This window comes from Spinacia oleracea, chromosome 4, assembly GCF_020520425.1.
Source record: "Spinacia oleracea cultivar Varoflay chromosome 4, BTI_SOV_V1, whole genome shotgun sequence".
NCBI lineage: Eukaryota > Viridiplantae > Streptophyta > Magnoliopsida > Caryophyllales > Amaranthaceae > Spinacia > Spinacia oleracea.
In genome coordinates this window covers 157,995,851-158,067,939 of record NC_079490.1, presented here as the reverse complement: position 1 = coordinate 158,067,939, position 72,089 = coordinate 157,995,851, and the positions used below count along the sequence as shown (strand labels likewise).

Here is a 72,089-nt window from a genome sequence, read left to right as displayed (position 1 = left end):
GAATCATATTAGGAATAGGATTCTCGCAGTTTTCTATCTCATTTAGGATTTACGTTGGAGTGCAACACCTAATTCTGACAGGTTTCTATCTTTTATGACTTGCCACTTTTAGAAGCTACCCTTTACGGCAGTTACTATTTTTAGCAGCTTTCCATAAATAGCAGGTTTCGGGTGAAATGAAAAGGGGAATTGAGATTCGTTTATTTTATAGGAGATGCGTTGTCAAGTGGAGATTTATGTTTTCATCATCGAACCTTTCACTTTCGGGAATGGGGACAAAAGTAGGTGTCTACACCAAGTAGTGGCAAAATTGAGCCGTAAAGACTAGCTCAAGACCATGAAAGATGATGACCACAAGACAATGGTCCGTCTAAGTACGTTGTCAACCCACATTTAGGTTACAACTAAATCCGAGCATCCCTCGAAAGAATTCTCTCTTACAAGAATGAATAAAAGAAATTCTCAAAAGAAATCACGATGAACAAAAGAAATAGGGACTTGCCCACCTGAATCGGGCAAGATCGCGCCACGAACCACGCGAATCCCAAATCAAAAAGACGAATTCAGGTTCGCTCACCTCCAGCGAGCGGGGCGTCCACCCTTAGCGGACAGGGCTCGCCCACCTTCAGCGGGTGGGGTCTGCGTCACTAGCCGCGCAGGTCCTCAGTTTTCGAAAAATAAAGTCTTCAAATTCAAAATAGGCTCGCCATCTTCAGCCGGCGGGGTCTACGTCACAAACCACGTAGGTCCTTATTTTCAAAAAGCACAAACAAATTTCAAAATAGATTCGTCCACTTCTATCGGACGGGGTGTCCACCCTTAGCGGACAGGTTCGCCATCTTCAGCCGGCGGGGTCTACGTCACAAACCACGTAGGTCCTTATTTTCAAATTTCAAAACAGATTCGTCCACTTTTATCGGACGGGGTGTCCACCCTCGGCGGACAGGCTCGCCATCTTTAGCCGGCGGGGTCTGCGTTACTAACCGCGCAGGTCCTTAGTAGCTGCAGCGATAACTTTTTTCGGTTTTCCCTTTTTCCAAAAATTAAAGGATTGGTTTTCCGTTTTTTCAAAAAAGAACGATGTGCTGGATTTTCCTTCGTTTTACGTCCCATAAAAACAAGGGGGTTTTCTCGTTTAGCTAGCCCTGAAAATGAGAATCTTTAAAAACATTTTTACCTCGTGGTTGGGCTTGGCCAGGCCCAATTACACTTTATAGCTTTAATTTCGAAAACATCTGTAGCTACTCCCAATGACAAAGTGAGGGAGTTTCTACGTCTCTTTAGATACTTCCAATGACAAAGTGAAGGAGTTTCTATACTATCCGTTGACAAATCCCAATGACACGTGAGGGATATGTCGACACTTCAAGTGATGACCCTTAAGTCAAATGTTATCACTCGGGGCCTCGTGAGACCCTCGCAAAACAGGTCACCATGACTTGTGTGACGCACTCCGTCTAATACTTTAACCATCGTCTTACTCCAAGACTCAGTCAAAGTGGGGGCTAACTGTAGACACCTACTTTTGTCCCCATTCCCGAAAGGGAAGGTTCGATGATGAGAACGTAAATCTCCACTTGACAACGCATCTCCTATAAAATAACGAATCTCAATCACCCTCTTCATTTCACCCGAAACCTGCTATTTATAGAAACCTGCTATTTATGAAAACCTGCTAAAAAGAGTAACTGCCGTAATGGGTAGTTGTTAAAAGTGGCAAGTCATAAAAGATAGAAACCTGTCAGAATTAGGTGTTGCACTCAAACATAAATCCTAAATGAGATAGAAGTTGCGAGAGAATCCTATTCCTAATACGATTCGAAAATAAGAGTCACGTATTGATTGAAATCCTAACGAGCCTAGAGTTCATAACGGGCCCAGACGCATTCCGTCATAAAATTAATACGCACTAAAAGACTCGATTAAGTCTCATACATTCCGGATTCTAAGAGTCCGAATCTGACAAAGAAACGGCCCAAACAGCAATTTCAACGCCCAGCCCTGGGCGCTGAAATTGCCTGGATCCTATTTTCAACGCCCAGAGCTGGGCGCCGAAATCTTTGACGCCCAGCCCTGGGCGCTGAAAATACCTGGGACGTGTTCTTTCCTAATTCCTCGTGGATCAGAGTTCTACAATTCTATCTTTCCACGAACTCTTTTCTATAAATATAGCCCTAAGTTCGACGTGAAAAGAACACAACACACAATTATTATTCTGAGTATTGACTCTAAACCCTAAGCCTAAGCCTCACGCTGCAAAACTGATCACGCGTTCTGTCGTAATTGATCCAAAAATCGAACAGAACGTATCCCGTCCCGTAATTTGAGATTCGTTAAATAAAAGGAGAAATAGCAAAGTCAAAGTGGTTAGTTTTCTGAGAACCGTGACGCACCTCTCAAGGGTGCGTCGTAATGTGTCCCTTTTTCATGGTTTAATTGCTTTCCTCGCCCTTTTATGAACTGTTAAACTAATTAAATCTGATTGTTCTATCACGCCTAATAAAGATAATATGTTGGGAAATTGGACTATCATGCTAGGTCCCTTAAAACAATCTAAATCAGATAATCAACTCAGATTAGTTTAATAGTTAACGCATGTCCCTGCAATTATTTATGCTGAGCTAGTAAGGATATCCTGCCTCTGGAGTTATCGAAGAGCGAGTACTCCTCTCAGTAGTTACAGTCCCCTGAACCCTCAATCTCTACCTTGCGGGTGTATGTTGAGAGATCCCCACACCAGGCATCACAAGGGAACCTACGGCCGTCGTGGTCAAACATAATTGCACTCCCTTTATGTCACGATAACCGGGTTTTGTCAGTTTTTCTCATTGTCGTTAAAAACTGAATGGCGACTCCTATATTACTAGTCAGTTGGGTGTAAACTCACAGGAAATCCAATTACACTTGATTTGACAGAACGTCACACCCACGAGGGACAAGGTCACGCATTAGCCTCGTGCTTTTTCGACCCCCTAACAATGCTCAATTTTTGTGTCCCTTAACAAAAGTACAAGAGCTCAATTGTTTTGTCCCTTAACAAAAGTTCCTTATTTGTTATGCAAGTTGGTTTAATATATTTGTTATGCATGGGTGATAATCATTTCAATTCTTGTAGGGAAACTATGAAAAGAATGTTGCTGAATGCCGTGAAAAAGACATTGATAAAGATCCCAACCAAATCTACTTTGAGACAGTAGGTGGGAGAAAGGGAAAGGTTCCCGGCCTGGGGAGTGGAGCATCTCTATACTATGCACCATCTAGAAGGGGTGGTAGTTCTTCTATCTCATACACCCCATCTATTTATTCTCAACTCTCAACACGTTTGGAAGAGACTCAACAACAGTTGACTCAAAAATCCATTGAGCTTGAAACAACAAAAACTCAGATGCCAAAGGCTATGGAGGACGATCTACTTTTGAGGCAAAGGGAGAGAGAAGAAAGAGAAGCAGAGCGACTAGAGCATCAAAGTGAGATAGAAAGGGAGAGACAAGAGAGAGAAAGGGAGAGACAAGAGAGAGAAGAATATGCCGCCAAGATGAAAAAGGCAATGGAGTCTTACGAGAGGATGTTCAGTCAGTGTACGGGTTTTCCTTTCTCGCAGTCGCAGGACCCTTGAGATCCAACCGGCGGCGGGACACCTTTGTGTTAGGTAGTTAGTATTCTTGTATGAGTTTGAACTAGTCGCAACTTTTCTTTTTGAGTCCTATATATTATGAATGTATTAACATGTTTAAACAACTATCATGTGTATTATGAATCTTGTTGTATGACTTTGAACAGGTTTAATATTATAACATCGAGCAGGTTTCATACGATTTTACAGGATTTATATAAATTCGTATATATACAGCCATACAGGCATATATAAATTAACTTGACTGCAAAATGATATTTGCATAATTAATTACTTAAATAGCGACTGTCAAAAGGTCGCTAAATTACCGACCGCAAAGGCAGTCACTAATTTAGTGACCGCCCAGGCATTCACTAAATTAGTGACCGCCAAGGCAGTCACTAATTAGTGACCGCCAAGGCAGACACTAAATTAGTGACCGCCAAGGCAGTCGCTAATTTAGTGACCGCGTATGCAGTCGCTAATTTAGTGACCGCGTATGCAGTCGCTAATTTAGTGACCGTCTAGGCGGTCACTAAATTAGTGACTGCATAGGTGGTCGTTATTTCCGTCGGTAAATTTTAGCGACCGCCTTCTAGTCGGAGTTCCCTAAATTACCATCCAGGTGAACACTGACCGCCTTTTTGTGACCGTTGGCGGTCGCTAAATCTTTTACCAACCGTTTTTCGCGTTTTACCAACTACTTTTGGCGGTCGGAAATGAATCAATTTCTTGTAGTGACAGTATATGAAAGCACAAGGAAGTGTACCTTAAACACTCGATCAAAACTCATCAGCATCATGAATATCTTAAAATCTTCAAAAACTGATCTCAATCAGAAAAATTATCGAAAAATATCATGCAATCTTGCGATTCTCTTGATGTTGATCATATTTTTTTTCGAAAATTACATAAATCGAAGTAGAATTTTTATTAATTCAATCATTGTCAACTAAGGAGAAACAATTCATAAGGAATTTTAGAGAGAGAATAAGGAGAAAATATTTTTTTACTCTTTCACTCACTATCTCACTCTTTCTCTCTCAAAAAATATATCTTCTATTGAGAGAATATAAATCTTCTCCTCTTTCTCTTCCAAAATGTAATTTTAAAATTCTAAAATGACTAATGATTATGATTCATAAGTACAAATATTATATATATAGTTGCTGAAAAATGGAAAATGATTAGAATGAAAGCAGAACTGAGAAGGAGAAATGAAAAATTCATAAAGAGTGCATAATGAGAACTGTGCACATGTTTTTATTTTGTTCTTTTAACAGAATATTGTAAAAAGAAAAAATGAAAAGACTAAAAGAACAAATAGAGAGACTAAAAGAACAAGTCAAGTACCTTCGCCCATAACAACATGTGATTCTGAATCATCATTAGCATCATTACGTTCTGGATTATCAAGCACATTATTCATAATATCTGAAAAAATAATAAGTTAAGATGTATAATTACAAGAAAAAGAACACAATCAAAAGAACAAAGGAAAAATAGAAAATAGTACGAAAAATAGCACCATAAAATAAAAAGAACAAATTATGAAACGCAAATGGTCTATTTTTGTACTATATTGAAAATGATCTTTTAATACGATCATATGTTCTTTAATTACGTGAAACTGTTCTTTTCTGGAACAAAAAAAGTGTAATTACATAATCAAAATCTTCAAAATTAATGAAATCAATGTGTAAGGATAAATAGAAAATAATACGAAAAATAACACAATAAAAAAAAAGAACAAACTATGAAGCGCAAATGAAATAAAAAATAAGGCAAATTTGCCAAAAACAACCTTTTATAACCATTTTTTTTGCAAAAAACAACATTTATAATTTTTTTTGCAAAAACAGACCTATAACTAAAAATAATTTGCAAAAGACAACCTTTTCCCATTTTAAGGCGTTGATCTCAAAATTTCCGGCTTGACTCTCACGTGCAGGGCACGTGCCTTCGTTTTTCATTAAGTGCACCCTTTTCCCTCCCTTTTCCTGGCATATAAATGGGGAAGACTTAAAACCTTAAAAAAAAGGCAAATTTGCCAAAAACAACCTTTTATAACCATTCCCTCAAAAAAAAACCTTTTATAAACATTTTTTTGCAAAAAACAACCTTTTATAAATTTTTTTGCAAAAACAGACCTAAAACTAAAAATAATTTGCAAAAGACAGTCTTTTCCCATTTCCAGGCGTTGACCTCAAATTTTCCGGCTTGACTTTCACGTTTTTACTTCTTGCACCCACTTCCCTCCCTTTTTCTCACTTACACCCATTTGGAGCCAAAATAAAACCCAAAAATTACACTTTCCCTCCCTTCTCTCTGTTCTTCATCCTCGTTCTTCATCATCTAACACAACGTCCCTAACACTGGGGGTGAGGTGTCCACCGGGAGGTGGTAGTCTAGTGTCAAGATCTTCTTCACTTACCACTTCTATCTCAGGGACGCGGGGTGGAGTGTTCCCAGCATTAGCGATTTGATTGGCTTCTTCTGTGCGGAGATGATTTCGTGAGGGGATCCTTTCGCGTGGACGTCTTTCTCTTGAGTCATCTCTATGCCTGTCCGTGTCAAATTGCAATTCTTCCATGATACTGTACCTCCCCACAGACGGCGCCAAAAGATGTGGGAACTTTCGTTGGTGCTGACGTGTCACCCTTTCCACGGAGGTATCAGGTATGCGCTGGCACAATGTTCTTACAACCTGCAAAACAAGAATATTCTCATAGGAATGTTTTCCTCCGATGCCTAAATAAGTATTTAATAGAGAGAGAAAGTGTTTTAGAGAGAAGTTAGAGCAGAATAATTAAGGTAGGTGAGAATGAGATTGATTGCCCTTTCACCTTGGGATCTGGATAATTTATAAGGCTAGGGTTTTGGGATTCATACCAAAATCCTTGTTATCTTATTGATTAAATTCTAAGATGAGGACATGTGTCCTTGGCAGATATTGAGAAGGAGGACTTTAGTGGGCCTCTTATTATTTGGGTCTCTTATTGTTTGGGCCTTCGTTTACACATTCAGGCTTTGTAATTCGATTACAAGGTTTGTACTATATTCGGAATATATGACACTTGGCATTGAGGGTGTCATGTGTCGCGTTACGATTGATCCAGGGTGGACAAGTCTTTTTTAGCCACATCAGTGTTGAAGAGGGGATAAAATGTATTTTGTACCTCTCGAGACAGGAATTGGGAGGGATGAGTATCATCCCTATCGTGGATGGAGGGGATGGAAATGAGAACTGTAGGAGGGTACAAGTGTGCAGGTTCTCTCCCCCCCCCCCCTCACAAAGTCATCTCTAACTGAATCTCTATTATATAAGTGAAAAGCTGGGGTTATTTTAATAATTCCACTTTTGGTGTCCCCCTTAAATTACTAAAATACCCTCCACACTTATAGAATAGATAATATAATGACAACCTACCCAATAAGAAAGCCCAAAGAATCATTTTAATCAATCTAGCCCCTTAAATAAAATTCTTACCATTTTTATCAATATGTTTATATGCGTTATGCTCTATCTAACTTATCTGTTTCTTATATTCGCACGCATTGCATTTATATTATATTTTTTACATGTTATTTCATGTTTAAATATAATAACACAAATCTGTTACTTATATTCGCACGCATCGCGTGCATATAAGACTAGTAAAGTAAATGGTGTAGGACGTAGGTGTTAAGTGGTCGGGGTAATGAGGTTGTTGGAGCGATTGTGCGAGTTTTAAGTGAGTATTACTATCAAAGTTAATGGTGGATAAGATAACTTTATGCTTGACACAAGTGGTGAATGAGAATGAAAATAATTTTATCTATGTACTCTTATTTCTTTTAATTGTTTTAATTATTTTAATAAGACACCGAATAAGAAATACCAAATTTATCAATCATTACTTTTAATTTGGAGAATATCTATACAAAATGTATGATAATTGTCTTCCATATTTCATATAAATTAATATTTTTATTATAAACCGTGCAACGTACGGCTACTATACGAATTAGTATTTTGTAATTAAGAAATGCAGATTATATGCAGTGTATTGGTATTGTAGCTAACTAGTCATTCTTGTATTGGTATTGTAGCTAACTGGTCATTCTTGAGTTATGACTTAGTATTGTATATTTGTGGTCATTTGAGATTAGAGAAAGTTTCTTAAAAATAGAGAAAGTTAATCACGCTTATGCAATTTGTATAACTTCTACCAACAATTTTCTTTTAAAGAATTTCTGGATTACTCATTGTAATGGAGTTAAAATCCGGGTACCCATGACCCGACCCGTGAAACCAGGATACCCAATTTGCGGGCAATTGCTAACTGCTGTACCCGGGTACAGCCAGCTCTGGCTGTACCCCCAAAACGACGCGCTCATATTGTTTGTTCATTCTTGTCGACTGTTTGTTCTTTTTTATTGTACTGTTTGTTCATTTTTATTGTATTGTTTGTTCTTTCTTGTTGTACTGTTTGTTCTTTCTTGTTGTACTGTTTGTTCTTTCTTGTTGTATTGTTTGTTCTTTCATGTTGTTTTTTAAATTCATCATCAAATTTTCATAATTGTTGTATTTTTTGTTCTTTCTTCTGGAATTTTATGTTCTTTTTATATTGTTTGTTCTTTCTTGTTTATTTGTTTGTTTATAATAATCATATGGTTAATGTTCATAATTAAACTCTTCATTAATCTTTTATTCTTTCTTTTTGTATTGTTTGTTCTTTCTTGTTGTTTTTTAAATTCATTCATCAAACTTATTGTTGTATTGTTTGTTCTTTCATGTTGGCTTTAAAATTCATCATAAAATTGTTCATAATTGTTATATTGTTTGTTCTTTTTTCTGGTATTTTATGTTCTTTTTTATATTGTTTGTTCTTTTTTGTTGAATTATTTGTTCTTTTTTGTTGAATTATTTGTTCTTTCTTGTTTATTTGTTTGTTCATGATAATTATCTGCTTTATTGTTTGTTTTTTCTTGTTGTATTGTTTGTTCTTTCATGTTGGCTTTAAAATTCATCATAAAATTGTTCATAATTGTTGTATTGTTTGTTCTTTTTCTGGAATTTTATGTTCTTTTTTATATTGTTTGTTCTTTTTTGTTGAATTATTTGTTCTTTTTTGTTTATTTGTTTGTTCACAATAAATATATGGTTAATGTTCATAATGAAATTGTTCACTTCATTGGTCTTTTATGTTTTTACAAGCGCCTATATTGTTTATTTCCAAATAAATAAATAAATGTACATTTTCAAAATAGTAAAAGTTCATTCCAAATAAATAAATAAATGTTCATTTCCGAAATAGTAAATGTTCATTTTTGTAGTTTATTTCCAAATAAATAAATAAATGTTCATTTCCAAAATAGTAAATGTTCATTTCAAATAAATAAATAAATGTTCATTTCTGAAATAGTAAATGTTCATTTTTGTACCAGTATATTAATGTTCATTTTAAACAACACAAAACGACATCGTTTTGGATGGGAGTACAGCCAGCTTTGGCTGTACCCGGGTATAGCCAAAAATTTGCGATTTGCGGGTACCCGTTTTACGTGGGTCGGGTCATGGGCCGAGTTTTCTTCTACTCACAAATGCAGGTACTTGCTTTTGTAGGTACCTGAAAAGTCGGGTACCCAGTTATAACCACCTCTAATTGTATGTATATGAATGTCATGTTGAGACGTCTCGTATGTTAGGGACGGAAGATGTAGAGCATGGGTTTAAGGCATAATCTACAGAGTGATAAAGACATTATGGCCCATGAACTATCACATGTCCCATATTGAAAAAGCGCAAATTTTTGGTTGTACCAGAGCAGGTTGTACCCCCATCCAAAATGAACATTTACTATTTCGGAAATGAATAATTATTTATTTATTTGAAATTAACATTTACTATTTCGGAAATGAATATTTACTATTTTGGAAATGAACATTATTTATTTATTTGAAAATTAACATTTATCTACTCATTTGAATATGAATGTTTATCTAATTATTTGGCAATCCTCATTTATTCAACCAATTTAGAAATGAACATTAATCTACTGATTGTGAAATAAGTATTTACTAATTTTAAAGGAAAAATTACTTTAAATAATCCAACATTTCAACGATTTTCCATTAATAATCCAACCTTTAGATTATTATCTAATAATCCAATCTTTGTACCCCATTAACTTTTATTGCACCCAACCGGTCACCAACCTAATACAGCAGGTAACTAAGACACGTGTCATGCAACCATTCGTTATAAAAAAATTAAATACTTTTTTTTTCTTTTGTCTCTTTTATTAATTCCTCCTTCTTCCAGAGGAGGCATGCCCCCCTCCTCTATGTCCTCCTCCCTCTACTGTCATCCTTACTCAAATCCCACCACCATTATCATCATTTTCCTCATTCCTCCACCGCCCCAAAATCCCCTCTTTGTCCTCCTTCCTCCATTGCCTCCTTACCCACTCCCACCACCATTGGCATCATCATCAATTGATCATCAAAATCAACAAATTCATCAAAATCATCAACAAATCATCAAAATAACCCTAATTTTGAAAAATAACCCTAATTTTGAAAAATAACTCAAATTTTCACTCTTCTTTTCTCACCCACATCCACATAAGAATATATTCTAACTAATATTCTATCATTGTTGACAACCGAAACCCACAAGAAAACTAACAATAAAATCAGCCTGGTATCCATCTTTGCCATTACCGCAACAACAAAGAAGACCATCAAAACCACCACCGATGCCGACCAATACCTCCAACCCAAAATACATACACTACTTTTTTTTTCAATTTAAGTTTCTTGAATTTGAGTTTTGATTTCTTATCCAGGGTGTAAAACATGATTAATTTGATAGAAATTACACGTCAAATACTCGAATTCATGCCTAAATGAGAAGAAGAATTGTTTAAAATTTGCCCCAAATTGGTTGAACAATAACCCTAACTTTTCTCCCAAATTGGTTGAACAATAACCCTAACTTTTACCCCAAATTGATTTTATTGGTGCTTGTGCGAATCTGACTTCGAGTAGTTGTTGGCTTGTACGAATCCGGGTTTATTTGAAAGGGCGACGACGATAGTTCAAATTGTCGTCGGTTGTAGGCCGGTAGCTGGCAACGAGTGTTCTGGTGAAATTGATCATGTGGGGGAAGACTAATAAAAGAGACCAAGGAAAGAGAGGGGAGGAGTGTGATTTTTATTTTTTTTAAAGCAACAATTATACTGTATTTCAATAAAAAAAAAAATTATTTTTTATTTTTATATATGTAGGATGACCTTCATAACAGGTAAACGGTAATTTGGGTGCAATAAAAGTTAAATGGGTACAAAGGTTAGATTATTAGAAAATAATTAAAATGTTGGATTATTAATGGAAAATCGACAAAAGGTTGGATTATTTAAAGTAATTTTTCCAATTTTAAAATGAACTTAGTTATTGCATATGTTATTACTTTGAACATATATTTACATATATTGAGCAATTAAAACATGTCAAATAACATATTTTACCAAAAAATTGAACATTTTACTATTTTAGGCATTGCCTATGTAAAATTGTACTTGAATTACAAGATACCGATAGAAATCATCCGCTTATTTTTCTATATCTTCAATATTGAATCTTGTTTTTGATGTAGTCTCGAGTTCTTATACTTTTAAATGTGTGTATGAAGTGTGATTTGAACACAATGTTTGACTTTCACGGTTTCAATTTCCTCATTGTTGTAAGCTGAAAATGAAAATAGTAAGTAATTTCATATGATGATCACAACTAATTTAAAATGAACATTTATTGATTTGAAAATGATGAGCATGCAAAGAAAAAAAGTAGGTTAAAAAGAAAGAACGAAAAGTTTAAAAGATGCTCACTAATAGAACAAGAATGATCAAAAATACGAAAGGTATGAACAAATAAAATAAAAAGTATGAACAGTTTCATTATGAATATTAACCGGATGATTATCATGAACAAACAAATAAAAAAGAAAGAACAAACAATTCAACAAAAAGAACAGACAAGATAAAAAGATATGAAATTCCAGAATAAAAACAAACAATACAACAATTATGAACAATTTTATGATGAATTTAAAAAAAACATGAAAGAACAAACAGTACAAAAAGAAAGAACAAACAATACAAGCGCTTGTAAAAACATAAAAGATTAGTGAAGAGCTTAATTTTAATATGAACATTAACTAGATGATTATTATGAACAAACAAACAAACAAGAAAGAACAAATAATTCAACAAAAAAAACAAACAATCCCAAACCTTTAAAATGCATGAACTCAAAATACTATGCTTAACAATAGTGTATTGAGTCTCATTTAGGTGAAATTCACTATTAATAAGGAAAGTTTTTATTTTCCTTCCCTTTGAAAGCTCTATCAGCCTTGCTCAATCAACCAAGGTTCGATTCTTGGTCCTTGCATATTTCCAATTTTTTTTGCTATCCCTTTTCTCCTTTCCTTTCTTTCTTCTGATCCAACTCCTGGATCGTTTTCAATTTCTAACCTAAGCTCCTCTCTCCTCTCACCTCCGCCCCCTCTCCTCAAATCAAACTCCACAACGAGCCACCAAATTCCGATCTTCCCACCACCATTCATGTGCCGTTCATCACAGACTCAACCAGGTGGTGGCGGTGTTGCGTTCGAGCTGAATCGTTTCTTCGACGGCGGATTTATTTTTCCTGTCGGAACACCAAGACGCAACTCTTCCTTCTCTCTCCAACTCCGTCACACACAGCAAGACTTGTTCATCGAAAAACCCTAATTCCTCCGAGTTCATCTTCATCAACACAATGCGATCCTCAATTTAGGGTTTGTTCTTTAGATAAGAATCGTGTTAAAAGTGTTTGATTATTTTCTTCTTAGGTATTTAATTTGGTGGTAGTGGTTTTAATCTGCACGTTTTTATTGTTTATTTATGCAATTTGGGTGTTAGATTGAATATACCATTATTTAAACCAATGTAGGTGATTTAATTGAAAGATGGTTTAACTAGCAATATTTGCTGGTATAAATGGATCAAAAGCTTGTTTAATTGTTGCTTGTCTAGACAATAGTATGATTTATACAGTTATTGATGTGTTTGTGATCTTGTACAGATGCAAATCTTCGTCAAGACTCTTACCGGAAAAATTTCTAACACTATCGACAATGTTCATTGCAGGGCTACTGGCCACTTTAATCAGGCTAATTAAATTTGTTGTAAGTTGGGTTCATAATTTTATCAGTTGAATAAGTTTATCAGTTGGGTTTATTCTGCATAAGTTTATCAGTTGGGTTTATTCTGCTTCCACCACCACCACCCCCCCTGCCTTTATCATCTTCATATTAACAAGTTTCTCCTTTTCACTCTTATGCATCAGCTTCTAAAGAATTTTAAGGTGCAGAATATTCAGAATAGCATTATTGCAGCCTTTGCGTTTCCTATTATTTCCTGCTGATTTTGGGAGATGTTTAGCCAATGGAAAACCTTCAACAACTCTTTCCTTCCTTTCAAATGGGAGGTAAACCAACTGTCTATAAACCAATTTAATCTTATTATATCATATTCTAAAATATTATTTTTATTTCTTTCTTTGGTTTTAGAGCATGAACTTTTATGGTACATTTCTTGAGAATGTTCATAGTAGCTTATCAAGTCAATTAATTACCTAATTATTTGCATATTATCTGATAAACGTCTAAGATTTCCCCGTACCTCTTTCATAACATTCTGCCTATTGTTTTTAGAATATAATCCACACATGTTTTCTATATGCCGTCATTCTAGGAGTTATTGGTGTCTTTAGTCGGCATTGCAGCAAGGGTTGCAACAGGTTGTCAAGAGCTACATTCAAGTCCAAGTGAACTTAGAAGGTCATCCTAATAGTGACACTGTTCTTGTAACTTCGTCAGTATTTCAACAACAGTTTCTTTCGAGTTGCATGTGGTATACCTAATCAGAAACTTATTGTTTCTTATTTGGCAATCAAAAACCATTTAAAATGAAACTTAACTTAAACATGGATTGTATGTATATTGCATAGTGTGCAGTTAACCCTTTCGATCAATAAGTGAGATAACAGCTTTTGAATAGATGTTATGAAGATACAGTTTTTGTCAAAAGCTGCAACTACATACCACCTTTTTTGTTCTTCCTGCAGGTCTGCTCCTTTTAGTTGGTGTTTGAACTTGGTTGTCGGAACTGCATAAACATGGGTATATTGTTGGCTTTAGGGTATTCATAATTATGTCCACAACCGAGTGTTTCATGCTTACGCCTGACATATTTTCTGTTTACAATCATGTGCCTACATTATATGTTTACAAGACAGGCTCTTGTGCTCACCGTCCCCTGGACCACGGCGCAGAAAACGACTAAGGACTATTGAAAACACGATTCTGATGAGCTCGTACAGGTAATGTCTTTGTCTATGGTCTTCTCACTTTCACAGTTGAAGTTTGTGAATATCCTAGCTGGATATGTACTCATTAACTTGTGTCTTCGCCCAGTTTTTTTTGTCAACGGTTAAGTTTTTACACTGCATATTATCTAATGTTTTGTAAACTTGTTATATGCAGGGTCCTGAAAATGATGAGCTTTCTACTGCTTCATGGCTTGAAAATGATGTGATCTTTTATCAAACCGTGGAGCTTAATGTGTCAAAGCTTTTTGGGATTGACGCTGAAGGTAAACAACCTGCTTTATTTTTGGATGTTGAGAAATTAAATCATTTTGGTGAGCTGTTCATTTTCTTTTCTTAATGTTTTACTTAATTGTTTATTCTGTTATTGGTTCTATATTTTATCTCCTCCCAGTTGATTTTTGAAGTATCATATAAGAGTAAATTTCTCAATGGTTTAATCTTGACTTTTACAGATGACAAATTTAAAAAATCCTGCATTTCTGTAATTTGCTCTGCCACAAACCGGCAAACCGCAACTAGTTTAACTTCAATTCAAACTTAAAACCAAGGAAAAAAAAGTAATATATAGGCTAAAATTAGAAACTTTAATAATTAGTTAAACATTAAAGCCCAATTGTGCAGCGTATATCAAAACCTAAAATCAAAATGTTAATGCCTAGACCTAGACAATTCAGTAATTGAGAGAAGATAAGAATTTGGACACTGCAAAACCCTTAAAAATATAAATATAAATTGAGAAAAGATAGGAATTGAAAGATGCCTTACAGAGTTACAGGGGACTCCGTATCAAAACAATATTTTATTATGCATTTCTTTTCTTATCCGTATCTTGAATTCATTGATGCTTACAGTTTTTTTCAATTTATGCATTTCGTTCCTCTCTTTCTGATCCGTATCTCAGTCATGTTAAAGGATCTTCTGGTTTTTAAAATTACTTTCCTATGGTATGTATTTACTCTAAGTTTTTGGACGATGAAACATTGAATCGCCTTACGCCTTACGAATGGAATGAAACATGAACTAATGTATTTAATCCAGTTACTTTTTAAAATAAAACAGTGAAAATTCTCTTACGCCTTACAAGGGGAATGAATTATGAACTAATGTGTTTACTTCAGTTACTATTACAGTGCTAGCTAGATCACTTTCAGGATGTTTTTTTTAGTTTATGGAGCTCTCAATTTTAGGGGTTGCTGCATAATTTGACAAAAGCCAAATTCAATGTGGTTGGTACTGAGATGTGATTGATTGTTAGTAGTGGAGGAAAAGATGAAAACTGGGTAGCTTTTTCGCCTTTCGAGGTTGAGAATAAGGTGTAGTTGGTGCATGAAGTAGTATTTCTTGCACACATCTATGGGGATGCGTCGATATATAGAGCATAATTTCAAAATTTGAGAGTTGGGTGCATGGGTATCCTGTTATTATTCCTGTTTTGTTGTTGATTTAAGTATATTCCAATTATTTTGGAGAAATGTATTGGATGTTTATAGTTGAGTCACCTGATTTTAATGAATTGATTTCACTGTTACTGATTAGAAAATGGTTTTTATTTGGATAAAGTTTATTTTACTAATGATGATTTGTACGTTGAAAAGATACTTATGCAAGGATCCTAAAGTTGGTTGAACTTGCATGACAAAGGACATCAGATGGTGTCATGGGTGATGGCAGCTTCAGGTAAGAATGGATTTGAATTTGTAGGCTAAATTTTGAAGCTTGGGTAACTTTTTTTTATTCATTTCCTTTATATGTTTATTATATATTGAAAAATCGGTGGCCTAAACATCTCCTAGGAACTCTCTTATCGTGAGTCGATCATTCTTTCATGACGACCGAAGGGACTTCAAAGTTTGTTCCTCATAATTTCAGATAAGTAGTGAATATAAGCCACAATACTAACGCTATCATATCCAAGTCAGAGGTTCCTAATGCCTATTGTTTTTTACCAGGTCTTTTTTCTTTAATCACCCTACTAGCTCAAATGGTAGAGCATTGTGCAAATACACAAAAGATGTGGGTTCAATTAATAATTAATTATATGTTGGTTATGAGAATTATGTACTGGGAATGAGCTTAGCTAAAAAGGTTAAGGCTCAACTTATTTTGGTAAAGGTTAAAGGTTAAGTCTGCATGAATTTTAATCGCTCTGGAAACGAAAAGAAGGGAGTAACGTTCAAGTGCAAATCTACTGATGAAGTTAATCCAAATCAAATGAAGTAAGACCTACAAGAAAAACCTCTTTTATTGAAACTTTCCAAGGGGATCAAGTAAATGCAGTTTGCTTACTTTGATTAAAGGTGCCCCTGAACATGTATTTTATTTGTTTACATACTAATTAAAACTAGCCATGTAAATGGAAGAGCCAACTCGTCATTGTGCTAATCATTGTAGGCATGAGACTGCATAGTTTGTATCATTGTACTATATATTTACATATCATCGATCTTTGTCAAAAAGAAGGTTCGTGCTGTTATTGACAGTTATGATGACCGTGGGCTCAGATCTCTAGCTGTTGCGACACAGGTTTGTGCATCAGGCGGACCGACCCTATGTCAATGCTTCAGGTGAATGAAGCTCGCTCACATATTTCTTCTGCGAGTTAGAGATGACTAAGTACATCTTTTGTTATTGTCTTTCTGTAAGAAGTGCCGGACAGGACAAAAGAGAGTCCAGGAGGTCCATGGAAGTTTGTTGGTTTATTGCCGTTGACCTCAAAATTTCCGGCTTGACTCTCACGTGCAGGGCACGTGCCTTCGTTTTTCATTTAGTGTACCATTTTCCCTCCCTTTTCCTGACATATAAATGGGGAAGACTTAAAACCTTAAAAAAAAATTATGAGAAAACCTTTCAATATCTCTGTCGCCATTAATGTAGCTCCACCATCAATGAAGCTTCATTGAATGCGGTAAGTCATCCTCATTCAAATGTCACCTCATTCAACTACTTAAATTGAAGTGTATTTTTTTCCATTTTTGGGTTAAATTTTCGTATTGTAGAATTTGCAAGCCACGAACTTCCTTCCCGTGTTTTCATGAGTCCACACGGTCCTCTTTGCTACAGGAAAACCACATCGACTCCTAACTTGATTCAAAGGAGCCATGGTCCTGCAATTCCTTCAACAAAACCGAATCAATTCAGAAATTCGGGGCAAAAAACCCTAACTTTCCTACATTGAAATTAGGCAAAATTAATGAACAAAACTTACCAAAAATTAGTGGTAGAGTCTCGAAAATCACTTAGTATAGCAGTAAACTATCAATTTCAATCAAATGATAAATTAAGAAGAGAGGAAATTTTTTTAGGGGGAGGATGATGAACGAGGATGAAGAACAGAGAGAAGGGAGGGAAAGTGTAATTTTTGGGTTTTATTTTTGGGTTTTATTTTGGCTCCCAGTACATAATTCTCATAACCAACATATAATTAATTATTAATTGAACCCACATCTTTTGTGTATTTGCACAATGCTCTACCATTTGAGCTAGTAGGGTGATTAAAGAAAAAAGACCTGGTAAAAAACAATAGGCATTAGGAACCTCTGACTTGGATATGATAGCGTTAGTATTGTGGCTTATATTCACTACTTATCTGAAATTATGAGGAACAAACTTTGAAGTCCCTTCGGTCGTCATGAAAGAATGATCGACTCACGATAAGAGAGTTCCTAGGAGATGTTTAGGCCACCGATTTTTCAATATATAATAAACATATAAAGGAAATGAATAAAAAAAAGTTACCCAAGCTTCAAAATTTAGCCTACAAATTCAAATCCATTCTTACCTGAAGCTGCCATCACCCATGACACCATCTGATGTCCTTTGTCATGCAAGTTCAACCAACTTTAGGATCCTTGCATAAGTATCTTTTCAACGTACAAATCATCATTAGTAAAATAAACTTTATCCAAATAAAAACCATTTTCTAATCAGTAACAGTGAAATCAATTCATTAAAATCAGGTGACTCAACTATAAACATCCAATACATTTCTCCAAAATAATTGGAATATACTTAAATCAACAACAAAACAGGAATAATAACAGGATACCCATGCACCCAACTCTCAAATTTTGAAATTATGCTCTATATATCGACGCATCCCCATAGATGTGTGCAAGAAATACTACTTCATGCACCAACTACACCTTATTCTCAACCTCGAAAGGCGAAAAAGCTACCCAGTTTTCATCTTTTCCTCCACTACTAACAATCAATCACATCTCAGTACCAACCACATTGAATTTGGCTTTTGTCAAATTATGCAGCAACCCCTAAAATTGAGAGCTCCATAAACTAAAAAAAACATCCTGAAAGTGATCTAGCTAGCACTGTAATAGTAACTGAAGTAAACACATTAGTTCATAATTCATTCCCCTTGTAAGGCGTAAGAGAATTCACTGTTTTATTTTAAAAAGTAACTGGATTAAATACATTAGTTCATGTTTCATTCCTTTCGTAAGGCGTAAGGCGATTCAATGTTTCATCGTCCAAAAACTTAGAGTAAATACATACCATAGGAAAGTAATTTTAAAAACCAGAAGATCCTTTAACATGACTGAGATACGGATCAGAAAGAGAGGAACGAAATGCATAAATTGAAAAAAACTGTAAGCATCAATGAATTCAAGATACGGATAAGAAAAGAAATGCATAATAAAATATTGTTTTGATACGGAGTCCCCTGTAACTCTGTAAGGCATCTTTCAATTCCTATCTTTTCTCAATTTATATTTATATTTTTAAGGGTTTTGCAGTGTCCAAATTCTTATCTTCTCTCAATTACTGAATTGTCTAGGTCTAGGCATTAACATTTTGATTTTAGGTTTTGATATACGCTGCACAATTGGGCTTTAATGTTTAACTAATTATTAAAGTTTCTAATTTTAGCCTATATATTACTTTTTTTTCCTTGGTTTTAAGTTTGAATTGAAGTTAAACTAGTTGCGGTTTGCCGGTTTGTGGCAGAGCAAATTACAGAAATGCAGGATTTTTTAAATTTGTCATCTGTAAAAGTCAAGATTAAACCATTGAGAAATTTACTCTTATATGATACTTCAAAAATCAACTGGGAGGAGATAAAATATAGAACCAATAACAGAATAAACAATTAAGTAAAACATTAAGAAAAGAAAATGAACAGCTCACCAAAATGATTTAATTTCTCAACATCCAAAAATAAAGCAGGTTGTTTACCTTCAGCGTCAATCCCAAAAAGCTTTGACACATTAAGCTCCACGGTTTGATAAAAGATCACATCATTTTCAAGCCATGAAGCAGTAGAAAGCTCATCATTTTCAGGACCCTGCATATAACAAGTTTACAAAACATTAGATAATATGCAGTGTAAAAACTTAACCGTTGACAAAAAAAACTGGGCGAAGACACAAGTTAATGAGTACATATCCAGCTAGGATATTCACAAACTTCAACTGTGAAAGTGAGAAGACCATAGACAAAGACATTACCTGTACGAGCTCATAAGAATCGTGTTTTCAATAGTCCTTAGTCGTTTTCTGCGCCGTGGTCCAGGGGACGGTGAGCACAAGAGCCTGTCTTGTAAACATATAATGTAGGCACATGATTGTAAACAGAAAATATGCTAGGCGTAAGCATGAAACACTCGGTTGTGGACATAATTATGAATACCCTAAAGCCAACAATATACCCATGTTTATGCAGTTCCGACAACCAAGTTCAAACACCAACTAAAAGGAGCAGACCTGCAGGAAGAACAAAAAAGGTGGTATGTAGTTGCAGCTTTTGACAAAAACTGTATCTTCATAACATCTATTCAAAAGCTGTTATCTCACTTATTGATCGAAAGGGTTAACTGCACACTATGCAATATACATACAATCCATGTTTAAGTTAAGTTTCATTTTAAATGGTTTTTGATTGCCAAATAAGAAACAATAAGTTTCTGATTAGGTATACCACATGCAACTCGAAAGAAACTGTTGTTGAAATACTGACGAAGTTACAAGAACAGTGTCACTATTAGGATGACCTTCTAAGTTCACTTGGACTTGAATGTAGCTCTTGACAACCTGTTGCAACCCTTGCTGCAATGCCGACTAAAGACACCAATAACTCCTAGAATGACGACATATAGAAAACATGTGTGGATTATATTCTAAAAACAATAGGCAGAATGTTATGAAAGAGGTACGGGGATATCTTATACATTTATCAGGTAGTATGCAAATAATTAGGTAATTAATTGACTTGATAAGTGTGAGGGGGTCGAAAAAGCACGAGGCTAATGCGTGACCTCGTCCCTCGTGGGTGTGACGTTTCTTTTGTCAAATCAAGTGTAATTGGATTTCCTGTGAGTTTACACCCAATTGACTAGTAATATAGGGGTCGCAATTCAGTTTTTAACGACAATGAGAAAAACTGACAAAACCCGGTTATCGTGACATAAAGGGAGTGCAATTATGTTTGACCACGAAGGTCGTAGGTTCCTTTGTGATCCCTGGTGTGGGGATCTCTCAATATACACCCGCAAGGTAGGGATTGAGGGTTCGGGGGACTGTAACTACCGAGAGGAGTACTCGCTCTTCGATAACTCCAGAGGCAGGATATCCTTACTAGCTCAGCATAAATAATTGAAGGGACATGCGTTAACTATTAAACTATTCTGACTTGATTTTAACAATATGCAGCACATCATACTAGATCGATCCCGATTATCTGATTTAGATTGTTTCAAGGGACTTAGCATGATAGTTTAATTTCCCAAAATATTATCTTTATTAGGCGTGATAGAACAATCAGATTTAATAGTTTGACAATTTATAAAAGGGCGATGAAAGCAATTAAATCATGCGGAGGGACACATTACGACGCACCCTTGAGAGGTGCGTCACGGTTGTCAGAAAACTAACCACTTCGGCTTTGCTATTTCTCCTTTTATTTAACGAATCTCAAGTTACGAGCTTAATTCTTCAGCTACAAGGGACAGGATACGTTCTGTTCGATTTTTGGATCGATTGCAACAGAACGAGTGATCAATTTCGCAGCGTGAGGCTTAGGCTTAGGGGTTGGAGTCAATACTCAAAATATGAATTGTGTGTTGTGTTCACGTCGAATTTGGGGCTATATTTATAGGGAAGAGTTCGTGGAAAGATAGAATTGTAGAGCTCTAATCCAAGAAGAATTAGGAGAGAACACGTCCCAGGTATTTTCAGCGCCCAGGGCTGGGCGTTAAAGATTTCGGCGCCCAGCTGTGGGCGTTGAAAATGGGATCCAGGCAATTTCAGCGCCCAGGGCTGGGCGTTGAAAATGATGTTTGGTCGAGTTCTTTGTCAGATTTGGACTCTTAGAATCCGGAGTGTTTGAGACTTATCCGAGTCTTTTAGTGCGTATTAACTTTGTGACGGAATGCGTCTGGGCCCGTTACGAACTCTAGGTTCGTTAGGATTTTAATTAATACATAACTCTTATTTTCGAATTATACTAGGAACATGATTCCTCTTGCAAATTCTATCTCTTTTAGGATTTATGTTGGAGTGCAACACCTAATTCTGACAGGCTTCTATCTTTTATGACTTGCCACTTTTAACAACTACCTATTATGGCAGTTACTATTTTTAGCATGTTTCTATAAATAGCAGGTTCGGGTGAAATGAAAAGGGTGATCGAGATTCGTCATTTTATAGGAGATGCGTTGCCAAGTGGAGATTTATGTTCTCATCATCGAACCTTCCCTTTCGCGTATGGGGACAAAAGTAGGTGTCTACAGTTAGCCCCCACTTTGAATGAGTCTCGGGATGAGACGATGGTCAAAGTACTGGACGGAGTGCGTCACACAAGCCATAGTGTAGGTGACTTGTTTTGCGAGGGTCTCACGAGCCCCCGAGTGATAACATTTGACTTAAGGGTCATCACTTGAAGTGTTGACATATCCCTCACGTGCCATTGGGATTTTTCAACGGATAGTATAGAAACTCCCTCACTTTGTCATTGGAAGTATCTAAAGATGTGTAGAAACTCCCTCACTTTGTCATTGGAAGTAGCTACATATATTTTCGAAATCAAAGCTATAAACTGTAATTGGGCCTGGCCAAGCCCAATCACGAGGTAAAAGGTTTTTAAAGATTCTCATTTTCAGGGTTAGCTAAACGAGAAAACCCCCTTGTTTTTATGGGACGTAAAACGAAGGAAAATCCAGCACATCGTTCTTTTTTGGAAAAACGCAAAACTAATCCTTTAATTTTTTGAAAAAAAGGGAAAACCACTCACATCGCTTTTTTTGGAAAAACGGAAAACCAATCCTTTAATTTTTGGAAAAAAGGAAAACTACTCACATCGTTCTTTTTTGAAAAAACGGAAAACCAATCCTTTAATTTTTGGAAAAAAGGAAAACTACTCACATCGTTCTTTTTTGGAAAAACAGAAAACCAATCCTTTAATTTTTGGAAAAGGGAAAACCAGAAATAGTTATCGCTGCAGCGACTAAGGACCTGCGCGGTTAGTGGCGCAGACCCCGCCGGCTAAAGATGGCGAGCCTGTCCGCTAAGGGTGGACGCCCCGTCCGAAAGAAGTGGACGAATCTGTTTTGAAGTTTGTTTACTTTTTTTTTGAAAATAAGGACCTACGCGGTTTGTGACGTAGACCCTGCCGGCATAAAGATGGCGAGCCTATTTTGAATATGAAGATTTTATTTTTCGAAAACTGAGGACCTGCGCGGTTAGTGACGCAGACCCCGCCCCTGAAGGTGGGCGAGCCTGTTTTTGTTTTTTGAAGAATTTATTTTCTTTCGAGGGATGCTCGGATTTAGTTGCAACCTGAATGTGGGTTGACAACGTGCTTAGACGGACCATTGTCTCGTGGTCATCATCTTTCATGGTTTTGAGCTAGTCTTTACGGCTCAATTTTGCCACTACTTGGGTCCTTGATTAGGGGACTATGTATAAGTATCAATGGCGACCTTTGTCTTGAGTTCGTAAACCGGTTTTATTTTTTGAGACATCCAAACACGGGACTTCGTACAACGTAGTCTGGGAATATTGTTTTAACTTTGCATAATATATATTTTCCTTCGAGCCCCCAAGCACTCCTGCTTGACGGTCATTTCTTGTCAAAGAGGTTCCTTGGGGATACGCATTCTGTAATATCCTTGATCGTGTTTGGGATTGCGCTCGTAAGTGCGAGCGACCCTTGTAGTGGTGTGCTACTCTTAACAAAGCCGTGAGGTGCGACTTTCAGTAAAGAAATCGGCAATTTTCAAGTCGAATGGATATGGCAGGGCACTATAGAAGTCAGAGCTGTTTTTTTGGGTCTGGGTTCATTTTCGGCGCCCATGCCTGGGCGTTAAAGATTTCGGCGCCCAGCGCTGGGCGCTGAAAATGATTTCTGGCGAGGTTTCTTGATGACACAGTTGGCCTCTTGTTCGTTCGTTCTCTTTTTTTTCTTTTCGTCTAGAGATTCTATTTTTGGAACGAACCGTTCATTTGAGATCACCGTCGATTGGTGAATAACAATTATTTCTCGAGAAACCGTAGCCTAATAGTGGAGCAAACGGTGTTTATTTTTTCCTTATTCGTTCGTCATTTCTTGGCTTAGAACCATTGTGGGATTCATCTTCAACGCCCAAAGTCAGGCGTGGGATTTGGCGTCGGTGTTGATTTATTGGGCAGGATCTGCCTCTTTTCCGTTTGCTTATTTCACTTGGAAATTCTTCGTATTCTCTTCTCTTTTGTTTTTTTCTTTATTTTTGGAAAGTAGAATTTTATTAGAGATCACAATGAGCTGAGTGATCGTGATGATTTCTCGAGAAGCCGTAGCCGATTGGTGGACTACGGTTTTTGTCGGTTTGGGGCGATTATTTTAAGGAATGGTTGCTCCTAAGGCGTGCAGTTATTGCAATAGTTGGGCGAGTCTATATGGCCCGAGGAACATACCTTGAGGCATAAGACTTTGACCGCTCTTGTTGTTGTATATTTTTTCTTTTGAACGCGTTCGTGAATGTTCGATACTTAGAATGATGATATGTATGTGCGAACGAGCGTTCATAGAATGGCAGTTTGAAGGAAATAATGCCCTTGGTCCAAGTATGCATTCTATGTTAAGTCTAATAAATGCGGTTCAGTATTAATTAACAAGTTAATAATTCAGTGAGATCAAGTGAGCTGAATGCCTAGCTAGAGGCCGCTTCAGTTCAAGTGGAATTAATGATATTAATCCACAGCTTACTCTTGACTGAACCCGTAGGGTCACACAAATAGTACGTAAACGGATCAAGTATCTAATGGCATTAGATACTCTATCTATGAATATTCGGAATCGACGGATCTTGGTTTCAGTGGGAGCTGAGATCATCACAAGCAAGAAATGAATACTCCGGAAACGATGATATTGCCGGAAACGGAAATGTGGATCGTATCGGAAATATAAATATTATCCAAGTCGTAGATGTTGCCGGAAACGGAAACATGGTACGTATCGGAAAATATTATCGGAAATGGAAATATTGCCAGAATCGGAAATATTGCCGGAAACGGAAATATTGTCAGAATCGGAAATATTATCGGAATCGGAAAATAATTCCGGATACGGAAATATTAAATATTTGTTCGAAACGGAAATTAATTCCGGAATCGGAAATATTAAATATTGTTCGTATCGGAAATGAATTCCGGAATCGGAAATTTAATCGGAAGCGTATCGTACGAATAAGCATCGGACGAGGCCTGCCGGACGAGGGCCCAGCACGAAGCCAGGCCATCGCCCAGCAAGCCAAGCGCGCCACACGAACAGCCAAGGCCACGCCAGGCCCAGCGCAAGGCCAGGCCCAGCAGGCCGAGGCAGCGCGCACAGCGCGCGCAGCGCGCGCAGGAGCTACGTGGGCTTGTAGCTCGCGTAGGCCTCGCTGCGTGGGCTGCTGCTCGCACGCACGCGCATGGGCGGCCCATCGTGGCTGCCGTGTGTGTGTGCGTGAGTGTTTGTGTTCATGCACGATTCCTAAAACATGCAGAGATCGGTTAATGATTAAATTCCTAATTCTATTAGATAAATTAATTAATTAGAGTTCTTGTACGATTCTAGGTTTAATTAATTTGTATCTGAATAGGATTCCAATTCCCTTTCCATACCCCTATAAATATGTGGCCTGGGTTCACAATTTATAACGAGTTTTCAAAGTATTCAAAGTGAGTTTTTGAGAGAAAAATTCAATCACACATCTTGCTCAAAAGTGCCGAAAATTCTAGTACCTTAAGGGCGATTCTAGTTGGTCAATCTTAAGGCGGATCCGGACGTGCTATGGACTATCTACGGAGGGACGACACTTGGAGTCCTAAAGACTTGTTCTTGTTCGGTTCGGGCGCAGCTAGGGAGGGCACGCAACAAAGAGTATGCATCTAAATTATGCTATATGATTATGTGTAAATAATATGTATTCCTGGGTTAATGGTTGTTTCCGCATGATTTATGTAATATCATATGTATCATAACCTAACAGTGGTATCAGAAGCCCCTTATTATTTTCATAATCTAATTTGCATAAACATGGTTAAATATTACAAATTTGCAAGAATTAAAAGGGGTGATTAATTTTCGTAATTGTTAATTAATTGCAAATTGCGTTTATTTAATTATACGTACGCAGTTTTTCGGCAGTTTCTTCGTTACTCATCCGAATCAAGTGATTTTTGTGTCAATTCCGCATGTAAAAGGCATTCTAAAATTTTGACAAAAATAGTATTGTTCTGCCGAACCCAGAATTCTCAAATTCGAAGCCTAACTATGACTTTTCGAAGGTTTTAGTTTTTCGAATGCAAAATTTCGTAAATTTAAGATGTTAAATTAAATATTTGCGATTCTTGTTGATAAATCTTGAATTTTTGATTGACCTACTGTATATGTTTAACAAGTTTGAATGCCTAGCCTTGTTAATTATGCAATCTAATTTGTAATTATGATTAATTTGTTGAAAATTAGAATAATTTAGAATTAATTGGATTTTCATAATTAATTATAATTTAATTAGAAACCTATGATTAAAAACCACCATAAAAATTGTAAATTTATGATAAATTTTAAATTTTTATGACCTAGACTTGAATCCATGTAAATCGGAAATCAATTGAATAATAAGTTTTCGATTTTTCGCCCTAAAATTATGAAATTAATATTATTTATAAATTTGTCATTAATTTTAAATATAAATTTTAATTTTTTATGCGATTCGTTCATAAAACTTGCACGCACAAAGCAATGGACGCTTCGTGTTACCATTAAGGGGTGTTGTATAGTGCGGGCATGCGACGACGAGCAAGGGAGCTCGTCGCCCGTGCGGCACGAATGCAATGAGCAAGGGCGTAGTGCACGAGCACAAGGCAGCAGCCCTGCCTTGTGTCGTGGGCCACGAGCTATGAACAAATGGGCATGGGCGAAAGGCAAGCCAAGGCAGTCGCGTGTGGGCAGCAAGCGAGTTGCGCCACGACGCGCACTGCCTCGCGCAAGAGCGCGCAGCCTCGCGCGCAGCGAGCGCAAGCTCGCGTGCCACGAGCGCTGCGCCCAGCGTTGCTCGCGCGCACAGCGAGCGCTGGCGAGCGCGCACTGCGAGCGATGGCTCGCGTGCGACGAGTGCTGGCGCGCGCGCAGCGAGCACCACAGCGTGCGATGGCTTGCGATGGGAGATGCAGCAGCTATGCGACGAGCGCATGGGCTGCGCGCACATGGCCAGCAATGGTTGTGTGCGTGCGGCCCATGGGCGTGCAATGCGTAGGGTGTTTGCGTTGCGATTAGATCGTTTTGAATGTTTAATTTGAAATTTTTCAGTTTACGTAATTTTAATTAATTTTGAAATTAATAATTTAAATTATTTTCTTGGATTTTAATTTTGAATATTGTAATTATTATAAATTTTATTTATTCTAATTATTTTACTAAAATTAAAATCATGAATTAATTTAAATACGACTGAAATTAAATTAAACTTTTTGGATTCAATTATAAATTTATATAAGCTTTAAATTTTAATTAAATTTGTATGTTTCCGGTTAGACTTGAAATACATTTTTATGTTTAAAATTAGTAAAGCATATGAATTTATTGGTTTAAGTGGGAGCTCTTTTAGTCATAAAACTCTTGATTAGGTCTACAAATCCTTAAGGTTAAAACAACTTGATTAGAATTAATAAGGACTGAATAATTGGTAGATTATTGATGCCCTTGATTAATTGCTGCAAATGTTTACGTGATGCATAATGTGTTTTACTAACCAGCTATGTGGGCCATTCATGATAATGAATGGGTGAATGGTATATATATTGTATATGTACTGTTTTGCAGGTTATGAAGTGACTAGTATGGCCCAAATAGGATAGAAAATATGGTCTGCGTACCATTAATTTGAATGTAATTGGTCTAAAGTACCAAAGTTATTTTTCAATTCAAATATGGTCTGCGAACCATCAAATAGTTGTAATTAGTTATAGCTTATCCTATTTGAAGAAAATGGTGCCTCCCACGGAGATTTTCAAGACGGACTTTGAAGTCAAAGCTTCAAGATGAAGTCGGGCCATACTAGATCACATTTATCTTATGCATGTTTTAAGTTATTTATTGCTTTTAAATATGTCTTAAAATGCATGAGATCAAAAGCTTGATTATGTTGCATGATTAAGGATTTTAGTTCACTTAAAATCTAACCAACATAGTAAGAGCCTTAAGTTCCAAACTTAAAAATTGAGTTAAAAGGTGCCATGCCAAAATATACACTTGCTTGGATATCCTTTACATCAATCTAGTAATAGTTTTCGCTCAGCGAGGTGTTACTTATTGGTCCTAAAGGGGCAAGGTACACAAATAATTGTGAGTACATGTTAGTTTTGGTGAAACTCAACGATATAAGTAAGGAGTCCTTTTATGTCGTGGCAAAATCGATAGGTTTCCCCTATAAGTTCTTAGACGTACCTATCAACCAAGAATAGTTTCTAGACTATTAGCAAAAGGCTTTTGCTTACCTAAGATGTTTTAGAATTAAGTCGACAAACTTTGCTTAATTCTTCAATGATTTTAGGATCTTGGAATCATTTTATTCACACCTGCCGGAACAATAAATTCGAATAAAATGCTAATAACTTGTTGAAATTGCATGATTGCTTTAATTTTCAAGTTATTACTCATGATAAATGTTTAGACTTTGCATGCTTCAATGTATGTTTTAATTATTGTTTATAATTAAATATCTTGCACTGCAATAAAATCCTTTTAGAAAGGTAACAGAAAATTTCCTCGATTGGTAGTGAATCCAAGAACGATTCACGGAAATGAGAGAAAATGAGCAATTTAAAATGTACGTTTCTTTTAGCGACTTTTATGGTTGTTTTCGAGTATCAAAATCGAATGGCAAACCAATTGGTGCTTGTGAAATCAAGATACAATGTAGTTTTGAGATCATAAAGCATTGAGTTTAAACGCTCAGCTTTACCAATGGTTAACAACCTAATATCTTTGTCCATTTAATTCTCGAATGAGTCTAGTCCCTAGACATTCGAATAGATCGATACTTAGAGAACTTTAGAAGCTTCTGGTAAGATCATCTAGTTGAAACAAAATATTCAACGTAAATTAAAATGGTAAAGAACCTTGTTGGTGACATTGGACATGTCTAACAAAGTATAAAAGTCAACACTAAAGAATTCAATTCTTAAGACTATAAGAAAGGGTACAAGAAATAGGAAAACAAAGGAACAAATGAAAGGAATTTATAATTCCGTTTCTACCTATAAGTTTATGTTTAAAGAGAAGTGACCTAGGAATCAAACTTCCTTGGTATCATATACCGCTTGAGGTTCTTACTTCGGTAATAACTCAAATAATGGAAGCTAGGCTACACTAATGGCCTACAAGTGGGAAATGAAGCATGGCAATGCTACATTAGTTGTAGGGTCATCTAGTTTGTTTTAAAGGCTGGAACTTAATGGCTATTTTGTTCCATAATCAGCATACCTAAATTTCTGTTTTTCAAACACAGAAAGACTCACATTCAAGAAAAACAAAAACAATGTTTGTTTGTTTATTTGAGTGAAATGGTCAATTGCGGGTTGAGTCAATATGCTTGATTAAAACAAACAACTCTTTAACAATAAAAACTTTACTAGGTTCAAATCAACCCCTTGATTTGAGTTCCACTAATCTTTGGCATTGTTGCTTAGACCATATCAACAAGTTAACATTCAAAAGCTCTATTTTGATGGACTTTTGAAAGTTGATTGATTTCTAGATCATTTTAAGACAACTAGTCTTACTTGTTGAAAGTAACAAAAGATATGAACTATTGTTAGAACACCTAGACAATAGAGATCAAAGCTAAAGAAAGATTTTATGACTTTATTATTTCACACAGATTTGAGTGAATATAGGTTTATTTACTCAAAGTGATATAAGTTTGAATCTGTTTGGCTAGTTCAAAGATTCAGAAGTATAAAATCCACTTGGCAAGAAATCATAAAGATCTAGGTTAGATCATGTTAATGATTACTTGAGACCAAATATGATCATCAATGATTGTGTGGTGTAATTTCACAATCTAGGTCCATAAGATATGGCATATCTTAGTTGGAATAATCGAAGTCAATTAGTACTTGATTCGATTAATGATAAATCATAAAGACTTTTCCTATAATTTCTAAAACAAAATGCTCAACTACCACCAAACTAAACCAAATTCGTCAAAGCTATTGAAAAGTAATTTCAGAATAACTTTTCATAAAATATATCTAGAGAGTTGCAAAACTCAGTGGGAGCTTAGTGTTTGTCATTCGACAAACTAAGGCCCAAGTATAGATATATGTTTCATTGTGATTTATTCAAATGAGACACAAGGGTATTGTTTCTACACCGAATTTTTGAGAACATAATGTTTGTTTGCTCGAAATTATGTCCTTTTGGAGATTCGTTTCCAAAATGACAAGTGGGAGAAAATAGACCTCGAAAGTTTTCGAGGCGAACAACAAACATAAACGGACATTCCGGAGGCTTTTCGAAGTGCTTCAGAAAATCCGAACTTATTCTTTAAGGACTTTAGAAGTGGCTTTAAAGAATAGACATCTCTTAGAAGACTTTACAAGTGCTTCAAGGAGAACAGAATATTCAAAGGACTTTTAAGTGGCTATTGACATTCTGTTGTTTGATGTTCTATACCCTTGTAGGCATAGAGTTCAAGTCACTGAAACTATGAGATTCTTCTATTAGATAGTGAAGAAACATGGAGTTCAGGTCACTGAAACTATGCAATTCTTCTATTAGATAGTGAAGAAACCTACAACTTGCAGTCAAATTATTATCATGTAGATTAATAAGTTTGTGACTTGTAAGAAAGCTATGACGAAACCCAGATTCCCTGAAATGGTTAGAGGCCATATATAGACTCAAATGTTTTAAAAGGTTAGAGGCCATAAAACATACTCAATGTTTTGATGACAAAATTGAAATTTTGTTGATTTGCAAGAATAGTTTCACACCTATTGGTTGCAAGTTTGTTTTAAGGATAAAAACCATCAAACAATGAAATTGTGTTCACACACAAAGCTAGATTAGTTGCTAAAGGTTACAAGCAAATTCATGGCATGGATTGTGTTGAAACCTCATGCAAAATCGTAATGCTTAAGTCTATAATTCAAGCAATGATTGCATATTGGTACATATGGCAATTGGATGACAAAACGTATTCCTCAATCAAATGTTGGAATAAACTATGTACATGGTATGTCATAGGATTTGTGGATCCAAATAAATGCTTGAAAAGGAAAGCTAGCTTATGAAATCTAAGTCCAGATTTAAGCAAGCAATTGGGAATTAGAACTGTATTTTAGTGAAGCTAATAAGTATTTTAGTTTCATAAAATGTACATGATTCTTATAGATATATAAGAAGTTTAGTGGGAGTACATAAAAACTTAATTGGTCCTATGTGTATCACACATATATCTCTCTATTGTAAAATAACATTCAAATGCTAATGACTTAGATTTGAAATTATTCGTCAATGATGGACCAAGGCGAAACTTAGTACATACTGGGAATTAAGATCTATTTACAAAGATCTTATAATATTGTTTTGGATTAAGTAATGGCATTTACTAAATCAAACACGAAATACTCCATTGGAGATATTCGACCCATGTGAATAAATCTAAGTAAAAGAATGTTTGAACTATGTATAAGCATTTACTAAGTTAAAACATCAAAGGATCTAAGTGAGATTCTTAGCCTATATTATATGTCAAAGAATTTAGCTAGATTCAGTATCTACTGAAATTGAATGAGCTAAAGTTACATGAATAGAATTCAATTGGGAATTATTCTGCAAAAGAATTTATCATGTATGATATAATATGAGGATCGCCAAAAATGTATCGTATGACTTTAGGCATGACGAACATATACCAATCTCTATTGATCTAAGTGAAGATCAACTAGATTGAGATCAAGAACACTTATGGTACTTGAAAAGGTACATAGAAATAGTTCTTGATTCAAGGAAATAAAGATATGCTAAATATTGATGCTACACGCATAAACACTGGCAAAGGATCAAGCAAGACCCTTTGGAGTTAACCATTGATAAGGACGAGCTATAGAGCATCGTGTTTTGAAATGGCAACATGGATTGGAGACCATGAGTTGTTGCGTGGGAAATTAAATATTAATTTCTATGTTCTAAGATACAACTGGAAAGTAATCCACATATCTGTGAACTGCTTGGATAAGTAAATCCAAACAAAGCATCACTAGCAACCTATATAGTTGAAGTAAAAGTAATTATTGCCTAGGGAAGCAATAAAACAGGGTTGTTTAAAGTTCTTCACTGAACTTGGGTAGATCACCTATCTGCTGGCTTGATGGTTCTTCATTGAAAAATGCATAGAACCACTCTTGAAGCAAGAAAAACGTCTGCTAACTTGATGGTCCTTCATTGCAAAATGAGTAAAACCACCATCGAAGTAAGAAAGACTAGATCACATAATAAACAAACTCGAAAAGATCTTATCATCATATCTCGAAGAACATTCGATGAAAAGGATATTAAGATTGGCAAAGCATGATAACTAAACCTATGCAACAAGTGAGAAGCAACACTCACGTTGTAGCACTGGAAATCAAGCATAGCTTTGAATTCCATGAAATGTTTTAAAGATGGGTTAGAGGCCCATGGTTATAAAACATTGGGGTTGAACATTTATCATATATGAAATGTATTTTCATATTCCATTTAATCTTGGTTTAGTATTAAATGATGAGTCCCTTCAATTTGACGATATATTCAAGATAGACTGTCAGGACCAGTCCTGTGACTAAGAAATGTCTATCAAGTGAACTTGAATGTCAAAGATTGAAAATGGTCCCTAGTCGGAGTTTTCTATAAAATTGGACGCAAAACGTTAGACGATTAGAATGCAAGATGACTAGTAGTTCTGTTTCTTGAACTATGTGGACATGGCAATGTCATAATCATTTGCATAGATACTTACTTTGGGAAGACTAGTATCGGACAAGACCTATGAAACTTTACTGTAAGAGATGAAAATCTGTCATAAGTAAATTTCATTAAATTATTAGACACTAAATCCTCAATACCTGAGTGATTTGAGATTACTTGTTTGAGAACTAGTTGCTTTGACGTTGACCAACCGTCGCACCGTAAAAGGAGGCTATAAAGGCAACGCTCAGGTAATCACCTATCAAACGAAGTCTAATCTCAAGATCGCAAGATTGGGATTGTCCTCCCATAAATCGGGATGAGATGCTTAAAAGTTGTACAAGGCCACTCGGAGAGCTAGAAACTGTGAAATGCATGGCCGTGCTCGGATGAATCATAGGCTATGATTATCTGTTTATTTGATCAGTTGAACTCTGAAACCGAGGAACACCTCTGGACATAATAAGGATGACAACTCTTACCTTATGTTCAAGAGCAAGCATCGAGCGACAAAGGAATTAGGAAAATGCACACTTGTCCCTAAGGACAAGTGGGAGACTGAAGGAAATAATGCCCTTGGTCCAAGTATGCATTCTATGTTAAGTCTAATAAATGCGGTTCAGTATTAATTAACAAGTTAATAATTCAGTGAGATCAAGTGAGCTGAATGCCTAGCTAGAGGCCGCTTCAGTTCAAGTGGAATTAATGATATTAATCCACAGCTTACTCTTGACTGAACCCGTAGGGTCACACAAATAGTACGTAAACGGATCAAGTATCTAATGGCATTAGATACTCTATCTATGAATATTCGGAATCGACGGATCTTGGTTTCAGTGGGAGCTGAGATCGTCACAAGCAAGAAATGAATACTCCGGAAACGATGATATTGCCGGAAACGGAAATGTGGATCGTATCGGAAATATAAATATTATCCAAGTCGTAGATGTTGCCGGAAACGGAAACATGGTACGTATCGGAAAATATTATCGGAAATGGAAATATTGCCAGAATCGGAAATATTGCCGGAAACGGAAATATTGTCAGAATCGGAAATATTATCGCAATCGGAAAATAATTCCGGAAACGGAAATATTAAATATTTGTTCGAAACGGAAATTAATTCCGGAATCGGAAATATTAAATATTGTTCGTGTCGGAAATGAATTCCGGAATCGGAAATTTAATCGTAAGCGTATCGTACGAATAAGCATCGGACGAGGCTGCCGGACGAGGGCCCAGCACGAAGCCAGGCCATCGCCCAGCAAGCCAAGCGCGCCACACGAACAGCCAAGGCCACGCCAGGCCCAGCGCAAGGCCAGGCCCAGCAGGCCGAGGCAGCGCGCGCAGGAGCTACGTGGGCTTGTAGCTCGCGTAGGCCTCGCTGCGTGGGCTGCTGCTCGCACGCACGCGCATGGGCGGCCCATCGTGGCTGCCGTGTGTGTGTGCGTGAGTGTTTGTGTTCATGCACGATTCCTAAAACATGCAGAGTTCGGTTAATGATTAAATTCCTAATTCTATTAGATAAATTAATTAATTAGAGTTCTTGTAGGATTCTAGGTTTAATTAATTTGTATCTGAATAGGATTCCAATTCCCTTTCCATACCCCTATAAATATGTGGCCTGGGTTCACAATTTATAACGAGTTTTCAAAGTATTCAAAGTGAGTTTTTGAGAGAAAAATTCAATCACACATCTTGCTCAAAAGTGCCAAAAATTCTAGTACCTTAAGGGCGATTCTAGTTGGTCAATCTTAAGGCGGATCTGGACGTGCTGTGGACTATCTACGGAGGGACGACACTTGGAGTCCTAAAGGCTTGTTCTTGTTCGGTTCGGGCGCAGCTAGGGAGGTCACGCAACAAAGAGTATGCATCTAAATTATGCTATATGATTATGTGTAAATAATATGTATTCCTGGGTTAATGGTTGTTTCCGCATGATTTATGTAATATCATATGTATCATAACCTAACACAGTTGCGTGCGGTCCATTAATCAGTTTGCTTGAATCATTTTTTTTTTTGAGCAATGACTGATTTTGAATAGTTTGCTTAGAAGCTTTGGTAGGGTTCAGGCCCATTCATGAAGTGGGCTCAAACATCGTGCCCTTTCGATTGTTCAAACATTTGCTTCGATATTTTTTTTTATTTTGCTATGGTCGTTTCGTAGCTTGGAGCCCCCAAGTATGCATGTCGGGATGCTTCCTTTTGGCGTACGATTTTTGTAGGTTCTTTCGAGAAGGATGCCTTGGGGTTCCGCTCGTGTAGGGAAACTTATAAGCTGCACATAAGTTGCTCTTGTTTGAAACAAGGGCAACTTATAAGCTGCACATAAGTTGCTCTTGTTGCAAACAAGGGCAACTTTTGAGTTTTTTTTTTTTTTTTTTAAAAAAAAAAATCTGCAATATAATTCCTGATATTTTGCAATATAAAAAAAAATTGAATTTAATTTCTGCAATATAATACAATTTTTGCAATACATATTCATTTATAACAACCGTATTCACCAAACATCAGCTTGACGTTTCAAGTTTACAACTCTAATACCACGTACACATTAAACGAGAATAATTGAAATCTAATGATCAATATATAACAAATTCAAAACTACTAGCTAACTTGTCTAACAAATTCAATATATAACAAATTCACAAGAATATTACGGCACTTCAAAATCGGTGAATGTGTCTAGCAAACTTGTCTCGAACTTCATGGATCTCCTCCTTGGTAAAGGGCCTCTCCTCCGTAGGACCTTTGAAAACCTTCAAAATAAAGAACAAATTCAAAACATGATTAGTTACATGTTAATGAAACTCATTTCAAGTTCGTTATGCACGCCTATGGTTCATTTGGGTCGATTTAGGTCATTTATGGCCAAAAACGGCATTTTCGATCCCAAGTATCAACAAATGAACCTAAGGACACTTTCTACACCTTTTGCATGATTCATATGATTAGTGATGTGTTAATGAAACTCATTTCAAGTTCGTTATGCACGCCTATGGTTCATTTGGGTCGATTTAGGTCATTTATGGTCATAAATGGCATTTTCAATCCCAAATATCAACAAACGAACCTAAGAACACTTTCTACACCTTTTTCATGATTCATATGATTAGTTATGTGTTAATGAAACATACAAAGGGTTAAGAATTCCTATTTTGGTTAATTAGTTGAGTGTTGGGAGCGAAAACGGCTATTTTTGTCAAAATATGACATGTAAGGATCGAACGAGTCTTAAATGCTCATAAATTGACCAAAGTAGATGATAATGGAGATTAGAAACCTAATACTAAGTATTTTAAACATATAAAGGGTTAAGAATTGCTATTTTGGTTTATTAGTTGAGTGTTGGGAGCGAAAACGGCTATTTTTGTCAAAATATGACATGTAAGGATCGAACGAGCCTTAAATGCTCAAAATTGACCAAAGTATATGAGAATGATGATTGAAAACCTAATAATAAGTATTTCAAACATGTAAAGGGTTTAGAGTTCCTATTTGGGTTCATGAGTTGAGAGTTGGGAGCGAAAACGACTATTTTTGTCAAAATATGACATGTAAGGATCAAACAAGCTAACTTCTTTGCATTAAAATTGGCTTTCTTGAGGTGATTTAAGAAAAGTATAGGCAACAATTTATTATTTAAAAACTATATTCTACCTAATTGAAGGTTTATTTGGCTTAATTATGTTCATTTTGAGTTCTTTGCATTAAATTTGACTTACTTTACGTGGTTTATACAGATTATAGGAGAACACAAGTAGAAGAAGCAGATATCAGATTCATGACCAAGTCAATGTAAGTCAACTGTGGTCATGGATCTGAATCTGCATAGCAAAGTAAAGCAGAAGCAATAGGCTCTAGCTAGCTGCAGCAGCAGAAGTAGGTGCTTGCTAGCTGCAGCACCAGTAGTAGGTGCTAGCTAGCTGCAGTAGGAGCAACTAGCTTGCAGCAGCAGGAGCAGCTAGAAGCTGGCAGCAGCTGCATCTAGATGCTGGCAGCAGCAGTAGCAGCTAGACGTTGGCAGCAGCTCGAGAAAAAAAAAGCCACATCAGAATAGACCATAGAAGCAAGAAAAAAGGTGGTTACTAATCTAATCATCAATTTCTTCCCTATTTTTCTGCCGTTAAAGGTGCTTAAGCTAGGTTAATTAACAGTAAACTTATTCTGAATTTTGAACATAAATACTCAGTAAGTCAGCATATCTCCTACTGCACAGAGGAATATCCATGCATGAAAAACTAATAAGAAAAACTAGGGGCAAAAAGGTGGTGACATACTTTCTGAAATCAGATCGTTCAATAGATAGCTTCCTCGACTTAGCAAACTGGAGCAATGCGGGGGGAGCAAGACTGCTTCTAGATACAGACTGGATGCAATCGGGATCTGTAAAATTGTTAACACGTGTAGATTAGAGGAAGAAAACATTAAGTAATTAAACATTCTCTAGGTCCAGATGTGGTGTAAAACCTGGGACAGCATTTAAGGAATCATTGACACTTGAACTCCGAGCCCTTTCGATTCTAGTGGAATAATCATCTAAAAAATAGAATGTGAAATTTTCAGTTTCAAAATACAAAGAAATGTGCATATCTAGGGCAGTGATATCCGCACACCAAGTACATATGAACTTCAATTAACCATCTCTGTGCGGAAATCATTCCTAGCATATCTTCTACTAGAAAACAGAATTAATTATAGAGGCAAACACAAATCAACAGGTACACAGACCTCCAGCCAGTTACGTATCAACCCCAGTCTGACACTTTTAACACGGCTTCCTCAATGAATGATTTCATACGTCCTTGTCTGACCATTGGGGCAACAAATGTTGCACCTGCCAGTTTAAATAAAAGAAGCACAATAAGCAGTTTAGTAACTGAAAGTAAATAACTTACAGGATAAAACACTGCTAAAGTTTGGATGCTGATCTTTTGGATGACCTCCAGTCAATGGAAATTTGACTGACAGCAGCAACTTGAAGCAGCAACTTGAAGCAGTTGCTAGCTAGCTGCAACAGGAGCAACTAGCTTACAGTAGCAGCAAAAACAACAGCTAGAAGCTGGCAGCAGCTGCAGCTAGAACCTTGCAGCAGCAGTAGCTAGAAGCTGGCAGCAGCTCAAGCAAGGGTCTAATCCTTTTCTCTAGTCGTCCCACTCGGAATTTACAAGTTCTGCAGTATAGAACATTAGTTATTCCACCAGATAATTGGTTCACTACACATTGTGCATATACAAGTGAAAGAAAGCTCCAACTTGTGCAAAAATACGCTAGTTTCATAGTCTGTAAATGGAAAGTTATTCTCTTTACATTGTTAGAAATACCTTCTTAGGCAATGTTGGATGAGCTGGTTTAGCTATCGATTGGGATTTCTTTACACCTGTTGCCTTTTTATGTATGAGGTCCTGCAAACAATTTATCCATAATAAGCAGCAGAGATAGAATCAACAAGAAGATCCTAGTCATTACAAGATTTAGTGATTTAGTTATAGCACATCATTACAACTAAATGGAAGAAATCCTTACACTTTAATCAGGAGTTGCTGATAACACATATCCAGAACACCAAAGGATTATTTCCAGACTATTGGAATACTGTACGACTCACAACCTCCACAACAAAAGTTTCCCTGAACGAATTGGTCTGAGCTTATCACTATCAGATTGATGATTTAACTATATTCCTACTATAGAAGATGCAAAGTGCATTATCACCATATTCACAGTACGATACGACCTTCCTACCTTAATCAAACCAATGGTACCGAAGAATTCCGCTACCATGTTATCGCCAGTTCCTTCAGGTAAGTTACAAACATAAATAGACCCATTTGCGGGAGCACCTCTGCCCATATAGTTTTCCATTATGCTCCAATTTTCATTCAAAAGGCCGCAAAAGCAACCAGCAGCAACAAATTCACAACAAATTCAAACATCATAGTTACATAATTTTACAACAAATTCACCTAAACCTTAATTCCTGAATACAATTTCAATGAGCAATCAAAAGAACAAACTGCATAAACCCTAAAAATCAATTCATGCTGCATATCGAAGAATATCGGGCCGGTAATTTGAACAAACCAAACATAAATTGAATTCTGCCGCATTTTATCTTCTAAAATGAGAATATATCAATTAAATCAACTAATTCCTAGAAAATGCCAACAAAATCCAAACAATAAAGCTAAAAAGCTAAAACAAACTTGAAAAATCAACAACAAGGAAGCAATTACCTTGTCGGATTAGTGGCTTCTGCCGGATATTTACCGGAAAGATCTAGCTTCGCCGCCGTCGGAGGGTGGATGTAGCGAAGAAGAGTAGACGACGGTGAAGAGAAGAAGTTGTCAGCGGTTAAGGGAGTAGCAGTGTGCAGTACGTAGGTAGGGGAAGAACAAACGGAAGAGGAGTATGTGAGTTGAACCAAGAACGAGAGCAGAGCAGAGGACGCCGGTGAAGAGAACGCTGGTGAAGAGGAGCGCCGGGGACTTTTTCGAGCCGTGTGCAGGAGTAGGAGGGAGGGAGAGGACGAGCCGTGTGCAAGAGTAGGAGAGAGGGAGAGGGGCAGCAGTGTGCAAAAGTTGCGCTTATTTAAATGGGAGGGAAATGAAATTTCATTTTTCAATTTTTTTTAATTTTTTTTGTCAAAGGTTGCCCTTGTTCAATAAGGGCAACCTTTAAGTGGCCACCTATAGAGTTTTTTCTACTAGTGATACCTTGAGGCATAAGACTTTGACCGCTCTTGTTGTTGTATATTTTTTCTTTTGAACGCGTTCGTGAATGTTCGATACTTAGAATGATGATATGTATGTGCGAACGAGCGTTCATAGAATGGCAGTTGCGTGCGGTCCATTAATCAGTTTGCTTGAATCATTTTTTTTTTTTTGAGCAATGACTGATTTTGAATAGTTTGCTTAATTAGAAGCTTTGGTAGGGTTCAGGCCCATTCATGAAGTGGGCTCAAACATCGTGCCCTTTCGATTGTTCAAACATTTGCTTCGAGATTTTTTTTTATTTTGCTATGGTCGTTTCGTAGCTTGGAGCCCCCAAGTATGCATGTCGGGATGCTTCCTTTTGGCGTACGATTTTTGTAGGTTCTTTCGAGAAGGATGCCTTGGGGTTCCGCTCGCGTAGGTGCGAGCTATCCCTTCCGTGGTAGGTAATGTTTTGATACCTTTAATCCTTAATGTAGAAGTCGTGTGGCTTGCATTTTGAATTTGGGCGATAAGTAGTCTTTGCCTCTTTTACACGTGCTCTTGGTCGTGCCTACATTAGTGCAATATGCCTTACTCTTTTTTTTTTAGACTTGCACCGTGGGATGGTTGAACTTATGGTGCGACGTAGGCTTGTGTGGCCTAACGGCGTGTCTTAGAACATTCCTCCAGGTTTTGGGATATTTTTTTTTTTTTGCATTGGAGTATTTCATCACGCCTAGTTCAGCACAAGTCATAAATAATCGAACAAGTGTAGCACCTTCTGCGTGGGTGTGCACGGCTTATTACTTCGTTCAATGTGAGGATTCATAGATGTTCTCCTTTTTTTTGTTTACTTGATTTTTCTTTTGCTTTTGCTTTGGAACGGCGTGGACTGTGTAACGGGCGCTTGTAGGGCGAGCGTTATGTGCAGTAGTTTGATCGGAGTTTTGGTGACTCGCAATTTTCAGTTACCCATGTTAGTGGGGTGACTTTATATATTCTAAATAGTGTTTAGAATTTGGGAGGGGTTGTGGCCATTCTAAGGTTCGTTTTACACGATCAAACCTTAGGATTGTGCCCCTATGATGTATGTATAGCATTAGCGTCGAGAATTTGCGATAAAATCGTCATTTCGAGCATTTTTAGAGTGTTTTTCTCAAGCCCCCAATTGCAGCTACGGAATTGGCTTGGTGCTATAATGCTTGGCATACGTTTTTATGCATTCATGGTTACATGGATCATTAATAGTTTGAACCAGACTCGTTTAGTGCGAGGTACGTTCGAGTAGTGATTTGCTACTTTTCTTGTCGTATTGTGCGACATTTCCATGGTCAAGGTAGTCACATGTTGAAGTGTGCCTTGACCAAAAGCTAGGTGCCTTTCTTTACCCATAATCATATTTAGAAATCTTTTTGACTCACTTGCAGCATTGAGATAAACGCATACTTAGCTTAAACCAACGACATTTTATTATGTTCGAAGAAGTCTTTGAAAATTATTTGAAATCCGAGTCCTACTGTGTACAATCCGAGGTGTCCTAAGTAAGTTGACTTATAGAAGGGTTCGTACAGGATTACATGAGTGAATCAAAATACTGTTACGATTTTTGGAATGCTGTCTAAGGTTTTGCTGGAAGCCAGGGTGCAGGCGTCAAGGTATTACTTGTGCCCGTGTGGCACATGCTTTGGGCTTTTAGGGCAATCTTTTCCAGAATTGCGGGAATATAAACCGTTTTCAAATTGACTTAGATTTACTTGGTGTATGTCTGTACCAAAGGTCATGGTATACTTAGTTCTTTCCCTAGCTCTTTCATTTCAATGTTTACCCCCAGTTGCTGTTATGTCTTCCCATTAATGATGCTTTCAGATTTCGATTTTAGATGCCCGCGTCATATGTCTGAGTAGGGTGAGCCTTGGTTAAGTGCCAAGTCTTATTGACAATGTTTTTTTTTTCAAAGGGGATTCGCAAGCATTTGAATTACCATGAACGGGTGCCTTGAGTTCGAAGGAACGATGGGGCGATGCCGTAGAATAATCCTCTTTATTGCAAGCTTACTGCCTTTACTATTTGTTGGCGATTATGACTGTGTCTAGTGGTGAAAGAAGGTCTTTATGTGAGTTACTTTGCTTTTAGGAGGGTCAAGTTGAGTACTTTTAGAAGTCATGGATACTCGCGCTAGCCCCCATTCAATTGAGGCAAAGCGATCTTTTGAGTATTGGCTAAGTGCCTAGGAGTGTGAGTGCTCCTTCTGGCAAGGGTACGTGCCCTTATTATTTTTCGATGTGTGCTCATTTTGGCATCTTGATGACTTGGATTCTTCCTTTGATTTTTCCTTTCGACTTGGATTGCAAGTAATTAAATTTCAATAAGGGACTCTATTTTTTATACTTGTTATTCTATAGGCTTTAACATTTTTTGCAAATTGGTTGGACCGAATCATGGATTGCCTACGTATCCGCCTTAAATAGATTTAATTTGGAAACAGGTTTTGCGTAGTTCTTAGCCAGAAAATGGATTCTTAGAATGCCGATTTTAAACAAGTACGTTCTGAGGTGGAATCGTAATGTTTGAAATAGGATGAGATAAGTGAAGTTCATTATTATTTTAATCTGCCGCTTTGCCGTAAGCCAAAATTTTGTTTTATTTTTTAAGTACACGTATTTGCACAAAAATCTTTTTATGTGTTTTTTGGTACGTATATCTTTTCATGTGTTTTTTTTTGGTACGTATATCTGAATACGTGTTGTACCCCTCCAAGTGTTCGTTATTTTTCCGTGCATGTGCGGATAAAATGACGAGCACTTCTGTACAAAATTTGGCAAGCAGAGAGATTCAGCGCCCAGGCTGGGGCGTTAAAGATTTCGGCGCCCAGCTGGGGGCGCTGAAAATGATTTCTGGGCGGATCTTTTTTGTTGCGCTAAATGCTTCTTTTCTTTTTAGATGAACTTTTAAGGGCGCTTTGCAAAGTTTGCTTTTTTATTATTTATTATTTTTTTGTACTTTTCATTTGTCTTTTTTTTTATTTGTGACTCAAGACGGCTTTGAAAGATGGGTTGAATGAGATAGGATAATTTGTATAGGTATTGGTCAAGCATGAGGATTACATCTGCTAGGACTCACAATTTGCAACCTTAAGCTAGTGTCATGAGTGTACATCAACCAAGGCCAACGAGTAGCATGGGGACGGCTCGAGGGCATATCAACAGGATGTATCCAAACAAGTTATATGGTCATTATACTAATGGTGGTGTAAGAGCAGGTTTGGGCTTTGGAAATAATGGGTATGACGCACGTGTCAATGGCCGTATATGGTTTGCAGTTGACAACAAGTTCAAGAAAAAGAGTCGAGGTAATGGTTTCTTGGGTTATGGCAATGGGAACATGGATGGGTTAAATGAGCTGAACAGGGGCCCCAGAGCGAAGGCGTCTAAGAACACAAGAATTGGAAAGGGTAGACATCGTAGAACTTTATGTAGTTTTTGTGGCATGATTTGGATTGGTTGACTCAATTCTTTTCCTTCGTTTACTTGGGTAAATTCCGCACTTTGGGAGGTACGGGCTAAATATTTCATGGCTCGCTCTTTTCGCTTTCCCTTTTCTCTTTCTCTTTAAGTATTTCATGGCTCGCTCTTTTCGCTCTCCCTTTTCTCTTTCTATTTTTTTCTTTTTGCTTGGGATTTCTCCCCAACATAAATCCTTCAAACCTTTTATTCGGGCTAAAAGGTAGATGGTTGTGGTCTTTGAGTCACGAGGCGAGACTGAGTGAGCCTCGTTTGGTAGGCCTATAGTGGACCTTTAATTTTAGTAGGCCTAGGGTGGACCTTTAATTTTAATAGGCCTAGGGTGGACCTTTAAATTGTCTTACTTTGCAAGCGTATTTAGTCGTTTCTTAAAATGTGCAAATAGCGTAGATTCAAAACGTTGTTTTTACTTTATTGAAATTTAACGAAAGAATTACATCGAAAATAATTTTTCTGTTTCTTTTCAGACTCCAGTTTCTGGGATTTAATTGGAAGTTGTGATTTAGACTCGAACTTTCATTAATCTTTCTGATTATAACCCGTGTATGAATACAATGAGGTGGCCTAGACTCAAAATAATGACGTGGCGTAAGCCTATAATACTTGACCAAGCAACTTTCAGACTTAGGCTAATTGGACCATAACTTTCGTTGGTTGACACTTTAGATTTTAACCCTTGGGTGTCCATTTGTCATGCGCCATTTTTCTTAATGTTGGCTAGGTAGTTAGTTGGGGAGATCCAATTTTTATTTTTGCAAGACTGGAATCATTAGTGCGGCTTCCCTCTTAGTGTGTATTGCTTTACCCCAATGGTAGCCTTATGGTATGCCGATTTGGGTATTTTCATGGTTGGTCATGTTGCATTCATGGAAAATCTTTTAGTCCGTACTTAGGAGTATTTAAAGGAGCGAGTGTCTCGAGAGGACTATGATAGTCGTGACCCAATATGATCATAAGCCTTGAGGCCATTAATTTTTGCTAATGGTATTGACACCTTAGGCTCACTTTGGGGGTTGTGCGACTATGGGGGAATGATTTTCAGAATGTGACTGTTTCCATTTTGCAAATACTATAATATATTATATTTATTGGTGAGAGAGAGTATTGAGGCCGTAGATTCTTAGCAAGGGATGACAATTACATATGGGTGCTTATTGATTTAAATGTTAGGAAGGGAGACTCAATATGGTTTAACCTTTTAGCTTGCAGAACGACACCTAGCATTAGGACCGATTCTATGGATAAGACAACTAAGACTTAGGATTTAGATTGTACTTTGGCATAGCCTAGTCTAGACTCGGATTTTTTTTATTCGAACATTATTTTTCCTTGAAAACTTCATTTGAACATTATTTTTTGAATACTTTGCCCATGTGACATTCAAGGTTATTTCAATTAGCTTGCTCGGTTTCGGAGCCGAACATTGTCGTCATAGGAGGCCTAACAACGACACAAAGATTTATTTTATTTTTTACAAGTCGCTTTTAGAATCGAGTGCCTTTTCATACGCCCTCGCAGCAATTTTCACGAATTTTCTTTTACTGCTACGTATACTTTATGCGCGGGCACCGAGGCTGTTGTGCCTGACCAAAAGGCCAGGCAGCAACTTCAGCGCCCATCGGTGGGCGTGAGAAATATTGGCGCCCAGCCAGGGGCGCTGAAAATGCGTCCCTGACTGGTGCTCGTATTCTGTTCGCGTATATTTTTTGTATATGCGACTTAAATTTGCGTGCTTGCCTAATAACGTCCTTTACGCGTTGTGCAGCGTTGTGGGATTCGTTACGGGCCCTCCTGAGCGTCGCTTATTTTTGTGGCGATCGTTCGGGGTTGCGGAACACGTATCTTGGTATAACTCTTCGGCCAATTGGTTTATGAATGTTTGGGAAATTTTTAAGGTCGTTGGTTTTCTAGCATTATTTGTCACACACAATCATAACACAATCACGTAATTCGCTACACATAACTAACATTACACCATGAGGCAAAATAATAATATGTCATGTAGTTTATGATAGGCTTCTATGGGTAGTGTATGCGCCGGCTTGGTACCGCTTCTATCGCAGATCCAACACATGCCCTGGTCGAGGTAGTGCCTTCAACAGACGAATTTCGCCAAAGAGGCCAATCACGATATAAGCCAAGGGGGCATGCACCAATGAGAGGGACCTAGTGGGCGAGCGATCGGGTTTGGGACGGGTGTACTACTAGCGAAAGTGCCGAGTGGACAACATTCGAAGCGTATGCACCCCCCGGTTGGCGATGGGTATCCTTAGTCCCAACTCCCGAGATGAAACATCCCAGGGAGCCAAGATTCGTTATGCGGTTCTGCCCGTTCACATTAATATGCTGATTTTCAGGTCGTCCCAACTTGATGGGGAAATAAACGCGGGGTAGGATCGTTTCACCCTTCGGCTATTTTGATTACCTACGAGCACGAGTATTTCCTTCACTTTCCCCAGTGGAGTCGCTACTGTAAGGGGGTCGAAAAAGCACGAGGCTAATGCGTGACCTCGTCCCTCGTGGGTGTGACGTTTCTTTTGTCAAATCAAGTGTAATTGGATTTCCTGTGAGTTTACACCCAATTGACTAGTAATATATGAAGGAAATAATGCCCTTGGTCCAAGTATGCATTCAAAGATAAGTCTAATAAATGCGGTTCAGTATTAATTAACAAGTTAATAATTCAGTGAGATCAAGTGAGCTGAATGCCTAGCTAGAGGCCGCTTCAGTTCAAGTGGAATTAATGATATTAATCCACAGCTTACTCTTGACTGAACCCGTAGGGTCACACAAATAGTACGTAAACGGATCAAGTATTTAATGGCATTAAATACTCCAACTATGGATATTCGGAATCGACGGATCTTGGTTTCAGTGGGAGCTGAGATCGTCACAGGCAAGAAATGAATACTCCGGAAACGATGATATTGCCGGAAACGGAAATATGGATTGTATCGGAAATATTAATATTATCCAAGTCGTAGATGTTGCCGGAAACGGAAACATGGTACGTATCGGAAAATATTATCGGAAATGGAAATATTGCCGGAATCGGAAATATTGCCGGAAACGGAAATATTGTCTGAATCGGAAATATTATCGGAATCGGAAAATAATTCCGGAAACGGAAATATTAAATATTTGTTCGAAACGGAAATTAATTCCGGAATCGGAAATGTTAAATATTGTTCGTATCGGAAATGAATTCCGGAATCGGAAAATTAATCGGAAGCGCGTCGTACGAATTAGCATCGGACGAGCTTGCTAGACGAAGGCCCAGCACGAAGCCAGGCCCACGTCCAGCAAGGGAAACGCGTGCCACAACACGCCAGCCCAAGGCTGCGGCAGTCGTGGGCTGCGATGCTCGGGCTGTGCGCGCGCGCGCATGGCGCCCCTCGTGGGTTGCTGTGCGTGCGTGGGTGTTTGTGTTCACATACGAAAGCTAAAACGTACAGGATTCGTTTAATGATTAAATTCCTAATTCTATTTGATAAATTAATTAAATAAGAGTTTTATTGTGATTCTAATTTAATTAATTCGTATCCTAATTCGATTCCAATTCTCTTTCCATACCCCTATAAATATGTGGCCTGGGTTCACAATTTATAACAAGTTTTTCAAGTATTCAAAGTGAGTTTTTGAGAGAAAAATTCAGACACATTCCTTGCTCAAAAGTGCCGAAATTTTTAGTACCTTAAGGGCGATTCTAGTTGGTCAATCTTAAGGCGGATCCGGACGTACTGTGGACTATCTACGGAGGGACGACACTTGGAGTCCTAAAGACTTGTTCTTGTTCGGTTCGGGCGCAGCTAGGGAAGGCACGCAACAAAGAGTATGCATCTAAACTATGCTATATGATTATGTGTAAATAATATGTTTCCTGGCTAAATGGTTTTTCCGCATGATTTATGAATTGTCATATGTATCATAACCTTACAGTGGTATCACGAGCCTCTTATTATTTTCATAATCTAAATTGCATGAACATGGTTAAATATTACAAATTTGCAAGAATTAAAAGGGGTGATTAATTTTCGTAATTGTTAATTAATTGCAAATTGCGTTTATTTAATTATACGTACGCAGTTTTTCGGCAGTTTTTTCGTTACTCATCCAAATCGAGTGATTTTTGTGTCAATTCCGCATGTAAAAGGCATTCTAAAATTTTGACAAAAATAGTATTGTTCTGCCGAACCCAGAATTCTCAAATTCGAAGCCTAACTATGACTTTTCGAAGGTTTTAGTTTTTCGAATGCAAAATTTCGTAAATTTAAGATGTTAAATTAAATATTTGCGATTCTTGTTGATAAATCTTGAATTTTTGATTGACCTACTGTATATGTTTAACAAGTTTGAATGCCTAGCCTTGTTAATTATGCAATCTAATTTGTAATTATGATTAATTTGTTGAAAATTAGAATAATTTAGAATTAATTTGATTTTCATAATTAATTATAATTTAATTAGATACCTATGATTAAAAACCACCATAAAAATTGTAAATTTATGATAAATTTTAAATTTTTATGACCTAAACTTGAATCCATGTTAATCGGAAATCAATTGAATAATAAATTTTTGATTTTTCGCCCTAACATTATGAAATTAATATTAATTTATTAATTTTTCATTAATTTTAAATATAAATCTTTAAATTTTATGCGATTCGTTCATATAACTTGCACGCACAAAGCAATGGACGCTACGTGTTACCCTTAAGGGGTGTTGTATAGTGCAGGCATGCGATGACGAGCAAGGGAGCTCGTCGCCCGTGCGGCACGAATGCAATGAGCAAGGGCATGGTACACGAGCACAAGGCAGCAGCCCTGCCTTGTGTCGTGGGGTACGAGCACTGGACGAATGGGCATGGGCGAAGGCAAGGAACGGAAGTCGCGTGTGGGCAGCAAGCGAGCTGCGCCACAACGCGCACTGCCTCGCGCAAGCGCGCGCAGCCTCGCGCGCAGCGAGCGCAAGCTCGCGTGCCACGAGTGCTGCGCCCAGCGTCGATGCCTCGCGCAGCGAGCGCTGGCTCGCACAAGCGAGCGCTGGCGAGCGCGCGCAGCGAGCGCTGGGGAGCGCGCACAGCGAGCGATGGCTCGCGTGCATCGAGCGCTGGCGCGCGTGCAGCGAGCACCAACTCGCGCGATTGCTTGCGAAGGGTAGAAGCAGCAGATATGCGACACAGCGCATGGGCTGCGCGCACATGGCCAGCGATGGCTGTGTGCGTGTGGCCCATGGGCGTGCGATGCGTAGGGTGTTTGCGTTGCGATTAGATCGTTTTGAATGTTTAATTTGAAATTTTCAGTTTACGTAATTTTAATTAATTTTAAAATTAATAATTTAAATTATTTCTTGGATTTTAATTTTGAATATTGTAATTATAATAAATGTTATTTATTCTAATTATTTTACTAAAATTAAAATCATGAATTAATTTAAATACGACTGAAATTAAATTAAACTTTTTGGATTCAATTATAAATTTATATGAGCTTTAAATTTTAATTAAATTTGTATGTTTCCGGTTAGACTAGAAATACATTTTTATGTTTAAAATTAGTAAAGCGTATGAATTTATTGGTTTGAGTGGGAGCCCTTTTTAGTCATAAACTCTTGATTAGGTCTACAAATCCTTAAGGTTAAAACAACTTGATTAGAATTAATAAGGACTGAATAATTGGTAGATTATTGGTGCCCTTGATTAATTGCTGCAAATGTTTACATGATGCATAGTGTGTTTTACTAACCAGCTATGTGGGCCATTCATGATAATGAATGGGTGAATGGTATATATTGTATATGTACTGTTTTTCAGGTTATGAAGTGACTAGTATGGCCCAAATAGGATAGAAAATATGGTCTGCGTACCATTAATTTAAATGTAATTGGTCTAAAGTACCAAAGTTGTTTTTCAATTCAAAAATGGTCTGCGTACCATCAAATAGTTGTAATTAGTTTTAATTATAGCTTATCCTATTTGAAGAAAATGGTGCCTCCCACGGAGATTTTCAAGACGGACTTTGAAGTTAAAGCTTCAAGATGAAGTCGGGCCATACTAGATCACATTTATCTTATGCATGTTTTAAGTTATTTATTGCTTTTAAATATGTCTTAAAATGCATGAGATCATAAGCTTGATTATGTTGCATGATTAAGGATTTTAGTTCACTTAAAATCTAACCAACATAGTAAGAGCCTTAAGTTCCAAACTTAAAAATTGAGTTATAAGGTGCCATGCCAAAATATACACTTGCTTGGATATCCTTTACATCATTCTAGTAATAGTTTTCGCTCAGCGAGGTGTTACTTATTGGTCCTAAAGGGGCAAGGTACACAAATAATTGTGAGTACATGTTAGTTTTGGTGAAACTCAACGATATAAGTAAGGAGTCCTTTTATGTCGTGGCAAAATCGATAGGTTTACCTAATAAGTTCTTAGACGTACCTATCAACCAAGAATAGTTTCTAGACTATTAGCGAAAGGCTTTTGCTTACCTAAGATGTTTTAGGATTAAGTCGACAAACTGTGCTTAGTTCTTCAATGATTTTAGGATCTTGGAATCATTTTATTCACACCTGCCGGAACACATAACTTGAATAAAATGCTTAATAAACATTGAATTATGCATGTATGCTAGAATTTAAGTTTATTAAGAGAAACTGTGAATGGTTATTTATTTGTTTATTCTTTTCAATTGTAGTTTTTAATATGGAAAACAACAATCAAAACATCATCGAAGGTTCTGAGCTTATGGTCAAGATGAACCTGGCAAATTTTCTTGAATGGGAAGCTAAGCTAGTTGAAATAGTCAAACTCAATGGACTTGAGTATGTACTGTCACATCCCATGCCAAGCTACTATGCCAGAGACATGACCCCTGAGAGATTTTACGCCTGGGATGCGGATCTCAAAAAGGTTATGAGTCTCATGCTGAACAATATCCCTGATGATTGGGCTAGAAGGTTTGTAGCCTATGAACCTTTTACGCTCATCAAGAATCTGAGGGATATCTGTCGTGGAAGCACGGAGGACAGGGACCTGAACGTCCATGAGTTGATTGAATCAATGTCTGGTCTAAAGGTTAGTTCTCCCAACAGGTGTTATAGGATGGAGGTCCAAGAAACACATGTTCAGCTCCTTCGCACTAAACAGAGGGTAGGCGTCCCACTGAGGTTCCATGTGGATCTTATGCGTTCATACTTTGATCGCCTAAATCTACTAGGAACACCAACAAGCGAAAGGATGGCAGTCTCTATCTTGCTCAATTCACTACACAGTGGGTTTGGTCGCTTCAAGCAACTATACCTAAGTGAACCAAGAGAAGAAACAGTTGCAGAATTTGTTCACCTTGTCAGAAAGGCTGAAATAATACTGGACTGTGAAGCCAAAGATTTACTCAAGGCTAGAAGGAGACCGTTCAAGAAAGGTGGAAATTCCAAGGGCAATGCTAAATCAAAGTAGGACAAGTCCACATCAAGCTGTCTTTATTGTGATGGAATAGGCCATTACAAAAGAGAATGTCCAAAGCTAAAGGAAGATCAGAAGAACGGAACAGTCGTTCCATCTTCAGGTATTTTCGTTATAGACTGTATACTTGCTAATTCAACTTCTTGGGTATTAGATATAGGTTGTGGCTCACACTTATGTTCCAATCCACAGGGACTAAGAAGAAGTAGAAAGTTAAGCAAGGGTGAAGTCGACCTACGAGTGGGAAATGGAGCACGGATTGCTGCATTAGCTGTAGGAACTTACTATTTGTCGTTGCCCTCCGGGCTAGTTTTGGAACTGGAAGAATGTTTCCATGTTCCAAGTCTTACTAAAAACATCATTTCAGTTTCTTGCTTAGATGCTAAGGGATTTTCCTTTTTAATAAAAGACAATAGTTGTTCGTTTTATTTTAAAGAGATGTTTTATAGATCTGCTAGATTAGTCAATGGACTTTATTTATTAGATCACGACAAACAAGTATATAACATAAATACCAAAAAGGCCAAAAAGGATGATTCAGATCTCACCTATCTGTGGCATTGTCGATTAGGCCATATAAACTTGAAACGCCTAGAAAGACTTCAAAAGGAAGGAATTCTAGAACCATTTGACTTAGAGGATTATGGTAAATGCGAATCATGTTTACTTGGCAAAATGACAAAGCAACCTTTCTCTAAAGTTGGAGAAAGAGCAAATGAAATATTGGGTTTAATCCATACAGATGTATGTGGACCAATGAGTACAAATGCTAGAGGTGGTTTCAGCTACTTTATCACTTTCACTGATGACTTCAGTAGATATGGTTATGTCTACCTAATGAAGCATAAGTCTGAATCCTTTGACAAATTCAAGGAATTTCAGAGTGAAGTAGAGAATCAATTAGGCAAAAAGATTAAGGCACTGCGGTCTGATAGAGGCGGTGAATATCTGAGCTATGAATTTGATGACCATCTGAAAGAATGTGGAATTCTATCAGAATTGACTCCTCCAGGAACACCACAATGGAACGGTGTGTCAGAACGGAGGAACAGAACCTTGCTAGACATGGTCAGGTTAATGATGGGTCAGGCCAAACTTCCATTAGAATTTTGGGGACATGCACTAAATACAGCTGCACTCACTATAAATAGAGCTCCGTCTAAAGCTGTCGAAAAGACTCCATATGAATTATGGTTTGGAAAGCCTCCAAATGTGTCTTTTCTTAAGATTTGGGGATGTGAAGTATACGTCAAACGATTAATTTCAGACAAACTTCATCCAAAATCTGACAAATGTATCCTTGTGGGCTATCCAAAGGAAACAAAGGGGTATTACTTCTACAATACATCAGAGAACAAGGTGTTTGTTGCTCGAGATGGTGTCTTTTTGGAGAAAGATCACATTTCCAAAATGACAAGTGGGAGAAAAGTAGACCTCGAAGAAATTCGAGTCGAACAACAAACTCTAGATAATGCTCAAGATGACATTCAGGATGAAACTCAGAGATCTTTAGAAGAATCTGGTGAGAATCATGGTCAATCTAGAAATGTTACCCCGCGTAGATCGCAAAGATATAGATCTCAACCGGAAAGGTACTTAGGTATTTTGACGAACGAGAGCTATGACGTTCTATTACTTGAAAGTGATGAACCTGCGACTTACAAACAAGCTATGATGAGCCCTAGCTCCAAGCAATGGCAAGAAGCCATGCAATCTGAATTAGACTCCATGTCTGAAAACCAAGTATGGGATTTGGTCGATTTGCCAGATGGCTACCAAGCCATTGGAAGCAAATGGGTTTTCAAACTGAAAAAGGACAAGGATGGGAAACTTGAAGTTTTCAAAGCTAGATTGGTTGCAAAAGGTTACAGGCAAGTCCACGGTGTGGATTACGATGAAACCTTTTCACCAGTTGCAATGCTAAAGTCTATTCGGATAATGTTAGCAATCGCTGCATATTACGATTACGAAATATGGCAGATGGATGTCAAAACTGCTTTCTTAAACGGCGTTTTAACAGAAACTGTGTTTATGACACAGCCTGAAGGTTTTGAGGATCCAAAGAATGCTAAAAAGGTATGCAAGCTAAAGAAGTCAATCTACGGATTGAAGCAGGCATCCAGGAGCTGGAATATACGTTTTGATGAAGCAGTCAGTGACTTTGGTTTCATCAAGAACGCAGACGAATCTTGTGTATACAAGAAGGTCAGTGGGAGCAAAATTGCTTTCCTAGTATTATATGTCGACGACATATTACTTATCGGAAATGACATTCCTATGTTGAACTCTGTCAAGATTTGGCTTGGGAAATGTTTTTCGATGAAAGATCTAGGAGAAGCACAGTACATATTGGGCATCAAGATTTACAGAGATAGATCTAAAAGGATGATTGGACTTAGTCAAAGCACTTATATCAATAAGGTGCTTGATAGGTTCAAGATGGCGGACTCCAAGCGAGGCTACCTACCCATGTCTCATGGAATGACTCTAAGCAAGACTCAGTGCCCAAAAACACTTGATGAGCGTAGACGAATGAATGGGATTCCATATGCATCATTGATTGGTTCAATAATGTATGCTATGATATGTACACGCCCGGATGTTGCGTACGCACTCAGTGCTACGAGCAGATACCAGTCAGACCCAGGAGAGGCGCATTGGACTGCTGCCAAGAATATTCTGAAGTACCTGAAAAGGCACAAAGATGACTTCCTGGTCTATGGTGGAGATGATGAATTAATTGTTAAAGGCTATACGAACGCAAGTTTCCAAACCGACAAAGATGATTTCAGATCACAGTCTGGGTTTGTCTTCTGTCTCAACGGAGGAGCAGTAAGCTGGAAAAGTGCTAAGCAAAGCACCATTGCGGATTCTACAACTGAAGCGGAGTACATTGCTGCACATGAAGCAGCAAAGGAAGCTATATGGCTAAGGAAGTTCATAGGTGAACTTGGTGTAGTCCCCTCCATTAAAGGACCAATAGCCCTGTATTGTGATAATAACGGAGCTATTGCACAGGCAAAGGAGCCTAGACACCACCAGAGAGTCAAGCATGTACTTCGTAGATTTCACCTTCTACGAGAGTTCGTTGAAAGAAAAGAAGTCGAGATAAGCAAAATTGGAACTGATGACAACATATCAGATCCATTGACTAAACCTCTGCCGCAGGCAAAGCACAACTCGCACACTGTAGCTATGGGAATCAAGCATATTGGAGAATGGCTTTGATGTCTCTGTTTAATGTTTTAAAGTTTTAGAGTTTAAATCTTTGTAAAACATTATTGGTTAATCATTCACAATAAATGAAAAGAATTCATTTTTCCATTTAATTTGTGGTTTATTAAATGATGAGTCCCTTCAATTTGACGATATATTCAAGATAGACTGTCAGGACCAGTCCTGTGACTAAGAAATGTCTATCAAGTGAACTTGAATGTCAAAGGTTGAAAATGGTCCCTAGTCGGAGTTTTCTATAAAATTGGACGCATAGAAAACGTTAGACGATTAGAATGCAAGATGACTAGTAGTTCTGTTTCTTGAACTATGTGGACATGGCAATGTCATAATCATTTGCATAGATACTTACTTTGGGAAGACTAGTATCGGACAAGACCTATGAAACTTTACTATAAGAGATGAAAATCTGTCATAAGTAAATTTCATTAAAATTATTAGACACTAAATCCTCAATACCTGAGTGATTTGAGATTACTTGTTTGAGAACTGGTTACTTTGACGTTGACCAACCGTCGCACCGTAAAAGGAGGCTATAAAGGCAACGCTCAGGTAATCACCTATCAAACGAAGTCTAATCTCAAGATCGCAAGATTGGGATTGTCCTCCCATAAATCGGGATGAGATGCTTAAAAGTTGTACAAGGCCACTCGGAGAGCTAGAAACTGTGAAATGCATGGCCGTACTCGGATGAATCATAGGCTATGATTATCTGTTTATTTGATCAGTTGAACTCTGAAACCGAGGAACACCTCTGGACATAATAAGGATGACAACTCTTACCTTATGTTCAAGAGCAAGCATCGAGCGACAAAGGAATTAGGAAATGCACACTTGTCCCTAAGGACAAGTGGGAGACTGAAGGAAATAATGCCCTTGGTCCAAGCATGCATTCAAAGATAAGTCTAATAAATGCGGTTCAGTATTAATTAACAAGTTAATAATTCAGTGAGATCAAGTGAGCTGAATGCCTAGCTAGAGGCCGCTTCAGTTCAAGTGGAATTAATGATATTAATCCACAGCTTACTCTTGACTGAACCCGTAGGGTCACACAAATAGTACGTAAACGGATCAAGTATTTAATGGCATTGAATACTCCAACTATGGATATTCGGAATCGACGGATCTTGGTTTCAGTGGGAGCTGAGATCGTCACAGGCAAGAAATGAATACTCCGGAAACGATGATATTGCCGGAAACGGAAACATGGATCGTATCGGAAATATTAATATTATCCAAGTCGTATATGTTGCCGGAAACGGAAACATGGTACGTATCGGAAAATATTATCGGAAATGGAAATATTGCCGGAATCGGAAATATTGCCGGAAACGAAAATATTGTCTGAATCGGAAATATTATCGGAATCGGAAAATAATTCCGGAAACGGAAATATTAAATATTTGTTCGAAACGGAAATTAATTCCGGAATCGGAAATGTTAAATATTGTTCCTATCGGAAATGAATTCCGGAATCGGAAAATTAATCGGAAGCGCGTCGTACGAATTAGCATCGGACGAGCTTGCTAGACGAAGGCCCAGCACGAAGCCAGGCCCACGTCCAGCAAGGGAAACGCGCGCCACAACACGCCAGCCCAAGGCTGCGCCAGGCCCACCGCAAGGCAGGCCCAGCGCGCGCCCAAGGCTGCGGCAGTCGTGGGCTGCGATGCTCGGGCTGTGCGCGCGCGCGCATGGCGCCCCTCGTGGACTGCTGTGCGTGCGTGGGTGTTTGTGTTCACATACGAAACCTAAAACGTACAGGATTCGTTTAATGATTAAATTCCTAATTCTATTTGATAAATTAATTAAATAAGAGTTTTATTGTGATTCTAATTTAATTAATTCGTATCCTAATTCGATTCCAATTCTCTTTCCATACCCCTATAAATATGTGGCTTGGGTTCACAATTTATAACAAGTTTTTCAAGTATTCAAAGTGAGTTTTTAAGAGAAAAATTCAGACACATTCCTTGCTCAAAAGTGCCGAAATTTTTAGTACCTTAAGGGCGATTCTAGTTGGTCAATCTTAAGGCGGATCCGGACGTACTGTGGACTATCTACGGAGGGACGACACTTGGAGTCCTAAAGACTTATTCTTGTTCGGTTCGGGCGCAGCTAGGGAAGGCACGCAACAAAGAGTATGCATCTAAACTATGCTATATGATTATGTGTAAATAATATGTTTCCTGGCTAAATGGTTTTTCCGCATGATTTATGAATTGTCATATGTATCATAACCTTACAATATAGGAGTCGCCATTCAGTTTTTAACGACAATGAGAAAAACTGACAAAACCCGGTTATCGTGACATAAAGGGAGTGCAATTATGTTTGACCACGACGGCCGTAGGTTCTCTTGTGATCCCTGGTGTGGGGATCTCTCAACATACACCCGCAAGGTAGAGATTGAGGGTTCGGGGGACTGTAACTACCGAGAGGAGTACTCGCTCTTCGATAACTCCAGAGGCAGGATATCCTTACTAGCTCAGCATAAATAATTGAAGGGACATGCGTTAACTATTAAACTATTCTGAGTTGATTTTAACAATATGCAGCACATAATACTAGATCGATCCCGATTATCTGATTTAGATTGTTTCAAGGGACCTAGCATGATAGTTCAATTTCCCAAAATATTATCTTTATTAGGCGTGATAGAACAATCAGATTTAATAGTTTAACAATTTATAAAAGGGCGATGAAAGCAATTAAATCATGCGGAGGGACACATTACGACGCACCCTTGAGAGGTGCGTCACGGTTGTCAGAAAACTAACCACTTCGGCTTTGCTATTTCTCCTTTTATTTAACGAATCTCAAGTTACGAGCTTAATTCTTCAGCTACAAGGGACAGGATACGTTCTGTTCGATTTTTGGATCGATTGCAACAGAACGAGTGATCAATTTCGCAGCGTGAGGCTTAGGCTTAGGGGTTGGAGTCAATACTCAGAATATGAATTGTGTGTTGTGTTCACGTCGAATTTGGGGCTATATTTATAGGGAAGAGTTCGTGGAAAGATAGAATTGTAGAGCTCTAATCCAAGAAGAATTAGGAGAGAACACGTCCCAGGTATTTTCAGCGCCCAGGGCTGGGCGTTAAAGATTTCGGCGCCCAGCTCTGGGCGTTGAAAATGGGATCCAGGCAATTTCAGCGCCCAGGGCTGGGCGTTGAAAATGATGTTTGGGTCGAGTTCTTTGTCAGATTTGGACTCTTAGAATCCGGAGTGTTTGAGACTTATCCGAGTCTTTTAGTGCGTATTAACTTTGTGACGGAATGCGTCTGGGCCCGTTACGAACTCTAGGTTCGTCAGGATTTTAATTAATACGTAACTCTTATTTTCGAATTATACTAGGAACAGGATTCCTCTTGCAAATTCTATCTCTTTTAGGATTTATGTTGGAGTGCAACACCTAATTATGACAGACTTCTATCTTTTATGACTTGCCACTTTTAACAACTACTTATTATGGCAGTTACTATTTTTAGCAGGTTTCTATAAATAGCAGGTTCGGGTGAAATGAAAAGGGTGATCGAGATTCGTCATTTTATAGGAGATGCGTTGCCAAGTGGAGATTTATGTTCTCATCATCGAACCTTCCATTTCGGGAATGGGGACAAAAGTAGGTGTCTACAATAAGCTACTATGAACATTCTCAAGAAATGTACCATCAAAGTTCATTCTCTAAAACCAAATAAAGAAATAAAATAATATTTAGAATATGATATAATAAGATTAAATTGGTTTATAGACAGTTGGTTTACCTCCCATTTGAAAGGAAGGAAAGAGTCGTTGAAGGTTTGCCATTGGCTAAACATCTCCCAAAATCAGCAGGAAATAATAGGAAACGCAAAGGCTGCACTAATGCTATTCTGAACATTCTGCACCTTAAAATTCTTTAGAAGCTGATGCATAAGAGTGAAAAGGAGAAACTTGTTAATATGAAGATGAGAAAGGGAGGGGGGGGTGGTGGTGGTGGAAGCAGAATAAACCCAACTGATAAACTTATGCAGAATAAACCCAACTGATAAACTTATTCAACTGATAAAATTATGAACCCAACTTACAACAAATTTAATTAGCCTGATTAAAGTGGCCAGTAGCCCTGCAATGAACATTGTCGATAGTGTTAGAACTCTCGACCTTGAGAGTGATGATTTTTTCGGTAAGAGTCTTGACGAAGATTTGCATCTGTACAAGATCACAAACACATCAATAACTGTATAAATCATACTATATTGTCTAGACAAGCAACAATTAAACAAGCTTTTGATCCATTTATACCATCTTTCAATTAAATCCCCTACATTGGTTTAAATAATGGTATATTCAATCTATCACCCAAATTGCATAAATAAACAATAAAAACGTTCAGATTAAAACCACTACCACCAAATTAAATACCTAAGAAGAAAATAATCAAACACTTTTAACACGATTCTTATCTAAAGAACAAACCCTAAATTGAGGATCGCATTGTATTGATGAAGATGAACTCGGAGGAATTAGGGTTTTTCGATGAACAAGTCTTGCTGTGTGTGATGGAGTTGGAGAGAGAAGGAAGAGTTGCGTCTTGGTGTTCCGACAGGAAAAATAAATCCGCCGTCGAAGAAACGATTCAGCTCGAACGCAGGACCGCCACCACCTGGTTGAGTCTGTGATGAACGGCACATGAATGGTGGTGGGAAGATCGGAATTTGGTGGCTCGTTGTGGAGTTTGGTTTGAGGAGAGGGGGCGGAGATGAGAGGAGAGAGGAGCTTAGGTTAGAAATTGAAAACGATCCAGGAGGTGGATCAGAAGAAAGAAAGGAAAGGAGAGAAGGGATAGCAAAAAAATTTGGAAATATGCAAGGACCAAGAATCGAACCTTGGTTGATTGAGCAAGGCTGATAGAGCTTTCAAAGGGAAGGAAAATAAAAACTTTCCTTATTAATAGTGAATTTCACCTAAATGAGACTCAATACACTATTGTTAAGCATAGTATTTTGAGTTCATGCATTTTAAAGGTTTGGGATTGTTTATTTTTTTTTGGTGAATTATTTGTTCTTTCTTGTTTGTTTGTTTGTTCATAATAATCATCTGGTTAATGTTTTATGTTTTTACAAGCGCTTGTATTGTTTGTTCTTTCTTTTTGTACTGTTTTTTTTTCATGTTTTTTTTTAAAATTCATCATAAAATTGTTCATAATTGTTGTATTGTTTGTTTTTATTCTGGAATTTCATGTCTTTTTATATTGTTTGTTCTTTTTGTTGAATTGTTTGTTCTTTCTTGTTTATTTGTTTGTTCATGATAATCATCCGGTTAATATTCATAATGAAATTGTTCATACTTTTATTTTATTTGTTCATACCTTTCGTATTTTTGTTCATTCTTGTTCTATTAATGAGCATCTTTTAAACCTTTCGTTCTTTCTTTTTAACCTACTTTTTTTTCTTTGCATGCTCATCATTTTCAAATCAATAAATGTTCATTTTTAAATTAGTTGTGATCATCATATGAAATTACTTACTATTTTCATTTTCAGCTTACAAAAATGAGAAAATTGAAACCGTGAAAGTTAAATATTGTGTTCAAATCACACTTCATACACACATTTAAAAGTATAAGAACTCTAGACTACATCAAAAACAAGATTCAAGATTGAAGATATAGAAAAATAAGCGGATGATTTCTATCGGTATCTTGTAATTCAAGTACAATTTTACATAGGCAATGCCTAAAATAGTAAAATGTTCAATTTTTTGGTAAAATATGTTATTTGACATGTTTTAATTGCTCAAAATATGTAAATATATGTTCAAAGTAATAACATATGCAATAACTAAGTTCATTTTAAAATTGAAAAAATTACTTTAAATAATCCAACCTTTTGTCGATTTTCCATTAATAATCCAACATTTTAATTATTTTCTAATAATCTAACCTTTGTACCCATTTAACTTTTATTGCACCCAAATTACCGTTTACCTGTTATGAAGGTCATCCTACATATATAAAAATAATAAATAATAAAAAATAATAAAAAACTTTTATTGAAATACAGTATAATTGTTGCTTTAAAAAAAATAAAAATCACACTCCTCCCCTCTCTTTCCTTGGTCTCTTTTATTAGTCTTCCCCCACATGATCAATTTCACCAGAACACTCGTTGATAGCTACCAGCCTACCACCAACGGCAATTTAAACTATCGTCGTCGCCCTTTCAAATAAACCCGGATTCGTACAAGCCAACAACTACTCAGAGTCAGATTCACACAAGCACCAATAAAATCAATTTGGGGGAAAAGTTAGGGTTATTGTTCAACCAATTTGGGAGAAAAGTTAGGGTTATTGTTCAACCAATTTGGGGCAAATTTTAAACAATTCTTCTTCTCATTTAGGCATGAATTCGAGTATTTGACGTGTAATTTCTATCAAATTAATCATGTTTTACAACCTGGATAAGAAATCAAAACTCACATTCAATAAAATTAAATTGAAAAAAAAGTAGTGTATGTATTTTGGGTTGGAGGTATTGGTCGGCATCGGTGGTAGTTTTGATGGTCTTCTTTGTTGTTGCGGTAATGGCAGAGATGGATACCAGGCTGATTTTATTGTTAGTTTTCTTGTGGGTTTCGGTTGTCAACAATGATAGAATATTAATTAGAATATATTCTTATGTGGATGTGGGTGAGAAAAGAAGAGTGAAAATTTGAGTTATTTTTCAAAATTAGGGTTATTTTGATGATTTGTTGATGATTTTGATGAATTTGTTGATTTTGATGATCAATTGATGATGATGCCAATGGTGGTGGGAGTGGGTAAGGAGGCAATGGAGGAAGGAGGACAAAGAGGGGATTTTGGGGCGGTGGAGGAATGAGGAAAATGATGATAATGGTGGTGGGATTTGAGTAAGGATGACAGTAGAGGGAGGAGGACATAGAGGAGGGGGGCATGCCTCCTCTGGAAGAAGGAGGAATTAATAAAAGAGACAAAAGAAAAAAAAAAGTATTTAATTTTTTTTATAACGAATGGTTGCATGACACGTGTCTTAGTTACCTGCTATATTAGGTTGGTGACCGGTTGGGTGCAATAAAAGTTAATGGGGTACAAAGATTGGATTATTAGATAATAATCTAAAGGTTGGATTATTAATGGAAAATCGTTGAAAGGTTGGATTATTTAAAGTAATTTTTCCTTTAAAATTAGTAAATACTTATTTCACAATCAGTAGATTAATATTCATTTCTAAATTGGTTGAATAAATGAGCATTGCCAAATAATTAGATAAACATTCATATTCAAATGAGTAGATAAATGTTAATTTTCAAATAAATAAATAATGTTCATTTCCAAAATAGTAAATATTCATTTCCGAAATAGTAAATGTTCATTTCAAATAAATAAATAATTGTTCATTTCCGAAATAGTAAATGTTCATTTTGGATGGGGGTACAACCAGCTCTGGTACAACCAAAAATTTGCGCTTTTTTAATATGGGACATGTGATATTTCATGGGCCATAATGTCTTTATCACTCCGTAGATTATGCCTTAAACCCATGCTCTACATCTTCCATCCCTAACATACGAGACGTCTCAACATGACATTCATATACATACAATTAGAGGTGGTTATAACTGGGTACCCGACTTTTCGGGTACCTGAAAAAGCGAGTACCCGCATTTGCGAGTAGAAGAAAAGTCGGCCCATGACCCGACCCACGAAAAGCGGGTACCCGCAAATTGGGTATCCTGGTTTCACGGGTCGGGTCATGGGTACCCGGATTTTAACTCCATTACAATAAGTAATCCAGAAATTATTTAAAAGAAAATTGTTGGTAGAAGTTATACAAATTGCATAAGCGTGATTAACTTTCTCTATTTTTAAGAAACTTTCTCTAATCTAGGGATGGCAATGGGCCGGATCTGGACCGGGTCCAACTAGATCCAGATCCAGACCCGATTTTTGAGAGGTGGATCCAGATCCAACCCAGATCCATTGGGTCTAAAAAAGTTAGATCCAGACCCAGATCCACTGGATCTAGCGGGTCTAGGGTCGGATCTGGGTCCTAAATGGGTCTAAGCTTATAATTTTAACTGCTCAATTTTTTACATTATATATAAAATTGCCCTGATTTTTTTATGTATATATCAATTATGATATTGCTCAAATCTATGACAAAATTCATTACAATTGTCTGAAAAAAATTCTAGTCGAATACATTTGCATTCCCTTCAAATATTAGAAAATAGTTAGTACAAAGCTACAAACTCAAGGAAATAGTTAGCAAAGTGCAAATCATCACACAATAACTTAGTTGCTTGCACCATCGCACCAATTTTCATCGTCCAATATGCTCTTAATCCTCTATATCTCTTAATCCTCTATATCATCATCAAGATCCTGTCAATTAAAAATATATGGGGAAAAAAATATTATTTTCAGATTGAAACGAAAAACTAACTTACCAACAAGATTTTCACTTATGTCATGCATTCCAATTCCTATCTAATAACCACTAACATCTCAACCTTATGAAAATGAACCGACTATTCGACTCAATTCCATACCAAATTCATTTCTTTTCTTATTATACTTGTCAATAACCAATGCGGCTACTATTATATTATCATGTATTATTGTATTAAAGGCTTGGTTATTACCCCCGATTCTAACCATAATTTCACATACCAATTTACAAATTACAAGTTCACAATATCACAACTCTTCCTCCTTCCCCCAGCTTGTGTACATTTCGTAAAAAAACTATTAAACAATTTAACAAGAGTTTTATTAACCGTTAACCGTAGATCTGTAATATTAACAAAAATTGAAAGTCAAATAACTAAAATTATTCAAGATTGGGAGTTTCAGGACTAGAGAAGTAGAGAAAATATGATACCTCTGGAAAGGTAGCAGATCCTTAATTTCTTTGCCAAATTCTGGTTTACATGGACTGGATTTACATGGACGACATCGACTTCTGGTTAGTCGGACCAATGACCATCATCAGAGATTGCGAAGAGAGAGGGGGGTAGGGGACGAAGGGTTCAGTAGACTAGCGGCGGTTTAAGTTTTTAGAGAATTTGTTCTTTAGGTTATTTAATTAGGTTAGATTAAACTAAAAGAGAATTTATTTTATTTTTAAAAAAAAGTTCGGGTCCCATGTCGGATCTGGGTCGGATCTGGGTCTGGAACTTTTGGACCCAGATCCAGACCCGACCCACAACTCATAGATCCAGATCCGACCCAGATCCATTGGGTCTAATTTTCTTGGACCCAGACCCATACAAATGGACCGGGTCCAACCGAATCTGGGTCGGGTCTTGGACCCATTGCCATCCCTACTCTAATCTCAAATGACCACAAATATACAATACTAACTACTAAGTTATAACTCAAGAATGACCAGTTAGCTACAATACCAATACAAGAATGACTAGTTAGCTACAATACCAATACACTGCATATAATCTGCATTTCTAAATTACAAAATACTAATTCGTATAGTAGCCGTACGTTGCACGGTTTATAATAACAATATTAATTTATATGAAATATGGAAGACAATTATCATAATTTTTTTATAGATATTCTCCAAATTAAAAGTAATGATTGATAAATTTGGTATTTCTTATTCGGTGTCTTATTCAAATAATTAAAACAATTAAAAGAAATAAGAGTACATAGATAAAATTATTTTCATTCTCATTCACCACTTGTGTCAAGCATAAAGTTATCTTATCCACCATTAACTTTGATAGTAATACTTACTTAAAACTCGCACAATCGCTCCATCAACCTCATTACCCCGACCACTTAACACCTACGTCCTACACCATTTACTTTACTAGTCTTATATGCACGCGATGCGTGCGAATATAAGTAACAGATTTGTGTTATTATATTTAAACATGAAATAACATGTAAAAAATATAATATAAATGCAATGCGTGCGAATGTAAGAAACAGATAAGTTAGATAGAGCATAACGCATATAAACATATTGATAAAAATGGTAAGAATTTTATTTAAGGGGCTAGATTGATTAAAATGATTCTTTGGGATTTCTTATTGGGTAGGTTGTCATTATATTATCTATTCTATAAGTGTGGAGGGTATTTTAGTAATTTAAGGGGGACACCAAAAGTGGAATTATTAAAATAACCCCAACTTTTCACTTATATAATAGAGATTCAGTTAGAGATGACTTTGGGGGGGGGGGGGGGGGGGCAGAACCTGCACACTTGTACCCTCCTACAGTTCTCATTTCCATCCCCTCCATCCACGATAGGGATGATACTTATCCCTCCCAGTTCCTGTCTCCAGAGGTGCAAAATACATTTTATCCCCTCTTCAACACTGATGTGGCTAAAAAAGACTTGTCCACCCTGGATCAATCGTAACGCGACACATGACACCCTCAATGCCAAGTGTCATATATTCCGAATATAGTACGAACCTTGTAATCGAATTACAAAGCCTGAATGTGTAAACGAAGGCCCAAACAATAAGAGACCCAAATAATAAGAGGCCCACTAAAGTCCTCCATCTCAATATCTGCCAAGGACACATGTCCTCATCTTAGAATTTAATCAATAATATAACAAGGATTTTGGTATGAATCCCAAAACCCCAGCCTTATAAATTATCCAGATCCCAAGGTGAAAGGGCAATCAATCTCATTCTCACCTACCTTAATTATTCTGCTCTAACTTCTCTTTAAAACACTTTCTCTCTCTATTAAATACTTATTTAGGCATCGGATGAAATATTCCTATGAGAATATTCTTGTTTTGCAGGTTGTAAGAAGATTGTGCCAGCGCATACTTGATACCTCCGTGGAAAGGGTGACACGTCAGCACCAACGAAAGTTCCCACATCTTTTGGCGCCGTCTGTGGGGAGGTACAGTATCATGGAAGAATTGCAAATTGACACGGACGGGCATAGGGATGACTCAAGAGAAAGACGTCCACGCGAAAGGATCCCCTCACGAAATCATCTCGGCACAGAAGAAGCCAATCAAATCGCTAATGCTGGGAACACTCCACCCCGCGTCCCTGAGATAGAAGTGGTAAGTGAAGAAGATCTTGACACTAGACTACCACTTCCCGGTGGACACCTCAGCCCCAGCGTTAGGGACGTTGTGTTAGATGAAAACCTAAACCTTCCAGTTTCAGTGGGGGCGTTACGAGAGATCTTGGCAGAGTTTCAACAACAGATGAACCAAACTTTTCAACAACAAATGAGCACCACACTGCAAGAGGAAATTTGAAGGAAGATGCTAATATACAACACCAGCACTGAGAGACCGGCTCTAGGAGGGCAAGTTAGCCTCGGTCTCAATCGGATAAATAGGATGTCGCTTAGATCAAATTTTTGGAGGGCATGGGAAAGTTCTCGGCAGGTGGAAAAGAGGCGCGTTAGTCCCATTGCAGAAAGGAAGGGATTAGAGCATAATAATCGGACGCTTCTCACTCGATGTGAACACGTAGCACGACCATACATATCGGCATCCAGAGGAGTTCCTTCAGCCGTCCAACGTCCTCCAGCTATACGGCAGGGAGCCCTATGAGGCTGAGTCTGAGTTATCAGACAATGGGTCTACTCCCGTCATAAAAGACCGTCCAATCTACCCCTCAGTCCGAGGACCGACCCAAATGACCTCTCCCAGAGTTGGCATGCGCCAAAGGATAGCCTCAAGCCGTCGAGAACCTACCTACCACACTCAGCAGGGGTTGAACAACCTGACATTGAGGCACATGAGAACTCCTTTCTGTGAAGCCATAATGAATACACCAAAGGAACCTAAGGTAAAGACTCCCACCATAGAAGCACATGACGAAACCACTAACCCTAATATGCACCTTGTTGCGTATCGCCACCATATGTTCGTATAAGGAACAAACGAAGCCACATGGTGCAAATACATTCCAGCGACACTTTAATGCGTAGCGTCCAAATGGTTTGAAAGGCTACCTGCGGGTTCTATTGCCTCCTTTGTCTAACTGGAAGTCCTATTCTCAACAAGGTTTATGGCCTACAAAGAGGAAATGAAGACGAGTATGCATCTGGGCCGAATTTAACAAGGAAAGGACGAGTCATTAAGAAGTTATGTAAAACGCTTCAATTTAGAGGCTTGTCAGATTCCTGATTTGCCAGATGGAGTATCTTTTGACAATTTCATCAGAGGGTTAAAAAAGGGATCATTCAAGTTTGATTTAGTGAAGAAAAGTGTGCACACTATGGCCGAAGTATTGGATAAAGCTGAAGCGTTCATACACGCAACTGAAATATGCAGCATGTCCAAAGACGGCAAGACTGGGGAAGCGGCTGAGTCCTTTGGAAAGAAAGATAAAACATATCGAAAAGTCACTAGAACCAATGTCACTTGGGCCATATCAAAAGAACAAGATCCTACGATTGCGGGACAAAAGAGGGGACGTCCCCAAGATAGAGAGCTCTTCAAATACAATACAGACCTCTACACAATTCTTGTTGACGTAAGGACCATATTTGACTTAGAACGTCCATTCCCGATGAAGTCCCCCGTTGAGAGTCGAGACCCGAAACTATATTTCCATTCTATGAATACGTACTCCGTAGATTTTATTCATCAACATTATTTTTGATGGATAATGTTTTTTGAGGTATATTTTCACACATTTTTTAGCCATGATTTTAGGCTGATATTTTAACACGATTTTCAGTGCAAATAGTATAACACTTTTTTCTATGATTTTTTTTTGTTTTACACACTTCTCAAATGACATATCAACACATGTATCGATGCGATTTTTTAACGCGCTTTTCAAGGCATCACCATGAAAACAATCACATTAACGACAAAGTATTTATGACGAGCACAAATCTCGTCTTTTTGTGAAAAATTATATGACGGGTATTTAGACTCGTCATAACCTAGCTCAAAAAATCTAATACATCAAATTATCAACCTCATATTTGCGACGAGGTAATCAGTTATGACGACCCTTTAACGACGAGCTTGTGACGGGTAATCTCGTCGTAATTGTTCTCTTACGACGGGAAATCCTGTCATTAATAATACTTTTTCTTGTAGTGCGTCTTTTTGACAGAGTTTACGTCGACAAACCATGAAACAAAAAGCACCTTAAAAAACTTAAATACGAAAATAAATAATAAATCGAAATAATTGGAGATTAGGCAGAAAACCAAGTACAACCTTTAGAAACACGAAAAGATGATTCACCTCTTAGAGATCAAGCTACTAGTGGAAAACTCTTCATTTGCGTCGCACTTCTAAACACACGACGCACTTATTGAATTTTAGTCTAAAATTTTATCATTTGCGTCGCGGTTTAATTTTGAGCTACGCAATTAAATTACTGGTCATCTTTTAAATTAGTCAATTGCGTCGCTGGTTTATTAAACTACGACGCAATATTAATTGGTTTTGCGTCGCATATTAATAAACCAACGACGCAAATGACATATAGAAGTTTATTCAGTCAATTGCCTCGCTGATTTATTATTGTACGATGCAAAACACTTAGTCAGCATTGAAAACTTAATTTTGCTCTCAGGTATACCCGCGCATAAACCAGACACCCTAATAAATGAAAAAGAAAAAAAAACACTAGCTAGTACTCCGCTTCTCTTCCCATCGCCCTCGCCGACCATCTGCTCCTCTACCGGCCGGGCTCTACATCGCCTTCTCCTACTGCGCCAGCTCCTCCAATTATTCACCGTCGCGGCCGCCGCCACCGCCGCCTCTAATTTCTTGCGACCTATTCTGCACAAATCGAACTCGCATCCCCGTTTTCTCCCTCCTCTTCTCCAATTGGTTCACCACACTCAATCAGGTATATTTATATTGAATAATGTTGTTTTTTTTGTTTAATTTGAAAATTTTAGGTTTTTATGAATTTTATTGAATTTTGCAGTACTTTTGTTGGTATGGAATAGTTGCTGATCGAATTTCGGCATCCACGTCTTCTCCCTCCTCTTCTCCAACTGGTTCACCACACTAAGTCATGTACAAATATTGAATTTCGTTGAAGATTATTTTGTTTAATTTGAAAGGTATTTTTCAATTTCATTGAATTTTGTGGTACTTTTATTGGGTATGCAATAGCTTCTGAATTTCCTTAACAAATGCGAATATTATAATCGTAGTTTTTGATGAATTGTAATTGGGCTAAAGTTTTGGCAAGAATATGAATCTAGACAAGTGCTGCTTCATATTATATTATTACTGACCAAGAAAATAAGAACAGTAAAGAACCGGAGTACTTAAAACTAAATGGATGTTCTGCCCTACTTTGTAGTTTTCATGAATCTGATATGTTTTGTGCACTCTGGTTCTGTGCAATCTGCTCTGTTTTTGTGCAATTCGTTTTGGTACCGTTAGCTCTTTTTTCAGAATGCTCAGTCAGTTGGGTGTTCATATGTACTTATCGGAACTAATCTAATTAGAACTGTTCGGAACTGATCAGATCAGAACTCATCAGAACTGAACTGTACTGTTATGAACTAATTAATTTTGATCTGACCAGTTCAGTTTTGATCGGTTCTAATCTGAACTGAACTGTTTAGAACTGATCAGATCAGAACTAATCAGACCTGAACTGTTCTGTAAGAGCAGAGAGAGTATAATTTATGAAATTGTAGTATTATTATTTATTATAAACGACAAGATTACATGGATGTGGAGAAACCGAAACATCATCTCAATCACAAAGCCATAGAGAAAAAGACACACAACTAGTAGAGCTAGCTTACAATGAACTTACAAATAAGTAAAAATGTTGATTGATTACAAATGATTAGGGCTCAACTGAAGTGACTTAAAATAGGTGGTGGTGCTTCTTTCCTTCATGATCGTGCTCTTTCTTCTCCTCCTTGGCATCCTTCTTCTCATGGTGTTCATGGAAGGCATAGCCACCAGCTCCAACCGCCGCAGCGGCCGCGATTTCCTCCTCAATCTTGTGCTTGTGAGCATGCTCTGGGTCTTTCTTTGCCTTATGCTTCTCATGCTGCAATTACCCACACATGACATTTAGCAACTAATAATCCACTAAATTGTTGCTTAATTTAATTAGCAACTACCACATCAATTAATTGATTAATGTACAACTAATTAGGTAAGAAGTCACTTTCGCCATAGCATTGTTGTTGACTCGTAAGGTTATACTTTTTGTTTTCTCAAGGTAAAGGAAAAACACAAACTCGTATAAAAATTGTATGGTAGGATTTTTATTTGTCCGACTATGTATTAGTTATACGAAACAGAAATTTGAAGAAGGTAAAAATCACCTTTTTGACTGGCTAACTATGTACTTCCTCCGTTCCGGAAATATCGCATCATGGTTTACTTTTACTCCTCTAATCATTATTTTAACTCTTAATATCTCAAATTATATGCAAGTAAAGATTATAATAAAATAATATTTAGAAAATATATAACGGTATGAATCTAACATGACCCCACATGACTAAAATTACTTTACGTACAAATCACAAAAAATGGCCAAATTCGTAGTGTGAATAGTGTAAAAAACAAATGGTGCGACATTTCCGGAACGGATGAAATATAACATTTGATCAGCCCGATAAAAATCTCTAGTCGCCAAAAACAAGCTGCCTCCAACGCTCAAATTAATTAGCTTCAAAGTTATGCAAGATTTATTAGTGGCCTGTATGGCCAATTTATGTATCAGCAAATTTCACTTCTTAGATACGTACTTGTATAGTTGTGTGCAATTTTACAAATATGTACTCCCACCGTCCCTTAATATCCGAACCAATTAGACATTTTGCACTATTCACATAATTTACTTGGACCCTATTTTATTTCTATTATACGAAAACAAATAGTATATAATATATTGTTGACTTCATCTTAATATATATTTTCAAAATATTAATATTTTTATAAGTTTTTATAATACGTAGTTAAAGAAATTGGTGATCAAATTAAATTGTGCATCGGTAAATATATCCGGTCAAAACAAGTCGAGTATTAAAGGACAGAGTTAGTAGTCAAACAATGTGATCCCTTAATCGAAAATAATATGGATCGAATAAGTATTTTAAAACGTCCGAGTAAACTTGTAACGTGTCCACCTTGATCAAAGAGTAATCTTGACCCCTTTTATCATTCTTACTATTTTTAAGTCCTTGCTAAAATTGAAAAAATTTAATGTGTAAAATGATGAGAATGATCCAATTATTATAAAAGTATTTTAAGTAAAATATGCCCATAATATTGACAAGGGATATATATATAAATGTAGAAAATAAAAAAGAGATGAGAAATATACCAGAGCAAAGGCACCAGCAGCAACAGCACCAAGCTCACCCAAATGCTCCTTATGGCCGTGGTGCTTAACCTCCTTCTCATAATCTTTTTCGTCGGCGACCACCGCAGTTGTAGTGGTCTCGGTGTATCCACTGCCGTACGCGGTGTCGGGATAGGTGGTGGTGTCACTTAGGATCACAGCTTCCACTGGGGTATTCTCCTCATCATCCTTCTTGTGGTGGAAGAGGCCATGGTGTTTGTGGTGCTCAGCCATGTTTTTGCTTTGGAAAATCAAAGTAGACAGAATTTTTAAGTTTAGAATTTTTTTTGTAGGACTCAAGTATTTGAATTGTGGAATGGATGATTTAATCTAAGTCTTGTAGATGTCCCTATTTATAATGGTATAATTAGAGCTAAATAAATAATTAGATGCCTATTATTTTATTTTATTTTTTAAAAGGCAGTAGGTAATTTGAATTGCGCTTATTTCGCATAATGATCACTGTCCCACACGGTTTGTACCCCCACGTAATCTCTCTTTGTGATCATAGGGATATCCTTTAGGATTTTTGGATCACATGGGTATTTTGGACATTTTATATGGATACCAAACTTCTTAAAGTATTATATAAGCCCCTCAAAAAAAACAATAAACAAAAAAACAAAACATAATAGTACAGGGTATGATTTTACAAAATATGGTTTATGCACCCGGGTACACAATGCTCACTGTACACCCTGTTTTTGAATAAACATATAGTTCAAATACAAAAAACATATTGTTTATATCCAAATAACATATAGTTTAAATCCATAGAACATATAGTTTAAATATTTCACTAGTACATGTACATTGAAATCATTCTCCATGTTCATTAGGTTTTCAATGAATGTTCAACAAGGTGCACAATGAGCATTGTGCATCCGGGTGTATAATCCAAATTGCGATAATTTTAAGTGATTCTTCTCATTCTTCTCATTCTTATACGTAGGAGTCTAGGAGATGAGTGATATGCATGATATCACACGTGATCTGACCGTTTGTCAAGTAGTATCTCAACTAGATTAGATCCCGTGCATGCACGGATTTTGATAATCTTTTTCACAAAATATTTAACTGAATATCTCTCAAACTACTGCATAATTATAACAATTTTAACATACTCGTTTAAATTTATTCATCTAATATGCATATTTAAAATGCTAATATGGTAATTTGACCAAAATATTGAGTGATATATTTTCCATTATTAATATAGCGATTTGGCTAAAATATTACCAATTTAGAATAATTATTATTACATCGTATCCAATATTGCCATAATTTATAAAGTAAATTTTGTTTCCATATATAAATAGTTTATAAAAAAGGTAGAGAATAAATATAAAATCAAACAGATACATTTTTTTTGGGAAAGTGGTTTTTGGCGGGAAAAATCTCACCAGGAATTGACAAGTGTCATTCCTGGTGTCTCTTTTAGTATATAGTAATAGATTTTTATGGACTTTGTCAATTACTACCTAGTAGACCTGATCAAGACGAGCCCGGCCCGCCCGAATTTTTTGCGGGTTTGGGCAGAATTTCCCGGCCCGGTTTCCGGGCCCGACCTGACCCGGCCCAAAAAATTTATTTTTTTGGGCGGGTTTGAGAAACACAAAAATACACTTTTTAGTTATAAATTTGGCCCGTCTCGAAAAGCCTGGTATTTTAAGCCCAAAAATAGCGGGTTTGGGCACAAAATCTTGGCCCGACCCAACATACGCGGGCTGGCCCAACCCGGCCCGGCCCGCCATTTGATCAGGTGTACTACCTAGGTTTGGTAATTTTAGAGATTTTTTTTGGGATTTTAATTTTTATTAATGAATTAAAAAGATTAAATTGTATTAAAGGTTAATTATGATGTTATTAGTAAAATAATTGGATGAATTAGTCATTGACATCAATTGTTAGAAAGATATATTACACCATTTGTTTTTTACACTATTCACACTACAATTTTGGCTATTTTTTGTGATTCGTACGTAAGGAAAGTTTAGTCATCTGGGATCATGTTAGATTCGTATCGATATATATTTTCTAAATATTAATTTTTTATAATTTTTACTTGCACAAAATTTGAGATATTAAGAGTCAAAGTAATGGTTATAGGAGTAAAAGTCAACCATGGTGCGATATTTCCGGAACGAAGGAAGTATAATATTACGTAATTGACAACTTTTAACAAACTTCATAATAACTTTTAACAATCTACAATAGTAATTAACAAATTTCCATAATTGTAACATTGTCTTTAATTAACAATAATTTTTTATAACGTAATATATAAATTAAAACATGAAGTATATAACATTCAGAGGGACTTTTTCCCTATCCAAAAATAAAATAAATTTGAACTAATATTAAAAGCATTACAAACTTTTAGGAAAGACGGTCTAACGGT

The 72,089-nt window shown here is 37.1% G+C and overlaps 1 protein-coding gene and 2 long non-coding RNA genes across 6 annotated transcripts; 1 reads left to right on the top strand and 2 right to left on the bottom strand.

Annotated features, from left to right (window-relative positions):
• Window positions 1-34,976: 34,976 nt before the first annotated feature.
• LOC130459726 (uncharacterized) lies at window positions 34,977-39,298 on the bottom strand. 4 transcript variants are annotated; one of them, XR_008919309.1, is made up of 8 exons: window positions 38,703-39,298; window positions 38,212-38,311; window positions 37,993-38,096; window positions 37,791-37,871; window positions 37,198-37,639; window positions 36,937-37,005; window positions 36,747-36,852; window positions 34,977-35,225 (listed from the first exon to the last, which is right to left on the bottom strand). It is a non-coding gene; the product is annotated as an uncharacterized lncRNA (long non-coding RNA). The 4 variants fall into 4 exon arrangements; XR_008919311.1 differs by lacking the exon at window positions 38,703-39,298 and having other exon boundaries at window positions 37,198-37,303; window positions 37,410-37,639; window positions 38,212-38,676; XR_008919308.1 differs by lacking the exon at window positions 38,703-39,298 and having other exon boundaries at window positions 38,212-38,676.
• Window positions 39,299-66,836: 27,538 nt separating this feature from the next.
• On the top strand, window positions 66,837-69,881 carry LOC110784814 (uncharacterized). Its single transcript, XR_008920083.1, has 2 exons — window positions 66,837-67,210; window positions 67,292-69,881. It is a non-coding gene; the product is annotated as an uncharacterized lncRNA (long non-coding RNA).
• On the bottom strand, window positions 68,004-70,133 carry LOC110784813 (abscisic stress-ripening protein 2). Its single transcript, XM_021989258.2, has 2 exons — window positions 69,671-70,133; window positions 68,004-68,383 (listed from the first exon to the last, which is right to left on the bottom strand). Exons 1-2 carry the CDS (start codon window positions 69,920-69,922, stop codon window positions 68,195-68,197), a joined length of 441 nt encoding a protein of 146 aa, XP_021844950.1. The 5' UTR covers window positions 69,923-70,133; the 3' UTR covers window positions 68,004-68,194.
• Window positions 70,134-72,089: the final 1,956 nt, after the last annotated feature.

Coding starts and splice junctions, on each gene's coding strand:
- LOC110784813 (XM_021989258.2), bottom strand. CDS start 69,922: ATGGCTGAGCACCACAAACACCATGGCCTCTTCCACCACAAGAAGGAT. Junction 68,384..69,670: donor CTGCTGGTGCCTTTGCTCTG/GTATATTTCTCA, acceptor GGGTAATTGCAG/CATGAGAAGCATAAGGCAAA.